This window comes from Ambystoma mexicanum, chromosome 4p (genome assembly GCF_040938575.1).
Source record: "Ambystoma mexicanum isolate Mex_15411 chromosome 4p, UKY_AmexF1_1, whole genome shotgun sequence".
NCBI classification, from domain to species: domain Eukaryota; kingdom Metazoa; phylum Chordata; class Amphibia; order Caudata; family Ambystomatidae; genus Ambystoma; species Ambystoma mexicanum.
The window spans coordinates 876,132,761-876,204,849 of NC_090927.1; positions in this window are offsets into that span (position 1 = coordinate 876,132,761).

A 72,089-nucleotide genomic window follows, 5' to 3' on the forward strand; every position below is an offset into this window, starting at 1 on the left:
AAGCCCTGCGTCCCCGAAAGTGGACATCCAGTCCCCAAGGAAGGACCCAGCAACCCCATATATGGGCCCTTTGGACAGTGTCCTGGCGCCTATGGCGCCAGGCTCATAAAAGACATCAGTCCTGGCGCCATAGGCGCCAGGCTCATTATGGGAGTGCTTGGGTGCACTTACCCCTGATGCAGACCATGCTGCAGGATCCCGGCCTCCTTGAGGCCTGAAAGGAACTACTTTACCTGTGGGACTAATTTACCATCCGGGCATGGTCGGGGAAGGATACATACCTGATTGGAGGAAGGATACATACCTGGAACGTCTTCCAAGGCTATTTAAACCCCACCCGAACAGCCACACGTGCTTCGTGTTGTTTTGCATCTAGCAGCTGGACGCTCACCGTGTCTGCTCCTGCATCCTGACTTCTGCCACGCCTGCCAGCATCCTGGATCACCTGCAAAGGAAGAGAAGAAGAGAACAGAAGAAGGAAAAGTCCTTACCTGCTAAAACCGCATCCCGGAGACATCTCGCCGACAATCCTGAAAAGGAAGACTTTTATTTAAAAGCTCATCGCTTCGATCGCTGCAGCGCCGCATTCCACTCACCTTTACAGGGCGCCTCCATGTCCAGCAGCGATCATCCGGATTCGCAGTCACGCCCCAGCGCCTAGGGAGAAAAAGACCAGAACAAAAGGTGAGAGAGAGAAGGGAATAAGGAAAGCTAAATCGCCATGTTAAGACTTACCTGTTGATTCATTCCCTCTCCATTTCGGGTCCGCGCCGCATCCTGGCATTTCCAGACCCCGGCCCCTAAGGGGAAAAAGAGACATCAACGTTAATGAGCGAATGAAAAGACATTCCCAAAAAACGCTAATTAAAGACTTACCTGATTTCTACAAGGATTTCACCTCTCATCTCGGGTTGGTGCCTGTTCCCCGGCATTCCGTACCCCGGCCCCTATGGGGAAAAAGACACTAGCATTAGTACATTAATACATGGACACAAGGGGAACCTCTTATCAAAAAACTTACCTGGAAGCCAAGCAAGTTTGGTTCTCACCAATCCGAAAATCCAGTGAAGTAACTGGATACCAACGCGCCCCTGCATCAGAAGCAGGATGGAGAGCTCGTCCTTCCAGACCCTAAGGTGAGACGCTATGAGGAATCACAGAAGGGTTTCGAGGAGGGTGAGAGGGGAAAGTGGAAGGCCGATTGCATTACCCCGCAGACAGTTAATCCCCTATTTTCGCCTACAGAAGGATACTTCTGCAAGCCAGACAAGCCAGATTTGGGGGCCTGGTCCAGTCCGTCTTCCGAACCTTGCGCATCACCTTAGAAGAGGTCACAGCAGCGCGAACCAGGCCAGCGCCTCCGTGGGAGTCAGGTGAGCGCTACAGTGAGGCTGTCACAATCTGGCGGGTAGGGGGTGTGTGTCTGCTCAGGGGTTTCCTTGAGGAACAGGACCTGCTGCGTGGGAATGGGGGCTGCTGGGGTGGTGGCGGAGGCTGCACTGGTGCTGCATGCTGGGCCTGTCTCCCCCTCCTTCTCCCCCTGTGTCTCCTCGGGAGGCCTGGTGTTTTTGGTGTAGTTCTAGTGGTTGTGACCTTGCTGGCAGGGCCTCCTGCCTCATGTGCTGCTACCACTATTGGTCTTTTCTTGGTGTGGGAGGGGGTGTGGTGTGTGGGTGTGATCCTTTTGTGCTGTGGGACACTCCATTGCCTCCACCTGTGCTGATTGTGTGCACCTGTGGCTCTGTGGACCACTGCTCAGGGTTCTTTACTCCTTCTCTGAGAGGCCTGTGTGTACTCCATGCTGGTAAGATACTTTACGGCCTTAATGAGGCCGTTATTTACATGTGCTCCATACTTGTGATCAGCTCCGGTTTACGCCATGCCGCTAATTTTGGCATGGTGGGGCGCGCGCGCGACCCAAGACCGGTATTTACAGCATCGTAGATTACGGTGCCGTAAATAGCGGTCTGATCAGTCGGAATGGCCCATAGCGGTAAGCGATGTTGGTAATCCTTTACCGGCATTGTTTTTCCCTTTACTCCAACCTCGGAATGAGGCCCAGTGTCATCCAGACATTATTATTATTCATTGTGGAGGGAACAGTTTAGTACATGTGTCTGTAATCTCTTTGCAATTTGCAATGAAAGAAGGACTTGGGAGAGTCATGGACATGTTTCCAAACTCCTGAGTAATTTTTTCTCGTATTGCGCAGAGACAAATGTGGCTGCGTTCTTCTTCATTTGGTCCACAAATGGAGAAAGCGAGGGTGTTTGTGCCTCTTTGAGAGATGTTGGCATGTGCTCTTTTCACAATGAAATATAATGTTCGGTAGCACACACATTTTTCGCCGAGATGGAGTACATATTACTTATGATGGCAATCAGATTTTTCTGCAAAGTATACAAAAAGCATTGGAACCCTTTTTGGAATCATAGCAATCCATATGCCATTAGGTGTTGACCATTTGAAGTTTTTGAAACACAAACAAAAAGCACCACATTGATAGGGCAGCACCCCAAAAACTGTAATAGTCCGCAGATTGTCCAGGAACTTCTAAAAATGCACTGAGCCCTGCAGCATTTCATTGACACTTCTATTTTTGAAATGTGAAAGCCGGCTCTGAAAAGAGCCTTTCTTTTTGGTTTTTGTTGTTTTATATATATAGGAAAGGAGGGGAAAGGAGGGTAAGGAAGGGACACCAACCACGGGGATAAGAAAGGGCAGGTGGAGAGAGGAAGATTTAGGGTGGGCCTTATTCAGGTAGGTAGCAGTCCTTCTCATGCTCCTTGACTGCAGCCTCGAAGGCACTTCGAAGGCTCGCCCCCCTGCAGAGTACTTTGTCCCAGTACAAGCACAATGTACTCCTTGTACAGACTTTTCATGAAAAGTAAATACACATGTGATGTCATCAATTACATTTGTGATGTCATCTTTGACGTCCTGGGTGTTAGTCTCAGCAGTGCACAGTGGTGGCGTGAGTTATGGTAGCTTAGCTTACCATAATTGGTGAATTTCAGGGGGTTTTCAGTTTTAGTTGAGCCATAGCGTCCCTTTAACAAAGTTTTTTTCTCTGAATATATATATTATAGGGCGGCGATAGCCGCTGAATAGTTAAGGTGAGTCGGACTCCAATAGGAACCCCTCAAAATTCCATTGTTAATAACATTTGATTTGAGTAATGGTTTTGGCTGAAAATTTGAAAGTGGGTAAAAACCTGCACCCCTCGCCCGAGACAGCAAAGTTTCATAGACATTTCTTAAAAAAGAAAAAAATGTATGAGGCATCAACAAAAAAAATTCTCCAAAAATGCGGCCTACTTCCCATTGAATTTCCCATAGACAATTAAGGTACATTGATGGCAAAGTGCCAAGCCTAAACCGCTGAACGGATTTGAACCAGGCTCGAGACCACTTGGGCATGAAACATTGAGTCGCGATCCATGCAAGGGTTGGGGTTATTCCATGCAGTAGTTTTTTAAATATTTGACAGAGAACCGGGTGCTCCTTCCCAAAAATAGATAGCGATACCTCAGCATTTTACCCCAAACCGGGTTTTTTTTAGAAATGTAATGAATGCCATCTTGTTTTTCTCTCGATGCGAGAGATGTGCGCAGCTATAGCCAAGGATATGATAAAACGAAATGCAGGAAAAAAGCTATTTGCAGGTCACAAAAGATGACCGGATTTGCTTTGTCAGGTATTGCATCCCCTACGGATTCTTTGGATGCCACTGATTGAAAGATAGGTGCAACTGTCACAATTGTGGCATAGTTTGTGTGGGAATTCCTCGGGCCAACTCATCACAGGGAAATTTGTCTAGGATGTTTAAAGACAAAACAGCCTGCTCTAGTGTTTTGAGTGCAGAGGCATGAGTCACCAATATCCAGATCCTGAGCATCGAGATGGGTCAGGATAAAATCAGATCTTGCAGGAAGGGTCCACAGCAGATTTTTCATGTTGCTAAATATGGCAGTGGAATCACAGCTACGCAAGCTGCCACTACTCAGCTGGGTGTGAGTTGGTATAGTTGGTGGAGTATGGGAGCATAGAGATGTCCTCATGATTGCCAGACTGTTCAATAGAGTCAACATTTGTGCATCAGCAGGAAAAGAGAGGTTAAGATTTAATAGGGATGGATGAACAACCGCCGAAATCATCAACCTACCAGACGTAGAAGCAGCCATGCAGGAATTAGTAATAGCAGCAGCAACATGTGCCACACCAACATAGTCAACAGCAGCAGCAGGGCCACCCAGAAATTCAGAAGATATTACTATGGGGTCATCTCCCACCTCACATGGGACAAATACCCTTGTCGTTGCCACGCTTTTCTCAGGCAACAAGGTCAAAGCAGCTGGAGGCTGTGTAGGTGTGGGAATGATAGGCATGTTGGAGACAGAGGGCAGTACCATGAGCCCATTTCCAGCCCCCAAAACAGATGAGACAGACTTGATGAGTCTATAACACAAACACAGAATGGTCATGGATAGCTCTGCCAGCCACTCATTAACAGGGTTTGATAGGGGCTGGGATGAAGATTCCAAAGACGCCACAGGGGCCAAGGCTCCTGTTGGAGCAGAAGTAGCCATCATGTTAGGATAATAGTCACGCATTTTATTGCACAGTTTAGGGCTAAAGAGGGAACGTTTTTCAGCTTTTTTCCTTTTATTATGTTTTGAGCACTCGCTCAGAGGACAAATATGGGAGTTCAGGCACAATTGCCGGGACAAAGGTGCAAGTATGCAAATGATCTTCTTCTCGATTCATCGCAGCCTGGCAGTGAGCATACCACTTTGCATGCAATCTCCGGCCCTCCTACTAGTGGAGCTCCCATTCTATCAGGACCCGAAATTTACTCAAGGACAAACAGTGAAGTCTTAGGGGTCACTTCATCAAGGAGCGCTGCAGCGGCCACTGCATTGTGGGTCCCTAAACCAAAGAAATAAAAAAAGGATTAACAGAGATTCGAATAAACAAAAGAGAACTCCCCCAAAGCCACTTAGCTGCTAAGTCAAGTCGCTCCACTCGTCTTGATCGTACTCCCATCCAATTACAGTAGGCGTAGTACACTGTATCAGACACAAAAGCTTTTAAAATGATCATAGAGTGGGGCTTGGACATAGGTTTCTGTTTGACAAGAGGCCGGGTATTTAACTTTTGGAGGCATTTCATTGTAATATACTGACTAACATGTTGCCTTATCCTAGAAGGAAAGCCTCTGGGATTTATGATGACATCCTGTCTGCACCGCTCATGTTCACTCCGGTTAAATATCAGACGCAAGAAAGCGAACACAGAGGCTTACTATTCCGACAAATTGAAACAGGAGGGGCATTTGGAAACTCCCAGACACCCTAAAGTAATTAGTACACTTGCAAAAGATGTGAACAATTCTGATTTGGTCGATTTGGGATTAAATACAGGGGGGATTAGGGGAGATTGTTATCCCCGCTAACATGGGTCTCTGTTACAGCGGTAGGAAAGATAATAAAATGATCAAACGGGTCTCTGGGAAAGGCTGCAATAGGCCCTCTCGTAAAACCTGGATGAATATGGTGAGGGAGTAGGTGTGTGCCTCTTAGGACCTTGAGTCAGGCGCATTGCAGGCAAGAGAAGAGGTGGACTGCTGCTTAGTTGAGGATTCCCTTTGTGAGGGTGAGACTAATAATGCCTCCCTCACTCTGACTGAAGCCATGAAACACAAAGTGAAAATGAATGGTAATAACAAACAAAAAAAAACAAAAAAAGAAACGCCCTTGGTGCTGAGGTGCCTATATTTAAGACACGCATGACTTTGTATAACCTTTTAACCAAAAACCAAGGAGATTTCATCTAGGGACAAGGCTGACACGCTTACTGCTGAATCTAACAAAGTCTGCAATGAGATGGCTGGTAACATGGGGGTAACCCCGGCTTCTGCCATAGAGAAGACTTTCAAGGAGAGGGACATACAAATCCCATAAGGTAATAACAGGGCTGGACAATGCCTGCCACTGCCAGATAATGATGATACAAAAAATGTGGAGATTAGTGGGGAGTTACCACATTCAGGATGCCTAATTCCTGTAGCTAATTGACATAACAAAAACCTCGATGGAGAGTATTTTATGAATAACTTGCTACTAGAATCCATGGTAAAGAAGACCTTAATAGATTTACTGGGTCTACAACCTAATATACCTACTACAAAGTGGCCCAGTGGGGGTCGTGCCCGATTGTAAATGTGGGTGACTGGATACAGAGTCTAAGTAGCCTGCCCTCATCCATTGGGGGAAGCAAAGAGCAAGAGGTGATGGCGCTGGCCCTGGTGATGGTGTATGCGGGTGCAAACCTCTGGGGGAAAGAATTCACATTAGTGGCACTGGTCTACCTCACCCAGGGGGGTGGGAAGGGTCGTGATGGGACAAATACAGGAAGGGAGTCATTTGTTTGAGGGGGAAGTGAGGGCCTATAAGTCAGTTTTCGATAGTAACCTAAACGGCATCCCTGGAGACAGCCTTGTTTCCCTAATGACCCCAGCATCCTCATACATTACATGTTCAGTTATGGGTGCCCTTACTCTCTCAATAGATGGAGAGTTCTGGCCCTACTTAATGAAATCCCAAGTTTGTGATTGGTTTCTTTGGCCGACATCAAGCTGGTGGATTTTATTCATCCAGAGAGATACGATCATGTTCGCTTGGTTTTGTATTTGCATACAGTTTATGACTTGTTATTGAGGGCGGTTAACCAATTTAACAAATTGGAATATGATATTTTACCCTTTAGCCCAGGGTTCCAGAGTGCCCAAATCATGAGAAATTCTGCGAGACACAAAAGTGGGATACCTGATAGATCATTCAACAACAGGATTTCTGGTTCCCAGGGTGGAGAGGAACCTGATATGAATTGGCCGGTGGTTGGCTATGAGTTTCTGGGACTCAATATCACAATTACAAACACTGAAGTCCACTCTTTAGCCAGAGAAAGTCTTGTTTGTTGTTATCATGGAATTCGAGATGTTCTTGGCATTTGAGTAATTCCCCAGAACTTTGCACCATCCTCTCTAATTACTCTATTACTCTATTATTTGTATCCAGGAGACATGGCTAATTACACCACACTCTCTTGATGGATTTGAAGTCCATATAAAACCTGCTACTAGGGGTTTGAGAGGTAGGCCTTCTGGTGGCCTGATGATTGCAATCAGGATTGGTGCAAACTTGATAGTAAGAGAAGTTGTTACAGTGTTGAGCTGTTGCTTACTTGCCTTGCTTGAACTAAAAGAAAACCTATCATCCCTGTTCATCCTCCATATTAATATTTATTGGACCTTGGATTCAATAAACTCTCGTATAGCGGATCGGTTAGTGAGCACCCCAGGTCTGCAGATTATCATTGTGGGAGATCTCAATGTAGAAATTAAAAGGGTAAGGGTGAATGGGGGATCTGATGAAAAGAACCTAGGGTTCCTAACGACTGTAGGTGAGCATAACAACATTTTTATCAGGGTTGGACTGCCCGGGTGTTCAAGGAAGAAGCTACAAGGTCAGCTCTGGAAGCATTTTCTTCATAGCTGGGGTATGTTCTTAGTGAATGATCTCTTGAAATCCCCTTACTGATCCGGGTGAATGGGGATCTGATGAAAAAAACCTAGGGTTCCTAACCACTGTAGGTGAGCATAACAAAAATGTAATCAGCGAAGGACATGGCACTGTAGTTTAATTTGAGGGGATCTTCATGTAGTGACCATCTATTGCTGGAAACTATATTCTCACTGAGGGTTAGAAAGTTGCAAAAGGATGCATGTAGTAGTCTGTTGTTGATCAATAATGCCAAAACAAGAGCCTCATGGCACCAGGGGAATGCCAGGAAATTTAATAATATATTCCTCTAAGATTTTAAATCTTCCAAGCTGGAAACCAAATTATTCCAATGTTCTCATGACCAATTTGGTACCTATGTGGATACACTGATAAAGAAATCAGTCAAGTGGGCATCTGTGGCTGCGGGGTCTTCGTCACGTTCTCACATCTTTGATAGCCGAATCCAAGACCATAAAATGCTGATACGTAAAAGGGTGAGGATTATACTAAAGTTAGCACACCTGCCCAAGGGGCTACCGTGCAACTTTATTTCAAGCGGACAGTGAGAAAATATGTAAGGCATTGAAAGAGGGCACATCCAGACAATTCTGGATCTTGATTCAAGCCATGGAAACCTCCCAAAGTTGTATCCAAACCATGGCAATTTCAGAAGAGATATGGAAGCAACATTTTGGCTCACAAAATGAGGGACTTTCCCAGGATGTGGGGATTCTTGACAGTCTAAAAAAGCATCCTTGGGATTTTCAATTCTCGATTCTGGACATTAAAAACCGTATTGATAAAGCAAGTCTGTCTAGAGCGGTTGGTCCCAACGAACTCTCCAATGTGATGTTGAAAGGTAATCCAGGACTTTGGGCAAAAACCCTGCATATCCTGATTACTGACATTATCTTGACTAGATCTAAAGCCACTTCCTGGCACACCTCTCACATTGTCCCAATCTACAAGAAGGGGGATAGATCTTGCCCAAATAATTATCGCCGTATTGCGTTATTAGATGCAGATTCAAAAATGTTTGCGGGTCTAATATTAAGATATGTTAAAGAGTGGGCGGAGATTCACAATATTTTGTCACCCCAACAAATTTGGTTTACGAAGAGTGTTGGGACTGATGTGGGTGGTGTGTTGTTGACAACTGTGCAGGAGAAGGCTTGGATGGTAAATAGCCCCCCCATTTATATCACGGCTATGGACCTCTACTGTGCTTTCAATCTAGTTAATAGTAACTTGTTATGGCGGAAATTGATTGAACTAGGGTTTCCTTTAGGTCTTGTCACAATGTTGTTCCATCTGCATCAAGGCCCTCTGGTTCAAATACTACTTAACAGAGAGTGCCTCCTGTCTTGCTCCATAAGAATCTCAAATGGCCTCCGACAGAGATGTATTTTTGCTCCAACACTTTTTAATCTTTACATGTCAGACACAGGGAGATGTTTGGAGAAGGCCGCTTTCGCATCCCCTAAAATTGAAAGGGTTAAATTGCTTTGGTAGCATATGCGAACAATTACCTGCTAATTGATTACACTCCTAAAGGTCTGCAACGTTTGCTCAGTGCTTTTAATGAATACATTGTGAGGAATGGCCTTGAAATTAATGTAAAAAAAATTGGCTATAATGAGGCTGAGTGGATGTTCTACTGTTGTGGGCTACGCGTGGTTCCTGAATAATGAGAACATTGCACTGAGATCCTCTTTGAGATACTTGGGGTTCCCTATTTTTTCAGAATTAAAAAAACTGCACTATAGCCAATTTCTAGAGGGGAAGGTAAATAAGTACATAGCACAGATGAAAAAGGTGAATTATAAGTATGGGAAATTCTCTGTAGTTCCCTTACTCCATTTCTACAAAACTAAGATTATTCCCCAAATGTGCTAAGGCCTGGAGTTATTCCTTCTCTGGGTAAGGTCTGAACTTTGTAAGTATGAGGCATAAATCTGGAGAGCCATCTTTCACTGGCTGCCCATATCGGTTTCGTATGTAGCTATCCACTATGAATTGGTTTACAGTCAGTTGGAAGCCTTGTAGACAGGAGAAGACTCTTCCCCTGTAGGAAACTCCTGGTAGGCCGCAACTACACCTTCTATGCAATCATAGGGAAGGGCCTAAGATCAGGCTCCCCAGAGGTGGGCTTCTTGTCCAACCTAAAGGTAGAATGCAGTGATATTCTGGATAAGCTGGCTTTAACCTTGGAATCGCTGATCGGTAGCCCGATAACAAGCTACTACAGTATGATGATTGGGTCAAGGCAATGCAAGATGTGCTCAGTACTAAGTTAATTTCTCAGCTGCTTTCCCACTGTAAAAGAAAGGCCAGTCCAGAACCTGCCCTTGTACAGTTTCCTGAGAAGAGACGAAGGTGCAACTTCATGAGGTTTTGCTTTAATGTCCTTATTTTGGGGGAGATCAGGGACATTAGAGGCCGGTTGGGTTCTAGTTTGTCTAATTGCAGATTTTGTCATCAGGTTCATTGTAAAGAAACACTGCAACACCTATTAATAGAGTGTTTTGCATTAAAGGAATGGTTTGGTCAGAAATATTTTTGTCCCTATAGTTCGGCCATGTGTTTTTAACCATAAGTCGATCGATCGTTCAAATATTTCCTATGCACCTCACCCGAGTTTTCGTCTCTTGAACACAAGCGAAATCAGGCAGCAGGGCGCGGCCATTTTGTGATAATCTTATCACTTGCTGCATCACCCTGGGTGACCTGCTTTTGCGGCACTAAATCATATCCCCCGCCCCTGAGCCTGACATCACCAAATCATTTATCTTCTCCACCTCTCTCTGTGATGTTACTGGGCAGCATAGCCAAACGCGCCCAGTCGTCACATACGCGACTAGACGTGGAACCCGGAAAACAACACACATCGTCTCATAGCACAGCGCGTCACAATTAGGAATATGAAACTGTACTTTAAAAGGAAAAAGCAAGACTGTACAATTGGTAAAGTACATTTATTTCACATTAAATGTTTCGATAACATTCAGCATCTGACATAATCAATCAAAATGGGACTTTTTTCCTTTGCTCTCGATCCGCAAATGTTTATCATGAGTCATGCGCTGTTCCTTTTTGGTACACCGGGTGTTCGTTTTGCCTAATTGAAGCACTTCGGTCGCTCGGTGAATTGCAAAGCTGGTGCATGAACTTGGCACTTGACCACCGTAAAGATTGTTGTGTTGCTCCTTATCGCAGGTACCGCGTACGGGCATATTGGTCCTTGTCTGTCGTCCCAAAAGACGGTTAAGTAGATCCAGTGATTAACATGTAGCTGCAGCTGGCGGTTCAAGAATCCATCGGTCGGGGTCTTGAATAGATGACACTTGAATAGATGACACTGACGATGTACCTGTTTGCAAAACATAAAAATAGAAATGTGTCTCAGTAGCCGATCTTTATTACAATTAATCATTTTCTTTATTAGTACAGAGGTGACACAATGTGAACTTAGAGAATACAATGTGGAATATGAAAGTACTCCGCTATTTGCTTCCGAGGATAGTGCAATGGAGTATTTTGAGCTCTAAACGTAATGCGTAAACTGGGGCAACAATTCGAGGTGCACAAACAATGTAATGATTTATTAGCGTAGAACCAGGGAGAAACGAGTGGTGGTCTACATGCGTCTCAATGCTGGCCTGCCCATGTGCCCGGTGGATAGCCCAGCGCACAAAGGTTGTACTAGCACTTCATTGCAATATGCCACACAGAACGAACAAGTACAATGTGACCCAGCAATAACGGTCAGCTATTCGTATTTCGACATGTTCTGGTATAAAATCATCTAAAGAGAAACTTACATTTTATTCGGCATTTCCATTCTCTTGGCGTAATGCAGACCGTAATGCAGACACCTTCGTTTGTGTCAATGAATTTTCATAAACTGGATTTATATATAACTAGGTCCAGTTTCGGAACGGGCAGCCTTATCATATCATACGTTATTACACCGCCCCCCCCTTTCAATTCAGTCCTTTTTGGAATGGTCGCTGCCTCTCAAGGTCAAAAAACAAGAGAACCTTATACTGTGCGCGGGACACATGGGTCTCCCTGCTCCGAAGCTAAAACTCAAAGCTGTTGACCTTCACTCACAATGAACATACTTTCTTACTTTGCAACATCCAATGTCAACGCATCCATGAGAACATTAATTTTGAAGCACTGACACAGGATGAAAAAATTGGGGGCTGTCACTGGCCGTTGTTCGTTGCGTAGCTCTGGTGTATAGGGGAAACTTGCCAATGACAGAATGCCCCCTACTCTTAAATTATAGTCGATATAACACAAAAATTGAGTTGAAATGTGTCTAGTAATAGGCCCACCTCTGCTTATCTCATGGCCTCCTACCCCATGGCATGTTTTCACAGTCAGTATTTCTTGCGTGCCTAGAATGTTTTGTAGCCTAGGTCTAATCCCTTTTGTGTGACGAGCAGATGTTCAGCTGTTTGGGGAACTTTATGGCAAGGCAACTGCCAAAACCCAAAGATTCTTACGCCCTGTTATCCATTGGTCATTTACACGATGAATTAACGTCCCACAGTAGCTCGACTAAACTGTGAAATGTGAAAGCAATTGTAATAATTGTACTATTTTTTTAAAAAAAAAGGAATAAGTGGATAGATTTCAAAAGTCAAATTGCATACTTTATTTGTACAGTTTATAAAAACATTTTTGGCAAAAATAAAAACAGATGGTTGTCATTTGTACCGAGATTTGAAGGATTGAACAAGCTCTGCTTTCGGTGGACATGGCACGTTGGCAATGTTTTGTGGCAATGTATGTGTGCCCTGAACAGATTTGTGCGCAATTCCATGAGTGTGAATCTCTACGACATTAACAATAAGATCTTTCACAAAATAGAATTCCATTTTGTCATATACTGGTTTGACAACCCATTTTTTGCTTCTTTTCGTAAAGGCCATGGTGTAGTGAAGCATCCCTACTTTTCCTGCAGTCCTAGATTGTTCCCGGCCCACATTCTCGTTATGCGCTAAAACCACTAGTAAAGTCCTAGATTTCATTCCTTGGATGTCGAAATGCAATCTCTTTGGCCTGAACTTTAGGCACATATTGTGGAACACCTCCATATCTCCTGTGTGACAGAATTCTGTGAGTCCCTTCAGATCTCTTGATAGAGTTTTATCAAACACAATCTTCTCAAGGTCTTTGTGTGGAGGTGAAGATAGGATCAACCACTTCTTCTTCCGTGCCTGCTCTAGGGACAAAGGGCCATGTTCACATTGGTTGAAATGTTGGTTTTCTGTCCAGTGCTGAACGTTGGAACAGTGGTGCATTAGTGACCGCCATTTTTCTTGTAGAATTTCCACAGACCCATCACATAATTTGGAGCTCCACCAAAGATGGTTGCTGAAAGACTGGCACCATTGTGAAATACTTTCAAAACCTTTTTTTCCCCTGCCACCGAGATTTTTTTATCGATTGATTTGGCAACATGCCATACATCAAATTGATGTGTAATATTTGGATACTGCTCTCTCATTGTCTTGGCTATTGAAACGTGTCTGTCCATGGATATGAGGTCGATTTGCATTCCCCTCAATTGTAGCTCTTCCAGTGATTTCATAAAATTAAGTTTCTCCATGGCCACTGAGGATTTACACTGGGACACCTGCACAACCACCGAACTCACAATTTTCTTACTTTCCATGTCCTGAAAATGGTAGGTGGAGTACTTAGTAAATAATCTGGGGCTGTCACACTGTCCATCGCTGGCTAGCCTGAACCGTTTGTCGGAGAATGTACTTTCAATAGCCAATTGTTCAATGTTCCAAGCATCACTAATGGCAGGGAATAGATAATCACGTTGGTATTTGTAGTATTGTGTTTTAGAAATGAAATGGAGTCCCACAAACTGAAAGAAACTGGATAACTTTGTGAAACTAGAGCCACTGAAAAGTAAAGCTGCTGCACACAGTAGATTGCCAGCTGGCAGTTTCCCCAGCACCGGTTGAGCGGACCGTGAAAATGTTTTATGGGACTTTTTGTATTTTGTGGTTACTGCCTGGTGTTAGACGAGTCACGCTCACCAATGGCTTCCCACATACTACCCCTCTCACTGAATGCACACATTTCAGCATCTTTATAATCTCCATCAAGCTGCTGTCGAATACTATGTATTTGGCCTCTTTGATTAGATTGTCATCCGGCAAAACTGTTGTTTCGGACTGAACCGTTGTTGACATATCAGCCAAACTGGACATACTATAGTCGATGTCTGGTTCGACGGTCAATAGTGTTGATGCGTCAGTCTCTGTCATTTCAACATCTGTTACTTGACCATGGATAGGAGAAAACATCAATGTGGACTGTTTTTTGGGGGCCATTTTTTTGGTGCGTGTCGATTGTGTCAAGTGCTCATCGAGTAATGTAAAACTATTTTCTATAAATTCTCTTTCACCTTCATCTGGCGGAGCAGGCACATAGTAGCAATGGTCCAAAAACACTTTGCTGGATTCTCCGGTCATATTAAATTCATTTTCTGGCCATTGGACATAGGCATCTCGAGTGTGAACACACCGCGTCTCAATTAATAGTTCCTCCATGGTAAAAACAGTTTGGCAAGCAGTATCTGTCATTTGTATCGCTGTCTGTGTCTGCATAGTCCATACTCCATCGGGAAACTACAGGACAGATAGGAAAAGGGATGTTCAGTGTAAATCCAACATACAGTGTTGTACAATTTACATTAAAAAAAACATATAATGAAGGCCTCAGCACAAAACAATTGCCAAAAAAATCAAGTGTATATAACTAACCTTATTTTTATTTCTTTTCTTTGAAACCTTCGTTACTCTAACATCACTATCAGCAAGCTGACCCACCGACTCAGATCCATGTGCCTCCCGTTCAATATACGGATCTTGTATACATCCCTACAAAAAATAGTATCCATTTAAAATAAGTCATTTGCATTACACATATAATAAGACTGACTTTCTTTTGTTAGATGGTTCTGTAAGTACGCATACCTCTGGTTCTGGATCAACTGCAAGGTCTGGTTCCGGAACAACTTCAAGGGATAATGTAATTGTAGAGGATGCTCCAGCATCTCCCAGAAACACAGTACTTGCATTAGTAAGGAAGAAAATATTGCACGCTGGACACACAATTTGGAAAGACAACAAAGGTACATATCAAAAGTAAAGTACGAATGAAACATTGTGTAAAACAATGACACGATATGTAAATATGATCAGATTATCTCGTCCAATTGAACTGCGAAGACCCATACCTCTGGCACCGGATCTACTACGAGGGATGTTGTAATTGTAGTGGACGCTCCAGCATCTCCCTGAAACACAGCACTTGCATTAGTAAGGATGAAAGTATTGGAAACTGGACACACAATTTGGAAAGACGACAAAGGTACACATGAAAAGTAAAGTACGAATAAAACATTGTGTAAAACAATTACACAATCTGTAAATATGATCAGATTATCTCGTCCAATTGAACTGCGAACACCCATACCTCTGGCACCAGATCTACTACGAGGGATATTGCAATTGTAGTGGATGCTTCAGCATCTCCCTGAAAGACAGTACTTGCATTAATAAGGATGAAAATATCGGAAACTGTACAAACAATTTGGAAAGACGACAAAGGTACATATCAAAAGTAAAGTACGAATGAACATTGTGTAAAACAATTACACGATATGTAAATATTATCACATTATCTAGAATTCCGTGCATAAAACCAGTCTGAACAGAATAGCTAGGTAAGATTACCGAATACGCACTCAAAGTGGTTGATGACTCCAGGCAAGACATGGATGTTGAATCTTGTTGCTTCATATTCGGTGGATAGTCATGGAGTTGTAAAGGGAAAGTATTATTCGATTTAGATATTCCAACCTTAAAAAGTGGCATGTTTGGAGACTGAATGCGAGAAAATTATGCTTATGTAAATGCATAATATAGCATAGTTATCTGTCCCCATAAATCAATTTTCTATGTGGATTCTCAAAAACAAGCACTGATGTTTAGCAAAATAGTAATTATTTAAATAGCTATTCAATCACATAAATATCGAAAGTATTATAAGTTACATTTACACCGAAAATACAGTCGTAAAGCTAAATCTGGAAGCGTGACTCACCTGTGGCAGCATTTTCATGAATAAAGTTGAAATAGCATTTGGGAGCAATTTCCGAATTGTTCTCAGTTGATTCCTCTTTGTGTACAAGGATGTGTCGTACATATCCGGGTTGAAGTGCATGCTGCAGATGCGGTATCGATGACCCCTCTTGTCCTCCAAGACTTGTTTGACTCTACTTTCAAGCTCTTCCGGTGGATATCCGCAATATCTGACCCATTGGGCCTCATTACGACCTAGGCGGTAAGGGGTTTACGCCAACGTTAACAGCGCCGACCCTTACTGCCTGAGTACGAGGTCCCTTAGCGCCATGGCGGATTTAACACCTGCTTTTAGCAGGTGTTAAAATCCATGGCGCTAAGGGACCATGGAGTTAATTACGCCACCGTAATTTACGGTGGCGTAATTAACGCCTTCCCCACTCCCATTATGCCCTATGGGGCAAAAATGGGAATGGGGAAGGGTAAATGGGGATTGGGGACTTACCGCCCCGCCAAGGTCGGAATGGGGTGGTAAGTCCGCCAACCACCATGGCGGAATTGCAACCTTAGCGCCATGGACCATGGTGCTAATAGCACCATGGTGCTCCGCCAAGGTCGTAATGAGGGCCATTGTCTTATTCAATCAACAGTTTTAGGGAATACATGCATTGTAATGCCTTTGGATTTGTCAGGGGTCTTTCGAAGGGCAACCGAAAATAGACCATGCAGGCGTTGTTGTAAATCCTGCAAAATAAAGGTCAACATTATTAGAAAATTATTTTGCATAAAAATGTGAGAAAGAATGAATTGGACCATACATTGTTCATTGCATGCTTTCTTTTGTGCACCACAGCAAAACCAGTGCAGCGTGGGCGGCTGTATTATAGGATACATTTCACAAACGATTAATTGATGTGTTCAAAATCAGAACATGTTACTCGTCCCTTGAATGTTCTATCATGCACGAAAAGGAAACATGCTTATACTATACACATGGTCCGCAAAGGATGCAATACGATGCCAATTGACAGTGATAAAAATTGATATATCGATAACATAACAAAAAGAAACTCAAGTCAATAGCAATGAGACAAATTAACATGCCACTACTGAGTACGTTACTTCGAAATAGATATACATTTACAAATGAAGGAGATATGATTAGGATATATGCCCTTACCTTGACCAACAAACAGTTGGATTCAGCAAGCAGAGTAATTAGTGGCAGGAGAACAGTGAGATGTTCACAGGTAGCACACTGACGAGTTCATTCAAAGTTGTCACAGAGTTGCACATTCACGAGTTGACTTGCAGTGCTCAAAGATGTTCTCATGGTAAATATAAAGTGATGTATAAAGAATAACAAAAAGGGGTGTGTTTGTTAATGAAAGTCGTGTATATGTCGTGGTATTATGTGTATTGCAGGGGAGCGCCCTGCTTCAAGGGGAGCCTGCCTGGAGACACAGGGTTTGAGGAGGCCATGTGAACAATGACCCCTGGGTGTAAGATACCTTTTGAAGTGTGCAAGGTGTTTGGCACCTTGCCATTCACGCCCCTGACAGCACCCCTTGGCAGCGCACATCCACTGGTTCGAACTGCCTTTGATAGTGGAGGGGGGATGGATGGGCCTGGAGCGTGCAGACAAGGCACGGAACACTGCTGAAGGGAGACACACTTATGTGTATTGGCGGGGAGTGCCCTGTTTCAAGGGGAGCCTGCCTGGAGACACAGGGTCGGAGGAGGCCATGTGAACAATGGCCCCTGGGCATAAGATACCTTTTGAAGTGTACATGGTATTTGGCACCTTGGCCGTTCGTGCCCCTGACAACAGCCCATGACAGCGCACAATCACTGGTGCGAACTGCCTTTGATAGTGGAGGGGGGATGGATGGGCCTGGGGCGTGCAGACAAGGCACCGGAACACTGCTGAATGGAAACACACTTGATTCACTTAAAAACTGAAACAACCATTGATAAAAAATATGTTGTGTCTTATTTGGTTTCTTATTTTGATGGCACAAAAATACTACACATTGTAAAGGTCTGGTTGCAGCTCAGTGAGGGAAAATCCCCTGTACTGACCACTGTCACTAGGGAAAGTTTGTCTAATGGCACCAACGACACAGGCGGGTTTTACTCCTCGAACACGGTGTCCAAGCCTCCCATGAAGCCACCATGTGTACGAACGATAGGCCACCAGCCGGTACCACCTGTGAAAGAGAAAGATACAAACTGTTTTTAAATGACCAAGATAAGTGTATTAAACCTTAGTCGTCAATGACAATTCTTGTATGCAATGGCATTTTTGCCAGGACAAATGCTAACTAGACACTGCACAATACTGAACAACTTTTATGCGACTATTACTAGAGAATTGCAAGACTAAACTGATATGACAATGATATATTGAAGTTACGAGAATATAGGAGACAACCATGAAATAGTAGTGGCCTAACTGACATCACAACCAGACTATACTTACTCATTACTTGGATTACGAGGGTGAACTGTTGCGCGAAGTTCGTGCATAAGCACCATCAAAATCCTCAACATGGACCGTGTGAGGCAGGCTGCCGTGAGGTCTGGCAGCTCGGTAATGCATTGCAGCTGTGGATCGCCTTGCGGTATGGAGGACAAGCATCCAGAGTGTTCTCGGCAGCAGCAGATCTCCTCCTCGGTTGGCATTAGCGCGCACCAATTGCAGGTACACCAGGTGGAAACACCATCCATGCGACTAGGCCCAGGCTCTTCGTCTGTTGAAACGTCCGCCCAACTGTCGTCCAAAGGCCCATCGTTTACGCAGCTTTCTCTTTCCAGTAATTCCTCCTTGCAATACTCAGGCTCGTACAGGTAGGGCATTATTGTTGCCATTGTGTGGTAAACAAATGAAAATAATTTATAGCGGTGGTACTGGTATTTGTTCACACGGGCTACAAGCAACAAAGGTAGCTGACCAGAGCACAGAAACGAGTCACAGAATACTCAAAGAAATACAGTGAGAGGAATGGAAAATAAAATCTGCTGTTGTGTTTTGTGAAACGGTCTGTTTATACTTATCGAGGAAAGAGGATTCCTGCTGTTTCCATGGCGACAAATCATTAGCTGAAGCGCAGAGAATGTTGACACGAGACGTGCTTTGGCGTTGTGAAATGGGCGGTACGCATCTAGTGATGTTAGGCTCAGGGGCGGGGATATGATTTAGTGCCGCAAACGCAGGTCACCCAGAGCGATGCGGCAAGTGATAAGATTATCAAAAGATGGCCGCGCCCTGCTGCCTGATTTTGCTTGTGTTCAAGAGACAAAAACTTGGGTAAGGTGCATAGGAAATGTTTGTGCGATCGATCGACTTATGGTTAAAAACATATGGCTGAACCATAGGGACAATAATATTTCCGACCGAACCATTCCTTTAAGACAAGACTGTATGTGTTTCTTCAGTAAATATCTGAGGAACGTTTGAAGAGTTGACTTAGATATTCTATGGTGGGAGATGCTGCGCAGTGGCTATGTTTCGCTCCATCTCACTGTGATGAGATTTCTGACAGATGTGTGTAAACACTTTGGATAAGCCTTGGGGGTTTCCTACAATTGTAACAGTATTGATAAGTAATTTTGAAGATAAAAATATATTTTTGTTTTTTGTTTAATTGGAATTAATTGCACTCATTTTTGAATTTGTATTCATAACTCTGTTTTGTTATGCTTGTGTATATATATGTATGCAGTTACCATTTTTATTCCTTTGTAATGTATCATATTTTGTAAATATTTTTACTGAATTCTTTTTGTAAAGGTTATATTATAACCAAAACAAGTAAATGAATAATAATGTAAGTATCAGACACACAATGACAGGAGGATCGACAAGTTCAGAAAAGTCAACACACAGCTGTTCTCAGTACACTTCATGTGCTAGGAAGGAAGAAAGAGCTCACCAAGGCACACATTTTCAGTGGGATGGGTTAAGGGCATCATTGACAAAGTTCGCTAGGGTAGCTTTTTGGGGCTGTCCAGTGCACTTGACCATTCAAACCCTAGAGAGAATGGGAATGGGCAGTTGAGGGAGGACATAAATGTTGATATCCTTTTTTCAGTAGCAGTAGTAGTGATTAGTTTGTAGATGAAATGCAGGATAGAGGGTCAGGCCATTGGCCCTATGATGCTTGAATAGGTGCAAACAGGTCAGGTTCTTTTCTTGCATGTTCTTTGTTGAGGACACCTAAGGAGAACTGATTACATGGGTGGGAGGAGGAGCAAGGGTGTGGCAGGGCCCCGTTATGTGGCCAGCTGTGTACTGAATACTTTCTGCCTGGAGTTGGCCTACAGTTCTTAAACAGAGGTTTATAAGGCATGACAACTGGAGCTGGGTGGAGTAACTAAGTAGCACTGCATTATCTTGCAGCTCTCTTCTGTTATCTGCTTCCACGTGAATTGAGGACACACCAAAGATGCATGAATGGTAAGTTGGTACATCAAAGCAAAGATGTATAACAGATTATCTTGCAACAACTTTATGAATGTGAATTTAAAAATTACGCTAATTCATGCCATGTTTTTTCCAGTGATGAGGTTCAGTAGGGTAGCAGTCTGGTGATGCCCTAGGCAGTTGGCCATTGAAAACCTATTCAGAGTGGGGATGAACAGTGGATGAAGGACATACATGCTGGTATCTTTTGTTGAGTAGCAGGAGTAGCGATTCGTTTTTAGGTAAAAGGCAGTATAGTGGATCAGGCCATTGGCCTTATAAGGCCTGTGCAGGTACAAACAGGTGAGTCCCCTGTCTTTGCATGTCCTTTGATGAGGAGGACTGATTAAATAGGTGTTGGGAGGAGAAAGTGAGTGGCAGGCTCTGGTCATGTGAGCAGCAGTCTACTCAATGCTGTGTGCCTGGAGTTGACCTACAGTCTTTAAGTAGAAGTTTGTAAGGTGTCAATACTGGAGCTGGGTGGAGCAACTGAGTGGCAGTGCATTACCTTACAGGTCTCCTACCTCATCACCTTCCTCATTAATTGATGACACACCAGAGATTCATGAATGGCGGGCTGCTACATCAAACCAAATATACGTAGCAGATTATCTTGCCACACATTTATGTATGTAAATTAAAAAATATGCTAATTTATACCATGTTTATTGTTTTCAGGACTAAGATTTGCACTTTGAATGTTCAGTTGTATGTGATGAATGAATGTAAAGGGAGAAGACTATGTGGCCTTTCTTCACATTTCTGGTGAAGGAACGCCTTTTGCCATATAGGCAGATATAGCTTTTATAGGTTAGCCTTACATGATTGGACAAATTGCGTGAAGGATTGCATGTATGATATGATATGATATGGCATTTGTAACGCGCCTATACACAGTGTTTCAAGGCGCGACGAGGCAGGGGGGGGGAATAAGGGGAAGGCAGACACCGATCCTACTAGGCCCGGTGTCATTCAGATCGCGCAAGTGCAGGGGTGGGGGGAAGGGAAAAGTGCAAGGTGAAGGGGAGGGGAGGGAAGTGCAGTACAAGGTAAGTAGCATTAAAAAATTATAAATAAGGCCAGCTGGTGGCAAGTGCAAGGTAGATGCAGAACAAGTGCTGGGAAGGGAGGCTGTAAGGATACAGTGACAGTCCTGCAGTGCAGGGGGGTGCCAGGATAGGCAGTGCAAGTGGAGAGTGGCTGGGTCCTGGACCGAGGTCACAGAGAGTGGCCCAGTTGCAGATTCAGAGCAGATTCAGTGAAGAATTAAAGCTGTTCAGCAGGGGAGAGGGAGAGAGAAAGCAGAAGTAAAGAGGAAGATTTTGAGGTGCTTCCGGAACCGGAGGTGGTTCTCCTCAAGTTTCAGGGAGGCAGGAAGGCTGTTCCAGAGGGAGGCCCCTGCTGCAGAGAGAGATTTACCCCCAGCTCGTTGCTTCGAGAAGCGGCTGACCCTGAGGGAGTTGGAGACGGATGAGCGAAGGGCTCGGGAAGGAAGATATTTAGGAAGAGAGAGTTGAAGGTAATTGGGCCCCAGGCCCTAGAAGGCCTTGTGGACAATGCAGAGGGTTTTGAACTTAATCCTCGCAGCCACTGGGAGCCAGTGTAGAGATTTCAGTCCTGGAGAGATACGGTCCCTGGGCTTGAGGCCAAGGACAAGTCTCGCAGTTCTGTTCTGGATGAGTTGCAGAGGGCGGAGAGTGGAGGCAGGAAGATTAAGATAGAGGCTGTTACAGTAATCCAGCTTTGAGAGAACCAGGGCTTGGGAGACAGTGAGCTTCTGGGGGAAGGAGAGGAAGGGAAGAATACCTCTGAGGAGGTGCAGCTGGTAGTATGACTTCTTAGAGACGTCTGATATATGAGGAGAGAAGGAGAGTGTGGAGACGAAGATGACCCCGAGGTTTTTTGCCTTGCAGGTAGGAGCAGGAAGGGGGCCAAGGGAGGCCGGCCAGAGAGCTGCAGGGAAGGAGGGAGTGGGTGTGCCGATAAGTAGAATCTCAGTCTTACTGGCATTAAGGCAAAGGTCATTGGTGGCACACCATTCCTGGATAGCAGACAGACAGTCAGAGATGAGGGAAGGAGAGGAGGAGGCCGAGGGTAGCCTGAAAATGAGCTGGGTATCATCCGCATAGCACTCGAAGTTGGGGCAGAGAGCGGCAATGCGGAGGGCAAGGAGTGTCAGATACTGGTTGAAAAGCCAGGGAGAGAGGTTAGATCCCTGGGGAACACCACAGGAGGAGAAAAAGATGTCAGAGAGGAAGGACCCCAGTTGGACCTGAGAGGGTCGATTGGAAAGGAAAGAGGTCAGCCACGCCAGAGCCTGACCAGTGATACCCAGGTTAACACGGAGATGGTTGAGCAGGATGGCATGGTTGACAGTGTCAAAGGCAGAGGAGAGATCGAGTAGAATGAGAACACACAGAGTGTTGGAATCGAGGTTCGAGAGCAGGTCCTCACGGATGTTCAGGAGAGCAGTTTCCGTGCTTCAGGCAGCTCTGAAGCCAGATTGATGGTCATGAAGACTACCAACAGATTCAGCATGGAGGTTAAGCTGGGAGATGGCCAGTTTCTCCAGGAGCTTGCCCAGGAAGGGAGTGATGGAGATTGGGCGATATTTAGCCGGGCAGGAAGGGTCGGAAGAGGGTTTCTTGAGGAGGGGGTGCACAAGGGAGTGCTTGAGGGGGGAAGGGAAGACTCCAGAGGCGAAGGAGTGGTTGCAAAAATCAGCCAGGGCAGGAGCCAGGGAGTCGATGTGGTCCGTGATGGTTTTGGAAGAACAGGGGTGAACCTGTTTAGACGAGACTTTCATAGATCGGACTTGTCTGGAAACCTCATCAGCAGAAAAAAGTGGAAAGTCAGAGAAGGAGGGAGGAGGGGTGGCTGCAGAAGGGTCAGAGGAAGAGCTGGGAAGAGAGGGAGGGAGGTGAAAGGAGGAGAGCGAGGACAGGATGTCCTGAGTTTTTGAGATGAAGTGAGAGGCCAGTGCAGTGCAGAGGGCCTGGGAAGGGAGAGGAGAGGTAGAGACTGCAGCAGGGTTGGCCAGCTCCTTGCAGATTTTAAAGAGTTCGGCCGAGTTGTTTGATGCCTCAGAGATGCGGGCTTGGATAAGGGCTCTCTTCTTGGTGAGAACGGAGAGCCGGTATTGCCTTTGGAGCAGGCGGCAGGCCAGTTTGTCAGAGGATGAACATGAAGCACGCCATTTCCTCTCTGCCACCCTGCACTTGCGTTTTAGGGTGACGAGATCCGAGTCATACCAGGAGTTACATTTGGCTTTGGGCTTCAGGCGGATTCTCATGACGGTGGCAAGGATATCAAGAGTATTAGATATAGCAGAGTGGAGCATGGAGAGGGCTGTGTCAGGGTGGGAGTCAGCCGAAGGGGGATGCGGGGGCGAGAAGGTAGCAGCAAAAGCCTCAACTGACACGCGCTTCATGGGTCGGATGACCGAGAAGGTGGGTGGTAGTGAAGAGGGTGGCTTTGCCTGTGGGGTAGGGAGGGTGATGTGGGAGGATAGGAGAAAGTGATCACTCCAGGAGAGAGGAGTGGAGAGAGGGACGGAGAGGGGAAGGTCAGAGGAGATCAGAGCATCAAGAGTGTGCCCTGCAGAGTGAGTAGGCCCAGACGGGAGAATAGAGAGTGCGAGAGAGTCACAGAGGTCACGAAAGAGACCAGTGGGGGTACAGGAGGCATCGAGGTGGATGTTGAAGTCACCAAGAAAGAGGAGTTGAGTGGTTGAGGACAGGAGTGAGGAGGAGAGGTCAGCCCACTCAGAGAGGAAGGAGGAAATTTGACCAGGTGGCCGATAGATAGTAGCCACGGTAAGGGAATGGTTAGGAGAGAGAGAGAGTCCGCAGACGAGACATTCAAAAGAGGAGTAGGTCTGCGTAGAGGTGACAGTGGCAGGAATCCACTCAGGGAAGATAAGGGCAACACCACCCCCTGCACGGTTGGGCCTGGGCACGGAGAGGATCTTGTAACCGTCAGGTAGGAGTGTGTCAAAGCTGGTGGCAGAGCTGGCAGTGAACCATGTCTCAGTGAGACCGAGGACGTTGAGGTCCAGTTCCTCAAGAAGGCGACAGATATCAGAGGAATGCTTGATGGCAGAGCGAGAATTAAGAGTGGCAATGTGGAGAAGGTTGCCATCCTTGAAGAACTTCCGGGGAGGGGTACAGATCAGAGGTACGCCCTGCAGAGGTGTTGGAGGAGAATAAGGAGCACGAGAGGGGGCAGGGAGGGAGGGTAGAGGCAAGGTAGCTGAGGACAGAGGAGGGGGGACAGCAGGAGAGGAGAGGAAGTTGATGAGGCGTGGGAAGCGTCTATCAAAGAGGTGAAGGTTGGCCTGAGGGCCTTGAACCAAGACAGTCCCATTAGCGTAGACATAACTGATGGCCTTAGAGGAGCGGAAAGGGGCCAAGAGGACATCCCAACAGGTGCCACCATTAATGGGAGAGGAGGAGAAAGGAGAGAGCACAGAGACCATATGAAGGGTCCATAGGTCAGGCGAAGGCACGGAAAAGAGAATGTCAGTGAGAGTTTCCTTGGAGCTGGCACTAGTGTAGGTGTCGGCGATAGGGAGGCCTGGGTTGGAGACCAGGATGTCCTTTTTAAACTTTTTCCTACCAGATTTAGTGAGGAGAGCAGGATAGTCAATGGAGAAGCAGTTAGAGAAGATAGGCGGAATAGAGAGCACCATGGAGTAGGAGGGGGTAGGGGGGAAGACAGACGAAACGAGAGCACGCAGACAGGAAGTGAGTGGCAGGCAAGTTTACCACATTTCAGAGAAACAGTAAATGCGTATTAGGTACAGGGCCACCTAAGTTTGAGAGTCCTGCGAGGGGAGAGAAACAACCTAGTTTACCACATTTCAGAGAAACAGTAAATGCGTATTAGGTACAAGGCCACCTAAGTTTGAGAGTCCTGCGAGGGGAGAGAAACCACCTAGTTTTACCACATTTCAGAGAAACAGTAAATGCGTATTAGGTACAGGGCCACCTAAGTTTGAGAGTCCTGCGAGGGGAGAGAAACAACCTAGTTTACCACATTTCTGAGAAACAGTAAATGCGTATTAGGTACAAGGTCACCTAAGTTTGAGAGTCCTGCGAGGGGAGAGAAACAACCTAGTTTTACCACATTTCAGAGAAACAATAAATGCGTATTAGGTACAGGGCCACCTAAGTTTGAGAGTCCTGCTAGGGGAGAGAAACAACCTAGTTTTACCACATTTCAGAGAAACAATAAATGCGTATTAGGTACAGGGCCACCTAAGTTTGAGAGTCCTGCGAGGGGAGAGAAACAAACTAGTTTTACCACATTTCAGAGAAACAGTAAATGCGTATAAGGTACAGGGCCACCTAAGTTTGAGAGTCCTGCGAGGGGAGAGAAACAACCTAGTTTTACCACATTTCAGAGAAACAGTAAATGCGTATAAGGTACAGGGCCACCTAAGTTTGAGAGTCCTGCGAGGGGAGAGAAACAACCTAGTTTACCACAATTGTGGAATACAGTGAGGCGAAGGCACCATGCGGATGAGGTGAACCAGGTGAAGGAAGGGTGGGCCGGGGGAGCGGAGAAGCAGGTGAAGCTGGCGCCTTGCGTCCCCTGCGGACACCTGCAGACACACAGGGAGCTGCAGCTGAGGAGTCACCCTTGGCCTGCGGCCCTTAGCCGCAGGGGGCTGCCGGGCAGAGGGCTGCCCAGGAAGGGGGAGGTTATAGGCAGAGGGAGAGGAAAGGGGAGGGGGGTGGGCGGGCAGGGAGGCGGGAGGGAGAGGAGGACCAGGAAGTGGGAGGGGGCAGCAGGAGAAAGGCACACAATGCGCACGGAGCGCAAAGCAAGTTAAAACAGAAACAATTACAGGATTAAATACTCCCGGGGCCCAGGCAGGGCTTCACAGGCCTGCAGTTCCCTCTGGGCTACCGGCGACCGCTCTCCCACGCACTGCTGAGCAAAGAAGCGGGCGGGGGAACGGCCGTCGAGTAGGCCAGAAAGGAACAGCAAGGTAGCCAATCAGAGGGGGGGTGGGTGGGCAGAGAGGCGGGAGGGAGAGGAGGACCAGGAAATGGGAGGGGGCAGAAGGAGAAAGGCACACAACGCGCACGGAGCACGAAGCAAGTTAAAACAGAAACAATTACAGGATTAAATACTCACGGGGCCCAGGCAGGGCTTCACAGGCCTGCAGTTCCCTCTGGGCTACCGGCGACCGCTTTCCCACGCACCGCTGAGCAAAGAAGCGGGCGGGGGGAACGGCCGTCGATTAGGCCAGAAAGGAACAGCAAGGTAGCCAATCAGAGGGGGGGGTGGGCGGGCAGGGAGGCGGGAGGGAGAGGAGGACCAGGAAGTGGGAGGGGGCAGCAGGAGAAAGGCACACCACACGCACGGAGCGAGAAGCTAGTTAAAACAGAAACAATTACAGGATTAAATACTCACGGGGCCCAGGCAGGGCTTCACAGGCCTGCAGTTCCCTCTGTAGTGTAAAATAGATAGTAGAGTTTGAATGGCTGGTAACTGAGATTCTCAGTTTGTGAAGCATGTGGTTGGAACAGTACATCTTCAAGATGGTAAGAGTGCATGAAAGCTGAGGTAATTCTATAGATGATAGTGACTATTTGTTTTACAGCCTTAGAAAGCATGATAAGGGATGTGCATATGAAATGAAAGATATGAAACAACTAATGGAAATTGCCAGGTTATACGTGTAGGAAAAGAAGGAAGGGCATTTGATATGGGTAATTTATTTTTTTCATACATAACCATAGCATAACATGTACTACTTCGTCTTCATAAAACACTGACATTAAATATGGAAAACCTTACTTTTCAAGTAATACCTATAATGTGTATTACATTATAAACCTAAATATACTGAATACATTTTATATGAAGAACAATTCATATTATATTGAAAATATAAAGAAACACAATGGGCCTCATTACGAATCTAGCCGTAGCCATGCCGGAAAAACCGGCAGGCTGCCGATGGAACCGTAATGAAATACTGTCACCTGATTTGCCAGAATAACCAGGTCATTACCTCCCCGGCTGTCCGGGAAGTCCGGCAGCGGCAATTGTTAATCCCATTTCCCATTTGAGTCCCATAGGACTCAATGGGAATGGGGACCATGGAAGCACCAGCACCATTAATAACGGTGCTGGTGCATCCATGAACATCTGCGGCTGGGTGCCGTTTTACCCGCCAGGGCAGACCTGGTGGGCGGAATGGCATGAGGCTGCAGACATGTACTTTGGTGGTCTGGAAACAACGGTGGTGGTAGCCTTACTGCCATTGTTGTTTCTGGACCGGCAAAGTTGTAATGATGGCCAATGACTGAGCTTCACCATTCCAATTTAGTTTTTTACAGCTTTTTTGTGAGATGCCTTCAATAAAGCAACAACAACGTGACATAGGAATTAATCATGTGCAGGGGAGTAAAGATTTAAAATCTAATATTTTAAAAAGTAATGTTGTTAAATCTGTAGATACAAATACTGTAGATAATACAATCATACCTGTTATCAATAATACTTTTCGAAATCTGCAATTTCAAATAGGAGATGTTCCAACTGAAAATAATTGATGGAACACAACATTTTTTTAGTGAAAGTTAGAAAAAAAATCAAATCAGTTAGTTCAAAAACAAAGAAACAAAGGAATAAAGATTTATATACAGGACAATGTACCACTCTTGAATGTTTACCAATCTTTGGAGAAGTTTGAAACCAAAATCTAGATATGTGGTAAAGTGTTTTTGCCAGTGGTTGGAGTGCATGAAAAGAAGTAGTGGAACTATGTTCCCTGCGGGCCTGCCGCGCTCCCCACAAACCCCATCGCCATGACCCCTCGTATGCACAATACAAACCCCCAAATAAAAGGCCCTGCTCTTTAAGGGAAGTGCAGTTTTAACTGCTTCGTACACTTTTATTTTTCTTTTTAAAATAAAAGATAGGAACATTAACACTTAATTTAAAAAAGTAGAGGAGCACCGCTCCCAACCGCTCCCGCCTACTTCGACCCCTGGTTTTTACAAAAGAACAAAGTAGAAGTAATAATTAAAAAGACTTTTTCGCATTGAATAAACATAAGACATTACTTTAAGTGACTACACCATTCTAAACAAATACATAAAGTGTTCACGTACTTACACATGACAACTTTTCTGACATGAAAAGCCTCTCATACCGAAAGATTTTTTAATGAGGAGAGTTACATGCAATGAAAGGATGTTCCCCTAGCTTTTGATGTGAGTGGATGTTGCTATGAAATCCGAAGTGATGTGATTTCTAAAAAAGGAGAAATCCTAAGGTCTGATAATACAAAAATTTAGATCAGTCTAGAATAAAACCTAAAAACTATTGTGAGGTATGGATGTGCAATTTTCTGTTTTTGTGCAATATATATATATATATATAATATAAAGTTTTCTTGGAAAGTCTTGAAGAGATTTTTGAAGGTTTTGCACAAACATAATAGTGTTCACAGACAGATCACGGTGCTACAAAGAATAGATGACTGTGAAGTTTGTGAACAAACAGGAGTGCTGGGTCACTCTCTAGCTTGTCTTGATAAAAGTAGATGTAAGTGTCAGTTTCATCATATACTGGTGATGGTTGCACACCAAACTAAAATTAGATAACTTTTAGTTAAACTTTATGAGTGCAAAACACCAAGTATTTCTCTTGCACTTTTAAATGAAACACTTCTGACTGGAACTGTAGAAAGTATAGTTTCTACAGTGGAAATGATAAATATGATGCATTTAAAAGAGTATGTGTATGCAGATGAAACACTTACTGGAAGTGGAAATGATGATACTATGCTTTCAAAGGATCTGATTTTTAAACAGTATAAAAGAAGTACAGCAATGTTTGAGTTGTCTTCTACAGAAAGACTTGACATTGTTTGCGTATCTTGTCGACACACTTTTTATAAATCTCAAGTGCAACTACTGTACATTGAGGAGTGTTTGGAAATAACTTAATCTGCGTCTGTTTGTAGAAGAATGATTTGAGACAAGTGAGGCACTTTATGTTTCTAGACACTTTGTTGGGTTTTATAATCAAAGAAGTATTCCTCCTAGAAGTGCCTTAAGCAACAGCATTGAATCTGTTATGAACAATCTATGCCATGAGGACAACCTATGTTAAATTTGACGGTCTGTCGGACCGCGGGCCCCGAAGCTGGTTTTATAGATGTTATTTGGTTTATTGTGTTGATTGTTTCTCTCGCTCCATCCCATTATCTTTCCCGGAAGTTGTTGATTTGATATTTTTTGCCCTTGCTTCCTCCCCTCCCTCCCCCTTCCTCCCCCCTTCCTTCCCGTCCTCCCCTTTCCCCCCTCTCCCCCTAACACCTTCCCCTCCCCATGTCCCTTTCCTGTAATGCAGAGAGATGAATGTAATGTTGTCTTAACTTGAAAATCAATAAAAACAAATGTGATAAAAAAAACATGGCAGTGCCTGATATCCATGTTGTGCTTCAAAAATTGAACATGTTTGAAGTGATTGCAATACAGCCTGTCCATACTTTTCAACTTGTTGTTAGATTGCAAACAAAGATGTCAAACTTGCCTAGAAAATTATTAGTGCAACGTGTGAGAGGCAAAGTTTTGAATTTACCTCTCATTTTGGGAGGAAATGTCAACACTCTAGGGGTGAAGTGTGGCATTGCAGATTCTTTGTTTGTTTTAGTAAATGGTGTTGCCACTAAAGATAAGAGCATTTGGCAACAGCTTATAGATATTGGAAAGGTGAAAAAGCATTGGTGTTTCTATTGGAGAACATTGATTTATACAAAGGCAGTCTGACTCTACCAGTCTTGTCTATGCTTGATGTTGAGTCAAGAAACAAAAGCAGCAAATGGTCAGTTCCAATGTCTATCCATTACAGAAGGGAACAGTTTGTATGAACATTACACTATTCATCCTCTACACTTACGTGAAGTTGTAGGTGACAGTTTAGAATTGTAACAAATGAAAACACTGAAAGGTGCACCAATCAGTATCTGAGTAAAGATATTAGAACCTGGTTGTTTTCCAATGCTTTTTCCAACTGATAGAGGAGGGAGATTGGTTGATTGGAAGGTGCACATCTGTGCTTCTTAATATCATTGTACGAGGATGTATTCTGAACATGCGCGATTCCACACCAATGGTGAATATATTTTTCACTTGTATGCACTTCAGAACGGAATTAGATTTCAAAATCTTTCTGCATGTCAGATGCTGCAAAGGAGAAAGGAAAAAACAAAGTTTGGGAGGATACGTTTACCAATGTTCTTGTACAATGAGAGGAATCAAGGAATATTGGTATAGGAGACATTCCAACTTTAGATGCATGATCATAAACTTGGGCCTTCCATCTTGGTTTGTGACTTTAAGTTGCACTCAGCATCGTTGGGATGAACTTACACAGTTGATTCATGAAAGTAATCCACAGAAAGAAGACATAAAACAAATGACAGCAGGAGAATTGTGTTCCTTGGACCCTGTAAGTGTATCACAGTTTTTTCATCACTGATTTTTGTTGCCATGTTACAAGATGCTACTCAGTTTGGTAAAGAAAGTGGTGCCTGTTGTATGGATTCCATAAAAAAAATATTGCATATGAATGCTGATCTATGGAACAAGGTGGAAAGGTTGCAAAGGCTATCATGTGGAAAGAAGTGTCATAAAAAATGCAAAAATAATGACAAGTGCTGCACTCTGTGCAAATTTGTCTTTCCAAGTCCTGTGACACAGTTGGCCGAGTGTATGGTTTGATGTCATCTGTTAGCCACCATGTTACAGGTTAGTCACCAAGAAATACATATTATTTGAAAACATATAAGGAATGCTAATTAATTAATGGTTATAATCCTGTCATTACTCAGCTCTGGAATGCAAATACTGATGTACAGTATATTGCTAATGCTAGAACAGCTCATTGTGTTATAGCATACATGACAAAAACTGAAAAGAGCAATGCATCTAAGGTATTGGCAGATTCATCAGCAGATAAAAGTCTTAGTCAGAAAATTCTAACCTTTGGTCTGAAGATGCTCTCACATACAGAGTGTTGTAGCTATGAAGCTGTAAATCGGTTATCTAGTTTGCCTCTTTATGGATGAAGCATTAATGTACGTTGGTAAGTTTTGGTCCAGCTAGTACTAGAAATCGGGTATTAAAGCCTTTGAGTAAAATTCAGCAGTTAGCTGAAGCATTTCCTGACAGTACAGAGATATCGAAAAACAACTTGATTGATTCATATTTTCCAAATCAATCTGAAATGTTAGAGGATTTGTGTTTATATGAAGGAGCAGAATGCTACTCATATCAAAATATTGAAGCAAACAGTGACAGGGGACGAATATACATGGATGTACTGGTGGTCTAGTGAGACATGAGAAGTCAAGTCTCATCACCCACATGAAAGAGTATTGCCAAATTGCAGAGAAAAAGGAATTATTTTATTTGTGTCTTTTGCAGTTGTTCTTTCCATGGCGTGCTGAAAGTGACTTGCTTGGAAATTTCGAAACTTTTGAAGAATATTTTTTATTTGCTTAAAAAAAGATTTATTACATAAACAAAATTTGAGAAGTACTTTGAGTTACTGGGGAAAAGTCTACCTCAAGAAACACTTTTGGCAGGTGAATTGGCAAAAGAGACTCATGTTGGAAGTCAAGATTCTGCAGCAGGAAGTCAAAATGTGCCTGGTAAGCCAATATTTAGTAACCTTAATGTATAGCAAAATAGTTCATTATAAAATTAGAGGTTCTTGCATGGTTCATAGCATGACAAGCATGAATGTTCTTGTGTGAAATACAAACATGTTTTGTATGTTAGTAGACAAGCAGGAACAAGTAAATCTTGTTTAATTCATGCAGTAAGAGCTATGATCCAAAATGTAACGGATTGCTTTTTGTTATGTATTTGTAACTGCTCCAACAGGCTTTGCAGCATTTGATTTGGGAGGTGTTACTTTATATCGACTGTTGATGCTACCAGTGGAGCATGACAACAAACTACAATATCGAAAACTTGTATCAAGTGCAGTGAAAGAAGTAGGAAAGATTCTTAGAAAATTAAATACCTTGATTGTAGACGTTTGGTGTCTAACTTGATGCTAGCCTTCATTCAAGTGTGAATACAAGAGGTTTTAAAGACGTAAAACAATGTTTTGTTTGGAGGGAAACATGTACTTGTTTTTGGAGACTTGTTTCAATTAACTCCTGTGAAAGGCCAGCCAGTTTTCCAAATGCTGCAATGTACCCACCGGGAGAATTCATGGTCATGCTATTTTGTAGGCTGCTGCTATATCGATCTTCTCCTTCCAGGGTCTTACTATGTTTACTATGCTTATTATGTTTATTTCTTTATTTACCCAACCTCATTTCAGTCTCATCATTTTCTTTTCTTATTATTTATTTATTGGATTCTATGTACATATATATATATATATATATATATATATATATATATATATATATATATATATATACAATTTATTATTTTAAAGGTATTATGTTATTGATTATTAAATTGTACAAAAGTTAAATTAGGTGAATTGTATGATTGTATTTTGCTTATGTGTAAAGTTTTTAGATAAAACTGTATAAAATTAAAACAAAATAAAAAATAATAAATGAAATGCTGCAATTTAAAAATAGTCAAAAAAGTATAGAAAGTATTGATCATTTTAACCTTTGGAATTCCAAAAACCTAACATTAATAGGAGGCAATCTGCAGACTTAGACTATGCAGAAATGCTTAATGAGACTTGCATAGGTGTTTTTGAGGAGAATGTGATAGCAGTCCTAAAGTGAAGACTGATTTCTAACATATTTCATGCCGATTGCAGTCTGTCTGATGTCATGTTAACTCTTAAGGAAATAAACATGTCTTGTATTGCTTTGATGTGCACACTTGCAGAGTGTAACAAGTTTAACTCAACAATGCTACTGTCAGAGAAGCAAAATATTGTGGAGATAAAATTGTGTTTTAAATGGTCATGTTATGCCATTAAGGTTGGATAAGAGAGCAAAAGCTTGATTAGGTCAACTAGAGAATTCAATTTCTAAAACAGCAGGGGCCTCATCACGACTTGGGTGTTACCGCCAGCGGTATTACCGTCGGCGGTATTAGCCCTACCACCAAACTCCCCGGTGCTAATAGCGCCGGATAACGAGTTTGGCGGTAATGTTAATCCCCATTCCCCATTGAGCCCATTCAGGAATGCCCCATTCCCCATTGGGCTCAATGGGGAATTTTCACGCTCTTACCGCCGGTGGATTTCCCGGCGGCGGTAATAGCATGAATTTTCAGTGGTTTCCCCCCCAGCTCAGAGCTGGGGTTAAATTCCGACAAAGCCCTGATTTGGCGGACCCTTAAATCTGGCGGTAATAGATGGACCGCCGGATTTAAGGGTTACCGCCAAAGTCGTGATGAGGCCCCAGGTCTGGAAGCTAAAAGGTTCAGGTGAGGAGCATACAGTACATGCAACCTATTATATTCTGCAATGCAATGAATTACAGCTGTCACTTTGCTTTCATCAAAGTTTATTAAAAATAAACCTTCAATATTTTTCACACGTGCCAAAGCTACATAGGACATTCCTTCTTTTAACACTGTGTGACCAATGTCAATAAGTATAGCTTCTAATGTCAACCCTTGTGATTTATGACCAATGTCAATAAGTGTAGCTTCTAAAGTCAACCCTTATGATTAAGCCGGTCAAGTGGCACAGCGAGTAGAGCTCTCGCTTTGACATCTGTGCAGAGCTTGCTAATGCAGGTTCGAATCCCGGCGGGGCCAAACTCAGCCTTTCATCCTTCCAAGGTTGATAAATGAGCACCACACACCGCAGCGCTCAGATACTTGAGGGTTCGAAGTGCTATATAAATGCCAAATTATTATTTATGAATAGGTATTGCATAGGCAGAGCACAATGAAAAAAGCAATCTTTTCACAAAGTTATCCTTAAGAAGCATGAAGTGTGCAGCGGTCCGAGAAATGAAATGATGCTTCAGGACCTGCTGTTTTAGAAATTGAATTCTCTAGTTGAGCTAATCAAGCTTTTGCTCTCTTATCCAACCCTAATGGCATAAAATGACAATTTAAAACATAACACAATTTTATCTCCACAATATTTTGCTTCTCTGACAGTAGCATTGTTGAGTTAAACTTGTTACACTCTGCAAGTGTGCACATCAAAGCAATGCAGATATAGTAATAAAAAAGTAGCTGAATGCTATTGTAATGCAGCTTTGGGTATGTTGTTTCGAATGACTGCATTGATGCAAGAAGTAGCTTCCACAGCAGATAAGCAGCAATGAGTGGAACTTTCATTTCTTAAAATATCTATAGTTGAAATACCACACAGTACACATTCGGCAATGTCAATCCGAAATGTAGTCGCATTTGCAAATGAAAATCAACATTTTTCTCAAAATACACAGGATAGTGAAGAATTTTTATTGACTATCTTCAATGTATTAGTGCAGGAAAGTGAAATTAATTATGAGTGAAATCATATGTGTCCACAATGTAAGAAAATTATTACAATACTCAGGATCTTTTTGAAAGATTGGTGTATGTTCCTATCCCTGATGAGAAAAGTGTACATTTTTCCGATCTTTTTACTAAAGCATTCCATGACATGCAATGCAGCGACTATGGTTGTAATTTACAATCACCACTGCAAAATCTAGTTTTTAATAAGTACGTATTGATTATGTTTCAAACATACAGTATAGATGGTAGAACAATTAACATGTCAGTACTGCATTTTGTAAATAGTCTAATTTCCATTAGTAAGAAAGCATCCATTCACTGTGGACATTTCACAACATGGGTCCATACAGAAGTACATTGGCTTGTTTGTAATGACTCTATAGTCACACACCAAGCTAGATTGCCTAAGGGTTTAAAGAAGGCATACTTAATGTTGGTTGAACCAAAGTTTTAAAATGTATGTTTTGTATTCTTTGTGAATATAAACGTGCAAAATAAAAAAATGAAATGGAATAATAGGGTAATAAGTGTTTTATGAAAAGGGAAAGATGGATTGTTAATAGGATGTATTTTAAAAACAGTACAAAATAAATTTAGAGGTAAGATTCTGTAGATGACATAAATTAGAAAAGAAGACAACATTCTGCAATCTTCTACTTCTGATATATTGTGTAAAACAGTGTATATTTTAACATATATAAGTGTTCCCTATAAGTGCTAGGTTACATAAAAGGCTCCATGTACATTAGTTTAATTGTTAGGGAGTGTAGAGGTCATGACTGTTGTTTACATTTGAAACAAGTAAACATTAGGTTGTAGATACAAAAACAATAAAGTGCATTGTTTGTAAAATAAATGAGATATAACTAGTAATAAGAGTTTTTGGGAAGAATTTAGATGTGCTGCACTTTCTTGTTATTTGTGTAGGTGGTGAAAATAAGTATGCACATACATTTTTTTTAAAGTATTCCAATTAATAAAAAAAATAAAACAGCTTGTTCAATGTTCAAATATGCTCTATGTGTAGTGTGAACGTTTTCAGAAAAGTCGTTCAATGTATTGAGCAATTCAACCGTGGACATTCTTTCTTTTTTTATGGTAGGTTTAAGAAAATCGTCATTGGCTTCTTAGTTGTGTAGGTGGCCAAAAAAAGGACGCACAACAGATTATAAAAGAAGTATTGCAAAGGCAATGTAGATATACTTTGTATATTTTAGAATTAATTTTAATATCAGAAAAAAAGTATTCCACACTGCACACAACCATCTGTGCAAAAGAAGTTTAAATATCAACGCATAGTTTTTAAACATTTTAAATGTGATGGGTACATTTTGAAATGTCATTATGAACTTCTCATGTCTATAGGTGACCAAACAAAGGAAGCACACAGATTTTACAAGAAGTATGGACATGATGTTTATTAGGTTATTAGTGTAGTTGTTGCTAAGTGTCAATATGCATACATACACAAAAGGTTTTTATTGTTCAAATATTATTTGAAATACTGGTATGACTATATTTTAAAAAGATGCTGATGCAAAACCAAGTTCATAATTACTTAAATGGTTATTATCGTTAAGGTAATAATACTGCATTTCTTTTTCCTATACTACACTATAGCAACCCTTTCTTTTTGAAAGTGTTATTTTTTAAGTTTTTTTTATATAATGCTTATTTTATAAAACGCTTTACATTTCTATTTCACATTGTATGTAGATATACTTGGAGAAAATGAGGTAGTGTATAATGTGTATATGTGTATATATTTATTGATAAATATTTGAAAGAACTGAATAGAGTTTTTGTTTTTCTCCAAGGACAAGTTTTTTTCAGCTATGCATGATTAATTAATACAACCTTTTAATGGCTGTGTTCCTGAAATACATTCAGTATTCACATATTACCATTATCAACCAATCAGAGTAAGTAATATTGAAGAAAGAAGACAATACATATAAAGGTATGGGGTAAGACATTTGATAAATAGGATATATATGATATATATATAAGGAAAAAATAATAGGATATATATATATATATATATATATATATATATATATATATATATATATATATATATATATATATATATGTGCAATGTACCTATGTAAAAAGACAGATTTTTAAAAATATATTACACATTATTATTTCTAGCAGCGGGTACAGCATCATCCAATCAGTCGCAGGATTATGCTTCTGCGGCTCAGGCGAGAAATGCTGGAGTAGTTATATCCACGGCTAAATGGCTCCCCTGTTAACATTGAAACCACGGTTACAAACAAACAGGATTTTAGGCATTTAAACTGCATACAATAAATTACAATAGATATTGTAATATATTTTTGCAGTCTGTGTACAATTTCATCTATTTTTGTAAATTAAAGGGTGGACCTTAAAAGGGCCATTTTGGGGGAAGGAAAGAGGGGGGTGGAACAGGAGTGAAAAATACATTAGGATGAAACACATATCAAAGGGAATTAAAATAAAAATATTTTTTGGGGATATGTTCTTTCTTTTATTTTTTCAAGAAAAAAGGGGAAACAAAGTTGCCACTTTAAAAAAAAAAAACTAAGAATGACAGTTAACCTGGTCCTCAGCGATCACCCTCTTGACAATCCGAAAATAGGAGGCTAGAGTAAGGCAATGAAGACACACAGTGACGAGGAAACAAATGTATAAACAAGTATGGACTAACTTCACAAATGCACGACATACAAGAATAAGAAAGTGAGCCCCAATTTGTGGGCATCTGCATATTATATACATTTCTGCAATATCATGACAAATTGATGCTGCCTCATCACGTGATAATTACTGGTGACCTAAGACCCATGTACGTGGGCAATTTCTCCATGGCAACATTTGCTTGAACACTCCATGTCACCCTGCAGACTATTTACTCTCTGGGAAGCAAAGCAAGAAAGAGTTTAAGAACATATCATTTTCTCCAGTACAAGGTAACATTCTCTGCGCTACATTTCATATGTTTACTAAGCTAAAAGGTCAGTCTGCAGGTCTACCTGGTAGTTTGTTCATTCGAGCAACAGAATATGCTGTAAATCGTGCTTCGCTTTAATATTCTGGATCTCACGTTCACAATTAATTGCAAAAACACGAGAGTCAGGAAAGACAGGATGGCACCTAATTTACAGATTAGCTATGTTTATGCCAATGCTTCAAGGTTCTCTGTTGCAGAGTTTAGCGTGCTCAGTAATTGTGAGCATTCCTGCACGGGGGCAGCTTTCAGGGAGCCTTCCGAAGCAGTGATTTTATGAGCCTTCACCGTATTCATAAATGAAAGCTTGGAAATGAGAGCAAAGCAGCCAAGATGGTATTTCTGAACACTGCAATGGCGCGGTTCATTGTGTATGTTCAACGTGTATCTGTATGTGCTAAGGCCAACATCATAAGGCAATAATATATCTACTTTTACAAACCGTCCTTTTGGCCTAAGCCAACACATTACCAGAAATAAGTGACCATGTATCTTTGTCATCATCAGAGCAACCAGAATCATCGCTATCCTCTATATTGATAGGCATGAATTGTTTGATTGTGGCTTCCTGCATTATCAGTGCGTTAGTTACATCTACAGAGCGATGGGGACCAGGCCTAAGTTTCATTAGTGATTTAGCACAACTACCTAGTGCAGAACCTAAGACAGGCAGACACTGAATACAGCAACAGAAAAATAGTATTATCCCAATGATAATAGCAAGTGCTGAACATATTTTCCAAGTCCAGATTTTCAACAGGTTCAAAGCCCACGTTGCTATATTCCAATCCCCTCCAGGAATGTGAACTTCAATACTAAGTATGTGTAGACGTTTTATCACTTGGAACACCATGGGGGAGGAATCAGGTATGTACAAGCAACACACAGACTCAACCATTTTGTATACACCACCAGGTTCAGCTAACATGACATCTCAGACCATTCTATTCTGCAGAGCTACTAATCTAATAGCTTTCTGCTCCAGTGACATGTTGAAAAATATGTCAGAATCCTCATTAATGGTATTCTCCAATACACTCCCCAATCTCCTAATATTGCGTGAATTAAGGACTTGGCCCCAAAAGGGAATCATGGCTTTTGCTATGTCACCCAATACCTGGAGGGTGTGTCATCATCTATTCCCCTCCTAGGCCTATGTTTCAGTATATCTGCAGTGAATGTGACATAAACCCCAGGCAATAATATTCCCAAATAACAAGTCCCCTTCCAATCTTTAGGTAACCATGGATAGGCTTCTCTTCCACATACAATAAATATAGGCCCCAAAATGTACTAGGGCCTATTTTCATTCACTAAGACAGCAGTATTCACACATTTAAAATACGTGCCCATATAACAAGATCCTTCATTCTTCAGACAGAATTGGACTGTGTCTGGATCATGATTAATGGTGTAAGAGGGAGGGACTGCATCCCGGTTCCCCACAGGTGCCCTTTTAAAAGAGGTCATAGACTGATAAGGTCTAGAATGTTTATCAGAGTTCCTAGTTGATGACATTTTTGTCATATTCTTAGTCATGTGGAATTCTTTTGTTTTCAATAATGCTGTCTAAAGTGGTAAACACATAGGCAGCAGTAGAAGTGCCATCAGGTAGTTTAAAACAAGAACCATCACAGAACAGCTCCCCTTCTGGTGATGGCAATGGTGTATCGCTCAGATCAATACTACCTTTGGTATCTTGCTCAGTAGCAGTATAAGTAGTATAAGTAATCATGGGATGCACTATCAGTGCAATCCTCGTTCAAAGTGGGCAATAGTTCAGCCGGATTTAAAGAAGATCATGTCTTAATTTTGATATGAGGTGCAAATAAAATCAATTCATACCCTGTGAGTCTGGCAGATGTGAGATGCTAAGTCTGTGTTCTATTTAACAGAAAATCCACTGAGTGGGGTACCATTACAGTCAAGGACTGACCCAAGACCATACCCTCACATTGTTTCACTGAGGTGGCAGTGGCAGCTGCAACCCTTAGAAATTTAGGCAAAGCACATGCAATAGGGTCTAACGTGGAGGAACAATAACCGCACAGTCTTTTTTTCCCCCATGTTCCTGTGTCAAATATAACCAAGGCACACCCGTCCCTTTCATGCACAAACAAAACAAAATCCTTTCTGTAATTTGGTGTGCCCAGAACTAAAGCTGAACATAACGCGGGCTTGAGCAGATCAAAAGCTTTTTGACAATCCATGTCCCATGGTAACAGCATAGTTACATACTTTTCATCAATGCCAACATTGGCTTAATCAAAGGTGAAAACTTTGGAATCCATTGCCTACAATATGAAGCCATGCCAATAAAGGCCCTTACACTTTTCTGCATATTTGGAACAGTCATACCAAAGATGCTTTGTGTACGTTCAGGTGCAAGCCATATAACCTCCTTTGGCAGGAGATAGCCTAAGTAGGCGACCTCATGTCGACAATATTGGAACTTTTTCGTAGAAGCTTTATGACCATGCACTGCTAAATTCTTCAACAGTAAAACAGTGCCTTCCTTGCAGGTGTCCTCAGAATCAGCAGCTATAAGTAGGTCATCAATGTACTGTATTAATGTACAAGTGGAAGGTAACTCAAGCATGTCAAGTTGTTCCTTGAACGCTCTACTGTATATACTAGGACTTCAGTGTAATCCTGTGTTATGCATGTGAACATAAAAGAGTGTCCTCTTAACAAGAATACAAACAAGTATCTGCTGTCTGGATGAATGGGTGTACTAGAAAATGGGTTCTTCAAATCTCTTACAGAGAAATGTGTAGCTGTGGCAGGAATCATAGTTAAAATGGTTGTGATGTCAGGGACAATGGGAAACTGTGGTGCTACTACCTTATTAATCACACATAAATCAATAACAAAACATCACTGTAAAGCATTATCACCTTTCTTAGAGGCAGGCAGAACCGTACTTTTGCATATAATACCTGCGATTTCTTCAATAACACTGATATGTAATACATCCAAAACAATACTTTTAACCACCTGTTGGCTTTCTACTGGCACTTTATAATGTGGAATGTGCGTCAATGTAATATTGGATTTCAAAACTATTCGTACAGGTTGAACATTCAGTATCCCTACGTCATTGTCATTTACTGCAAATAAATGCCTAGGTACTTGCTGTAATTCACTCGGTAAAGGTGGAGTCATAATTTCTGAGGTGGGATTCAGCTGGGGTGAAATACTTAAATATACTCCATCAGGTGACCAGTAAATCACTGCATTCAATTTATTCAACAGATTTAATCCCAGAAGATTGTCACCACAATTTGTAGTTAACAAAAACGAACATCAGTCAGTGCACGGACCCAATGCTATTGGCACCGGTCGAGAAATCGGGCTTACTACTGGTGTACCTGAAAACCCTACGGACACATTATTTTGCCCTGACAGTGGGATATCTGGAACTCGCAGATGGTCAATGGAAGATATCTGTGCTCCTGTGTCTAGTAGAAAGACATGCTCTCTATTCCCGACTTTCATTTCAACGTAGGTTCCTTTATGATCTATGGGAATAGGAATAGGTTCCAGATTCTGCTTCAGGCACTCCTAGCGAAACAAAACATCATCTGATGTAAAATCTTCAGTAAAATAGGCATGCGAGTTGGTGTCAAAAATGTTTGTATTGCCAATATTATTCTGTTGTTGATTATTTGCATTATTATTCTGTGGCTGGTTCGGTTGATTTTGGGTAAACTGATTTCTATTCAAACCAGGCATGCCATTGCATGCTCTCGGTGATTTTCTACCAATGGCTCCATTCGCTGCTCTTTGCTGGACGGTCGGACACTGTGCCCTCCAGTGAGCGCTTTGGCGTAAGGTGGTTTATAAATAAAATAAAATACAAATACAACTACCCTCTTGTCTACAATCGGCACATTGGTTTGCATGTACTGGCCCTATTTGTGGCATGAACTGATTCCTTGATTGCGTATTCCCATTATTTCCATTATTCCCACCTCGTGGTGCTCTAGCAATCTGTTGCAGTAGTACCCTAATCTTTAAATCTGCTTTCTTTTTCTCTACCTTCTCTTTCTCATTATTCACCCTATTTTCATAATAATGAGCAATATGCAGAACCTCTGACTGAGATTTTGCTTGCCATGCACTTTCAGAAACAGTGACTTGTGACTGAATGTCCGGCAACAATCCCCGCACAAATGTGTCAATAAACAATCTCTTTCCTTGTTCCGTACTCAAGTCTTGACCACTAAAATCTGAAAATACTTGTTAAAATCTATTAAAGAACTCAGTTGCCCCTTCTGTTTTGCCTTGCATGCATGCAGTGAGTTTATCCCAAATAATGTTCTTCTCAGGCACTAACGTTTTAAGTTTAGTCACTATGTGGTTTGGTAACATTAATATGCTCTGCGGCAGCTTTTCTCCAGCGTTCCTAGATCTATCAGCTAATTCCAGGGCAACCCAAGTATCTCCCATGGCAGCTTGGTCATCTATAGTCCTCATTTGTTTCCATAAACCTGTCAGCAAAATTACAGGGAACAATAGGTCAATATCCCCTAAAGTGAAAACCGACAAATTCAAAACTGACTCTATTTCTTTGTGAAATCCTGTCGGATTCTTTTGAATATCCGGAATCAATTGTTTAAGTGTATTTACTTCCTGTCTTGAAAAGGGAACATGAATGAACTGGGAAATATAATGGGCTCGTATAGTCGTGGCAGGTGTTCCCCCTATTGCAGATATTTCTATCTTCGTGACAAGAATTAGAGGTACCTCACTCATAGGTAATTGCATTGTGGGAATGTTCAAATTTGTGTTAAGGAGCAAAGCCTAATCGAGTGACAATGAAGATAGTGCTGTGTCAGCAGAAAACGCACATTTATAAATGACCATGATGTCAGCAGGACAGAATAAATTCTTTTTCAAACTTTCATCTTTGAAAATATTCTACCATTACTTGTAATACCTTTCTCTGCATGGAGGGAGAATATTGGTTCAATGGGTGTAATGGAAGCGTCTGAAATCCATCTAAAAGCGTCTCTTGTACATATGCGTGTTTATTCACTGACTGTTTTTGAGGTTGACAAACATTTCTTCTGTACATACGATGGTAATGGCGGTCCTTCGTCTAACACTATTTTATGTAGGCGATCTAGTTCCCGCTTATAGAGAAATAATTTTGAAACATGGTCACACACCTTTATCGCAGTATCTCTAGTTCAGGATAAGAAATTCTAATCCTTCAATTCTTGTGGTACTGTTGAATCAGTCCAATCACCCCATACCTCTGCTAAATACAACCCCTTCTGTTCTATCAAAACCTTTTGCCCTGGAATACCCCCATGGTCGGATGGAGAATGCGCATGTCGCTGCCACCTTGTCCCCTTCGATATACTTTTCTGCCCAATCCTGTATTTCCCTCTTTCGTGCCGATGATATTGTGCTACGAGTTACAATTCTTGGATTGTCAATAGTATCATCATGTGCCAAGACTGGAGTGCTAGAAGTGGTCGGTAATGAAAGCAAGTAAATTGCGTGCACTGGGATGTAAGGGGAAACTATCAGATGGTGTAGCCGCTGTAGGTAGCTGTGGTTGCGGTGATACATATGGAGGCTGCGGGATAGGAGACATTCTCCTTTCATGCAACAATGTATTAACTAATTCATAGGATGCATGCAAATCCTGTGACAGATATTTCTTCTGCACTCCTAACTGAAAACCCCAATCCATTTTCCTCATGGCCTCTTTCTCTTTCTGCTGGTCATGCACTAATGCCTTGCTGGCTTGTGTAATATTTTTACTTACTTGTTTCTCTCTACTTCTAAGATATTGTGTTGCTTCCTTCCTCCAATTCCTAAAAATGTCAAATGCTGCCGGCCCGCCTTCTTGTGCAACAATATAGTTTCCAGATATCCAATTCTTGCTATCTCGAAACTGCCCAATTTCGGCCACTGAAGTTCTGGTTCATGTCTGGTTTGACAATGCCAAATCGTATTAAACACTACAGCTCCTTTACCGTATTTCACAAACACATTGTTTGCCGGCGACCCTGGTGGTGGCGCCGGCTGAGAATGTTCCAAATCATTCGATTGTCTTCCTCTACATCAAAGCGTTGCCCAACAGGATGACAATTTACTAAAGGCTGGCATGTCTAAACAAGTAGTTCGACCAGGCCTATATTTGAATACGTTCAAATCAAAACAACATCAGACAGAGTAACTGTCAGTTTGAAACAGACTCACCTGGTTTCCAAAGAGAGATCTCTCAGTCAACTTGTCATGGCTGGCTGTCTTCCCAAAAAGGCCTCAGTCTGAATCTCTTGCCCCCTGTACCTCTAGGGAAAGCGTGCGTCTGGAGATGGTAAGCAAAAGACTGCTGAGGAGTCATGTTTCAAGATGTGTAGGGGCCCCCAATACTCCTGATCTCAGTCCATTCACTCCGTCCTCGACAAGCGGTGGGTCCTGCTTGGGAGAGCCCACGTTCCGTGCACCATTCTGTCAAACCGAAAATAGGAGGCTAGTGTATCGCAATGAAGACACACTAGTCACGAGGAAACAAAGGTATAAACAACAGTTTATTCATACTCGAGTATGGACTAACTTTACAAATGCACGGCATACAAGCATCTATATATTATATACATTTCTGTAATATCATGACAAATCGATGCTAGCTCATCACGTGATAATTACTGGTGACCTAAAACCCATGTACACAGGCAATTTATCCATGGTAAAATGTGCTTGAACACTCCATGTCACCCTGCAGACTATTTACTGTCTGGGAAGCAAAGCAAGAAAGGGTTTAGGAAGATCATTTTCTTCAGTACAAAGTGTGATTATTTGTGCTACTTTATCTATGTTTATTAAGCTAAAAGGTCAGTCTGCATGTCTACCAAGTAGTTCGTTCATTCGAGCAACAGAATATGCTTTAAATTGTGCTTCGCTTTTCAGCACCCTGATGCCTCGAGGCTTACGGCGCTATAGAAGCATATATAAATAAATAAAAAATAAATAAATAAATAGTCTGGATGGCACGTTCAAAATTAACTGCAAATACAAGACAGTCAGGAAAAACAGGATGGCACCTAATTTAGAGATTAGCTATATTTATGCGAATGCTTCAAGATTCTCTGTTGCAGACTTCAACATGCTCAGTAATTGTGAGCATTCCTGCTTGGGGGCAGGTTTCAGGGAGGCTTCCGAAGCAGTAATTTTGTGAGCCTTCACTGCGTTCAGAAATTAAAGCTTGGAAATGAGAGCAATGTGCGGTTCATTGTGTATGTGTATGTGCTTAGGCCAACATCATCAGGAAAAAATATATCTACTTTTACACAGATTTTGTAAAAATATTATATTAATATTTCTAGCAGCTGCTACAACATCATCCCAAAAGTTGCAGGATTATGCTTCCATGGCTCAGGCGAGAAATGCTGGAGTAGTTCTATCCACGGCTAAATGGCTCCCCTGTTAACATTGTAACTGTGGTTACAAACAAACATTTGGGGGGATTTTAGGCATTTAAACTGCATAAAATCAATTACAATAGATATTGTAATATATGTTTGCAGTCTGTGTTCAATTTTATCTATTTTTGTGACTTAAAGGGTGGCCGTTAAAAGGGCCATTTTGGGGGAAGGAAAGAGGGGGTTGGAACAGGAGAGGAAACCACATAAGGATGAAACATATAACAAAGGGAATAAAAATAAAAATATTGTTTTGTGTTTGTTCTTTCTTTTATGTTTTTCAAGAAAAAGGGGGAAAGAATTTGCCACTTAAAAAAAAAAATAAGAATGACAGTTAACCTGGTACTCAGCTATTACCTTCTCACTTTCCTTAGTTGTGGCACCAACCATGCGAGGCATCATCCACCCAGGACTCTCCTCACTGAGAGATCGGGAGCCAGTAACATTGCAGCTTGTGTAGTTGACACTGCGGTGAAGTTAAGGCTTGATTGAGTGTCAGTGATGTCACAATATTGGATGCAGGTGCAACAGGTGGTGCTGATGCCCATACATGTAATGCATGAGCCTCATTCATTTTTATTTTTTGGTGCTCATGAGATTTCTGATAGGCATCATCAACATCATCCAAATGGACTTGCACCAGATGGTTTATCATTATTGATGTTCCTAGGCTTTGTGATGGAACATTAGAAGTGCCCCTTCATTGAGTTTTCTTGTACAATGTGCATAGTACTTCCTCCGCCTCTTTTATCAAACAGTGTTCTTTCACTTTGAAGTATCGCAAACTGCCTGAGATGGTCTTCATTCCAGTTGCTTTCTTCCTCGGTGGAGATGGATTGGGGACCCAAGTGACATCGTCATCACTGCTGCTACTATCAAGTCTGGACAGGTTGGAGGGGATTAATATGTAAAACAACAAAAAAATGACAACACTACAAAAGACAATGCCTCAAAACATAAAAACAAACTAAAATAAAAAAGTAAACAAATCACAAGACAAGGGAAAAGAGTATTAGGTGAAAAGGGGGTAAAAAGGAATAATGATTCAAGGGTTAAAGTGGCAAACGTTATTGCAGTTACTTGGGTAACCTTTCACTAACAAGCACTCATAGCAATGATCAATATAAACTTCTTTTTTTGTGGGGGGATGATTAGTCGCGGCTACAGACTGCTGCATGCTCTGATTGGCCACTTTTGCACATGTGGATTAAACCGTTCATTAACAAGGAAGTCACATGTATGCATGGATGCATGGAGACACAGCAAGTGATATGATTGGGTTATTTCGTACACACAGATGGTATGGGCGTAGTCACATGGATATATTGCGGTGTGTAATTGTATCATTCAATACAATAGGCGCAAACACATGATTGCGCTTGGGCATACCCGCGCATATAGAAAACACATTCTGGTTCGATATACCACATAACGCGCGCATTTGGCAAGTGATTTGACAAGTATTTGACAAGTATTTTGCTGTCTCGCTGGTGATCGCTGTAGAATGCTGACCAAATACCCATGCATCGCAGACTCTGCCATTTCTTGCTGTGGACTTTGCTTTGGACCACGTAGCTTGCTGCCATTGGCGTAGTACGATTTGATAATTGTTTGAACCTGCTAAGTATTTGGACCTGCGAGAGCAAGCAAACAAGTATTTACTCTTTTCTTTTTCTTTCACTTTTCCACATTAGTGCGAGCCCCGCCTCACTTCCCAGCAGCCTTGGTAAGGCCAAATTCTCAGGCATTTGCACGCATTCATTTGGCAAGTGTTTTGCTGTCTCACTGTCTAGCTAGCGGGCGAGTGGGAGTCGGAGGCTGTCACTCCTAGGCAGTAAGAACGTTTTTTCCTTGCCCCGAGTAACATCTATAAATTGTACTCATATCCTCCACTAAGTATACGCTAAAATCATGCATGCCACTGCCAAACACTGACACTGAAATGGCAGGCTCAGACCCCCAAAATCCAAAGAAAACTTCATTCACCTTCGCTTTAAAAACATGTGCTTAAAAAAAAAGAACTAGCGTTCGCTTTCGCTGTCTCCCGACATACGGCCCTTCTGTATGAATGAATCAAAGCAACCTGTTTATGAAGTAACTCAAACGGCTTGCAATACAATTGACCGCTCGTTAGAACTTGTGCCTGCATGCGATACCAATGGTGAGTCAAATTTGGCCACTGCTGTAAAAACGCCATCTAAAGTTGCGCAAAATTCCCAGGTAACTTTTGAAATAGCGGATTCGGCACTAGAGTCAGCCTACCAAAGCGGGGAAATTCAACCCATGAAGGAAATAACAATAATTGACAAAACTGATACACACATATGCTTACATGAAGATAGCTCACCACAAAAGACTCCTCCGATTTACTTGGTTCAAATGTAACATAATTTATGAGCATCTTTTGATGCCCTGACCGTAGTTTGGTAGGGCCTAGGACAAATCATATTCCCCAGTGGCAGGTCAGCTCAGCAAGACAATGACCTTGAGTCTGCCCGCTAATGAGGAGAGACCATGTGTCACCATGGGCAATGAACAAATGTCGACCAATATGACTAACACAAAGAATAATGCCAGTTTGATGGCCCCCCTTCAGCATCTGGGGGACAAGGACATCCCTCCAGATAGTCGAACAGCTGTTTTGGGAGACCATGACTGACAAACGAAAATATAAATCACAAGCTTGATAAATAATGTGTGGATTCACATCTCATCTCACATCCTAATAATTTATGCAATCCCTTTCATATGTTTGTCAAGCCAACTAAAACCCAATCAAGAAATAAGAGGCCTTCCGCAAAGACAATAAAGAGAAGAAGAAGAATAAATAAAAATATGCAATCACGACAAGTGAGAACCAAGACAAGACATTTCATTAAATTGTTGCCAACTCCGACAAAGTTGAAGACCATGGGGAAGGTGGCATGCCTAGAAAAGCAGAACAAAAAGGCCTCACAAGAAACTACAGACTCCCCCCCAAAATCAGTTCCTTATAAACCACTGGATGATCCAGTGGCTCTAGCCACTGTTACAAAACCCGTGCTAACATCAATATGATGCCATTAGCCCAGACGACCCCTTTAGCAATAGCCAAATCAGCCTTCCCAACCATGAAACAAATGAGGGCGGAAATAAAAATTTCTATTACACAATAAATCACTAAATCACAGGAGAGCATAGAAGGCACAGGTAATAAGCAGAAAAATATGGTTTCGATCCCAAATCCTTCCCCACTTCTGAAAGGGCCCTCTCTCACTTTGGAAGGGACATATAAAAGTTAGTTACCATCAGAAATAGCTAGGACCCCAAAGATCATGAGTGATAATGTTCAAACCCTCACCACCACCACTTTGGAGGGAAAATCCTCTATAAATTCAGGTGATAATTGGCAAAAGTACAAAAATCATCACCGATTGTTGATAAAATGTCGAGAACACCCATACATAAAGTAGGATCTGAATAGAACAAGTCTATTAAATATATTTAGGGATGTTCCAGTGCTGCAAGATATTTCTTCCTTAGATATTGACCTAGTTGAATTCACAAACCATCGTGACTGAGGCAAAAAATGTTCAAGCGATCAGGAGTGATTTTAAACACTGTGTGGCAGGCAAGAGCCACATTGTACAACTTGGGCTTCGTTCTGAATCAAGATATTTCATCAGATGAACAAATCGAAGTAGCCCAAATACCGATTGGACAGAGAACATACATGAACACAACAAAAATTCATCACAATGCCCAATCTAACTTAAGGTCATACAAAAATTGGCAGAGCCAAGCAATGGATCTGAGACTGTAACAAACCCTGATTGGTGATAATGTGAGCTTGATGTCATGGAACACGAGAGCCCATAGGCATTTTGTTAATTCAAAATGTGATGAGCTGATTAATTATGACATCATCATGTTCCAGGAAATATGGCTCACAATGGACCCAATATGGGACCCATTTAACATATTGATAGTTCCGGCATTAACTAATGCATGAGGTTGACCTATGGCAGGTCTGCTAATAGGTGTCCAGTCATTTGGTCGAATTAAAACTGGTCGAATGACATTTGGTCGACGCAATTTGGTCGAAAACCAAATGGTCGAATTTTTTTTTTAATTATATATTTATTTTTCGGGTTTTCGTTTTTTAAAAAAAAGGGTTTTTTAGAAAAAAAAGGGGGTTGGAGGGGGGACCCCCCCCCAAAAAAAAAAAAAAAGCAGTGAAAATAATAAAAAAAAAAAATTCGACCATTTGGTTTTCGACCAAATTGGTTCGACCATTTGTCTGGTCGACCAATTTTTTTCGACCAAATGTCTGGTAACCTGCTAATAGCTACCAGGAAATCTAAGAACTTCAATATCAAGGCTTGCAAATCGCCTGTTCCATATAAACAGATTGTCAAACTCCAGAAGGACTTTCACACCCTTACCATCATCAATATATACTGGGGGAAAAACAACTTTCATTCAACATGTTTTTTGAACACTTACATTCCATTCCTGATTACCTACTTCTTGACAAAGACATCAATTGTAACCTAATAATGGGTGTTCTGAATCTACATCTGTTACCCAAAGACAACATCCTTGTAACATTGGCTGAATCACAGTGGAATGAGTTGATGACAGATACAGATTAAGTCATGCTGAATGGATCCATTTCGGGAGATATCCCCCCTCACGACACCTGGCACAGAGGCCCACAGAAGGCCACACTAGATTATATTTTTTGTGATAAAAAGTTTGGGAACTTGGTCACCTCTTGAGTGTTCATAACCAATTATGTCTTACATGGAATTTTCCATCGTATCAAAAGAGCAGGCCCATAAATATTCATGCTGCTCAGGTTTCTGTTAATAATGCAGGCAATCGCTTACGATGGACAGAGAACAAACTAGCCTAACTAGAACAAACTCTTGTAAAGGCCTTTAGAGGCCACATTTTTGTGAAGCAGGATGTTATGGTAAAACGATGCAGAGGTTTACGCAGAGAAGGACCTCCGATGGTCAACATATAGATAAACATCTTCATGCTTTTGATTTAGAACTAAAAGGGAAGAATGCCCAGTTAAGGCAAAATATACAAAACCTCAAAAATTAACTACCAACAACCAGGACCTGTCAAATCAGGCACCTAAGATCAGTATACAAAAATGGTTTACGTGGTAGAAGGGCAATCTGATATCAAAAGGATGGAAAACAAATGATACTCCAAATTATGACCAAATCATTGGGTAACATATGGGCCCTTTTGAACGAAGTGCAACATAAAACTCAGGCCCCCGTTCAATTAAATCCCATGACCAAAAGAGCATGGAGAGACTACTATGGTGATGTTTATCAAACACCCTTCCCTGGTTGCGAAGTCAACTTTGATGGGATACATTTTAATCATGAATTCCCATTTGACAGAGATTATATATTGCATTGTATATCCAAGCTTAGTCGATCTAGAGCTATAGGGCTTGATGGTCTTCATAACTGTACACTGAAACAAAATCCTCACGCACGGGCCTCAATGTTATACCTACTATACACTCATATAATGAGAACTGGCAAATACCAGATTCTTGGAAGAAGTCAATTATCTTGCCTATATTTAAGAAGGGTGATAGATCGGATCCAAATTCGTACCATCCTATCGCCCTCCTAGACTGTCCAGGCAAGATTTTCACATGGTTACTGCTGATGGAATTTAACAAATGGCTAACTAATGTGAATCTGAGAGATCCTTTCCAGGCATACTTCCTGCCAGGATTGGGAACAGCCGTTAATCTGGTTACTCTAAATTCCATCATACAGCATGAAAAACAACGAAAACAGCCTATCTATGTAGCTTTCATAGACTTCTGCACCACTTTCGGTCCTGTCCCCAGATAGCTATTATTTAAGAAACTATTAGGTCATGGTTGTCTATGGTTGATACCAAAATGGCTTATTGAGTTGCACTCAGGCACCAGCATCCAGATTCGCCTAAGTCGTGATGGTCTCCCATCTAGCATAATTGAAATAGATCGAGGTCTAAAGCAAGGGTGTCTATTAACCTGAGCAGTTTTTAATGTATTCATTGCCGATATAGGTGCGTGTTTTAAAGGATTAACAACTGATGCACCTAGATAAAAGGGATTGACCATAAATTGGCTCATGTATGCAGATGACATGATTTTGATGTCCAAAACACCAAAAGGCCTGAGATCAATCCTAAAGGCTCTGGATAATTATGCCCAGAACTATTGCATCCCAATAAACAATACCAAAACTCAAATCATTCAATTGGAAACTCAAAGCAAAGAAATAGCCATCATTCTTGGCAACTGCAAAATATCAAAATACAAGTAGTCTCTAACTATAATTCTTTAGGGGTAATTGTTAATAATCAACCATTGGACAATCCATATGAGGAAAACATAAAAAGTTAAATATCTACAGCTCTCAAACCAAAATTATCAGTGCAAAATATTGCAAATTTACGATTGGACCAATAATAACATATTATAAACAGAAAGTGACACCAATATTACTCTATGGTACAGAAACGAAAAGATGGAAGCCATATTCTTATTCGTCAGAATTTGAAGGCTCTTATTGGAAGAGAGCACTATGTTTACCCATGTGTGAGTCAATCGCGATAATTAGAAATGAACTAGGTTTGATTTCTTTACATGCTCTTTATAAATGGAAACTATGTTCATTGTATCGCAAATGCATTTGTTACGCTCACCTGGCTCCCACAGTGGCGTCGGTTGGACCCGGACTGCTGCGGCCTCCACCCACATGATGCGTAGTGCAGCGATGACTGACTGGATCTGCCCTCCTAATCTTGTCAGCTTGACCCGTAGAAATATTCTCCTACAAGTGGAGAGATGGATTTAGCCACTTGTGGATTCAAGTGATAGCACCCCCACTGTCCTCCCCACTAATCACCTCTGAAGCGCCCTATCAGCAACCTCACCTTATATTCTTGAAGGATGAGCCCTCCATCCTGCGAAGCACGCAGGGGCACGTTGATGACCAGTTACTTCACTGGCCTGAGGATATTGGAATAGTTGTAGACGAATCCTGACTCCAAATGGTCCTGGCGAAGAGCTGTAACTATATAGTTCGTAAGAGTTCAAAATGTCTGAAGTTCACTCCTGTCCAATTCCTCTTTTATCTTGCAGCTTTGACCCAATAAGAAGATTGACAGCTAAAAGCGCTCCGGCAAAAGTCTGTGTTACCCAACACTGTCCGGTAAATAATGCCAAGGGTTAAACTTGCTGCTTTCTCCTTATCTTACAGGTGTGGCATAAGAAAATGTGGCGTGCTGATGAATTATACCTCCGGCAGTAAAATCAGGAAAGCATATGGCGGCTAAAGAGATTGTCTCTGTCTGTTCTCTCTGCTCACCTTGTTGTTTCTTGTCCCCATTAGGTGCCGGGATTCGGCGATGTAAAGATGGAGACAGTGCCGGATTGAAGAGATGCTGCGTGGAACGGTGAGTATGGCGCGGCGCTGCTGCTGGTTATGCGACGCTTTTAAAACAAAGTCTTTCCTCTGGTTTGAAGGTGCGATGAATCCGGAATCAGGTAAGAAATCAGGTAATACTCTTGTTCTAACCTTTGCTTCTTTCCTTCTTTCTAGGTGATCCAGGTTCGAGGCGGGCATGGCAGAAGGCTGGATGCTGCTGCTGGCACGGTGAAAGTCACGCTGCTGGATACAGAATAACGCGAAGCGTGTGCTGCTCTTCGGGCGTTGTCCCAGGTAGGTTTTCCTCCCCGACCACAGCTGAGTAACAGACTAGTCCCTAAGGTAAAGTAGTCCCTTCCAGGCCTCACATGGGCTTGGATCTTCTTGCAGCATGGTCTGCATCAGGTAAGTGTGCACTTATGAGCCTGGCGCCTATGGCGCCAGGACTGATTTCCCATATGAGCCTGGCGCCATAGGCGCCAGGACTGAACCCAGACAGCCCCTAGCAGGGGTTGCTGGGTTTTCTCAAGGAAACATGATGCCTGCTCCAAGGGCTGATGGACGTGGTCTGGATGCCCGGGGGTATGCATCATGACAGCACTCCCCCTCAAGGCCCCTCCTAAGGTCGTTCCTCCCCTTGGTCCTGGTTTGTCTGGGAAGTCCCGATTGAATCTCTTCACTAATCGTGGTGCATGAACGTGGTCACTAGGCTCCCATGACCTTTCCTGTGGCCCGTAACCTTTCCAATCGAATAAGTAAAAAAGTTTTGATTTAACCACCTTGGAGTCCAGGATGCTTTTCACCTCAAATTCAGGTTCTCCATCTATCAAGATAGGATCTGGTGGTTTGGTTAATCTTGTTCCTGGCTGAACTGGTTTTAAAAGTGAAACATGAAAGACAGGATGAATTCGCATATTGGAGAGTAATTCCAGTTTGATGGCCACCGGGTTGATAATGGCCTTAATGGTGTAAGGTCCCAAATATCTAGAATTAAAAGTCTGAGTTCCTTTCAGAGGTATGTGTTTTGTAGCTAGCGAAACCTGATCTCCAATTTGGTACTGTGGAGTTTCACTTCTATGTAGATCAGCATTTTTCTTGTATTTCTCTTTTGCTTGCTTCAAGTGTTCTGTAGCTTCCTTGAAGGTTTGTGTAATAGTAGAATGTATATGACTAACTGCAGGCATTTCTAAGTGCTGAGACGAATCAAGTTCTGAGGTTCGAGGGTGGTGTCCATATATGGTATAAAAGGGGCTTTGTCCGGTTCCTGAATGTACAGAGTTATTGTATACATATTCGGAAATCCATAAAATATCTTTCCAATTACTTTCGGTCTGGTGAAGCATGCAATGAAGGTACTGTTCAAGGGTCTGGTTGGTCCTCTCCCTCTGACCATCGGTCTGGGGATGGTGACTGGTTGATAACCTTACGCGATTTGCGCCAATTGGCAACATTTCTTCCAAAAATGTAAAATGAATTGACTACCTCGGTCAGAGACCAATACAGAAGGAAACCCGTGTATTCAAACGATGTTTTCGAGGAACTCCTTGGCCAGAATTGAAGCAGAAGGTAATTCCTTCAAATGAATAAAGTGGGCCATCTTGGAAAAAAGATCCACAATAACTAGAATGGTGTTAAATCCATTACATGGAGGTAGATCAGTAATAAAGTCTAAAGATAAGGTGTGCCATGGTGTAGGTGGAATATCCAAAGGTTGTAAAAGGCCAATTGTTTTTTTTTTCTGACTCTTGTTTTTGGCACAAATGCCGCAAGACATCACATATGACTTTATATCTTTTCGCCAGGTGGGCCACCAGAATTGTCTCTTAATTTTAGCTGCGGTTTTTGCGATATCTGGGTGACCTTCCATTAGGGTATCATGATAATTGGAGATAACAAGTTCCTGTAATTCCTTGTGTGGTAGAAATAGTCGTCTTTGATAGTAGGGTAGGTCATTGATGACTGAGTAATACGGGCCTTTCTTAACCCAGTCCTGCAGGGCTGCTGGATTGAAGAGTTGTTGGATTTTTAAATGAATTTCTTCTAGTGTCTGTAAAGTAGTTATGCCAAGAATTCTTTGTTCAAAAATTATAGGCACCGGCTCCGGGTTTGCATATGCTCGATTGAAAAAACTTTGATGAAAACCCCTTTGCTTACAAAAGATTTGGAGTAACAGCGGCATATTTGATAAAGTCGCCACATCCTCAGCATTGTTCAGACTTTCTTCATTTTAGATTAAACTTGTGGCCAACCAAAGAAATTTCATGCAAACAGATAATTAATTGAGCTACAGAGAAACATAGTGTGTCGCTGTTGTTACCAAGCTCCCGAAAAGTTAAGACACTTAATGATAGACTGTCATGAGCTGTTAAATCGAAGGTGTGACTACCTCAAGTGCCACTTTGAGGATTATGTGAATATGATCCATCAATAGTTGTGGGAAGCCCTATTTCATGCAGTCAGGACTATCTACAGACGCTGAATTTAAAGGGTAATGTCTAACATCTATCAATGTAAAGTTTGACAACATCTTAAGCTCAGAGTTTCGTCACATAATGAAGATTTTGTTACCAAGCATCTATTGTTGTAGCAATGTGACTTTGAATCATTGACTGAATGTACATGAACTCTATAGAAACGTGTCACAAGAGACCTACAAATTCATTTTTATTATGTAAATAATATTGTATGTTTAGTTTTTCCTTTTAATGGTCTTTTGTATAGCTATTGGTCACTGTTGTTTTATACGTTGAAAGGTTGATTTTTTTATATCAACACACAACGTTAACAATAAAAAAATATATATATATATATATATATATCACGTAACCACGGTTACACCTCTCTCACAAACAGGTTTTTCATATTTTCTCTCATTGCCTTTTGTGTCTTGGTGGGTGAACTTTATTATGGGACTTCAGAACTTCTAAAAGCAGTACTTTGCTTCATACATTCATGTTTACCTTTCTTCTTCCTATACCTTTGTCTTTTGATGTGTGCTTTGTAGTTTGTCTGTTTCCTTTTTGTGTTGTGTATTTTTACAGTTTTTATTTTTCCTCCATGGTCCGCTTTTTAATATTACTACGACCAGCAGAGATGATGAGGTGGTCTGGGTGGCTTCAGCTTTACCGCTATGGAAGAAGCAATGTACACAATAAAACATAGCCAGCAGTTATCAATATTTCTTTGTAAAGGACCAACACAGCAAAAAGGAGATCGAGGAGGTGTGCATTTTTTTTGGTAAGGTTTTGCCGAGGAGACCTTCACACAAGCCATCGCAAAACTTGGGGACATCGACATTAATCCAACATCTTGTTTGTGTTAATTGGGATGACGTGGATGAATCTTTTAGGAAGGTTCATGTAAAACATACAATAAAAGCGTATGGGACAAGATCATTACAGCAGTATTTGACATCTGTGCCAGACTTCGAAAACAATTACCAGCTATTTTCCAGCATCTAACACCCAACCTTAGTCCATCCTGCCTGCACCTGATCTTTCTAACTTTATTGCAGTGTGCAAAACCTGTTACAGCTTGATCAAGGTGGGAGGTGGCATCCTCGACGGTTTGAGCAAGGCTCTTATGGAACATACGGTTAATTGCAAACGCTAGGTATATTTTTAACTCTATTCTTTGTTATATGTATGAATCTTAGTGTTTTTCCCTTCTCAGTTCCTATCTCTTTTTTCATTATTCCCCAAAACTGTCCTTTTCAGGGCCAACATTTTAGTTATAAAAACAGAGAATAAAAACACATACTGTAAATATGGATCAAAGATGTTTAATTGATCCTTTCAATGCAGTGTGTGTTAAAAACAAAATGATATACCCTTATGTATTTCATTATAGCCAAGGTTATTGCATGTGTGAGCTGTGGATAGAGCCCAGCATCCGTTTCTGCATTTAGCGGCACCTGCATTTTCATAGCCAGGTCTATAAAATGTATAAAATAATATATATATGTAGATACATATATGGGCTGTATTCTTGTACAGATTTATTTTAAGATATATTGAGTGTAGTCTTTGTACACAGTTACGGTAACACGTAAATAACTTTCTGTTCAGCAACATTACATATACACGTAAACAGTCCATATACAAACAAAGTTTGTTATGGACATGTTTATTTGGGGGTAATGTTGTTGCACAATTTCTTTTTCTTTTACTTTCTAGACATGATACATAATTTTCATTAGCCCAATTGTCTTTATTATGATGTCAATTATGTAGGGAATAAAAAAAATCTTGAAATTGAAGGAAAAAAACTTGAGTTGCAGGGGTGTTAAGGCGAGCAATACATTGTAACAACACCTTTGAAATTCAAGAAAAAAAATTTCGTTGCAGGGATGTTAAGGTGAAAACTTAACAGGGTGGAAATACCCAAATACAATCTTGGAAACCATTGAAGCCTTATATTAAGAAACATCTATAAAGGTAAGGCTAGATAAAACAGGCCTATTATCAAGAAATATACCAACAAATATAGGTCTGAAACAAGGCTGCCCATTGGCCCCTGAACTCTTCAACCTCTTTGTTTCAGGTCATGGAAATGCCTTTCTTTCAATTTGTTACTTCCTGCCTATACTCGCAGGAGTGTCGATCGGTAGACTGCTATATACAGACAACATTGTGCTGGTGGACTAGACCCCAATATGTTTACAGCGGCAACTGGACGCACTCCAGCTTTTTGGGCATTTGCTTGAATACCAGTAGATGTGATTCACCAAAAGCAGAAGCACTTAGAGAAAAGGCAAAACATCTTGCAGCCCAAGGGAGTATATTAATTAAGAGATTCTGTGGCTTTTCAGTGGTTCACCTAATTTCTTTTTACCAGATGAAGGTTGTGCCTAGTTTAACCTATTGCGCAGAAACATCTTTTTCATTTCTAGAGGAGACTTGGCCTATTCTTGAAGGCATCTTTTGGAAGACGGTTCTTTGATTGCCAAAGAGTTTAGCAATACAGGCAATCAGAACGCAATTGGCTTGAGCATCTTTAAAGGCTATAGTAATTTGGAAATCCTAGTCACTCTACCGCAAATGCATTGAGGAAAACCCAAGGGGAGGTGTTTGGTTATTGAACAAGGCACTGGGAAACAACAGGGAAAAAACTCTAACAGAATTGCGCACCATCTGTCAAGCAATTATTAAAGATCTTGGCGAATCTGACTCTTCTCTGGTGAGAGATCCACGTAGGATCAAGAGGAAGTTGTGCATTACAGATTGGATTAAGACCCAGGATGAAAGACAGGGGTACAAACAATATGTGATGTATTTGCAGGAAGCTAGAATTCTTAACACGCTCCCTCTATGCCTTTAAGTATTCCCAAACTGGTTCTTTAGAGTCCAATTTATGCAGGTCTTGTGTAGACTTGGTTGAATAAAGAATTCTAAAGAATCATTAAAACACTTAACTCTACTTTTTCCTGCATTGAGAAACAAGAGAGACAATCTACTGGGTGAGGTGATTAAGACATACATTGCCAGGACTGTGGATGAGTGATGGAGGGTACTGTTTGAAGGTGATCAAACACACAACACACATGCCTTGATTACGTTTTTGTTGATTATCTTCAGAGAAATAGACAACAGAGACCCGGCACAAATGACAAAAGGCAATGAGAACTGCACAATGTGATGCACAGTAGGTGGACAATTAACAGAATGTTCATGAAATGGATTTTATAGGCATACTGGGGCTAAAGAATTTCTATTTTGTAAACCGTTTTAAGCTGACTAATAATAAAAATGACTAGCAACAATTACATGAGAGTGGAAATACTATAGTATAAAGAAATGCCCCATCTACACCTCTCTTCTAAATGCTTGAGTAATGTGGCATACTATTGAACAGCTCATATAACATACATAACCTGAGAAAATTCCAATACAGTACAACATCATAAATATAAGGTCATACAAAAACAGGTTAATACCCTTCATTCACATTCATAAACGTGATAAAAAATAATGGCTAACATATATTGTTTTGTTTTTTTATTATTTATTATCTTTGCTTTGATGTAGAAACCAAGCATTCATGCATTTCTATTGTGTCCTCAATTCATGAAATGGGTAATAAGAGAAAAGAGCTGCAAAATAATGCACTGCCACACAGTTGTTCCACCCAACTCCAGTTTCCATACCTTATAGGACTTTCCTTAAGAACTGTATGCCAACTACAGACAAACAGCATTCTGTCTGTTGCTAATTCCATAACTGTGCCCTGTCACAACCTTTCTCCTCCTACCACCCATTTAATCAATCCTTCTTAGTCACCCTCATCAATAACCTGTTTCCACCTACTCAACCATTATAGGGCCAACGGCCTCACCCACTAACCAATACTTCACCTACAAACTAATCACTAGTACTGCTACTCAATGAAACATATCATCATGCATGTCCTCTGTTCACAGCCCATCCCCGAACCAATAGGGTTTCAATAACCAAGTGCCCTATACAGACCCAGAAGGCTATCTTAGAAAACCTCATCTATAATACTGTCTACCCCAACCCACTATGCACACTTATTCATATTACATCTCCCTATGTCAGTACATTGCATAACAATATATTGCATTACATATCATAAAACCCAAATCGATTTCGGCACTTCCAAAGCACACCATTTCCAAGCAAATTTTGAAACTGTTAAATATGGTTATTGATTATTTTTTCTAAATTACTACCAACAATTACTTGAGGGTGGAAATCATCCTGTAGTATAAACAAAAGTCTACACCTCTCCTCTAAGTGCTTGAGTAATGTGGAATAATATTAACAGCTCACATAGCATACATAAACTGAGACAATTCTAAAACAGTACAACTTCACCAATATAATGTCATATAAAAACAGCTTTATATCTTTCATTCACATTCATAAAGGTGATACAAAATATTTTCTAACATATCTTTGCTTTGATGTAGAAACCAAAGCAACACACTCATCTCTAGTGTGTTCTCAATTTATGAAAAAGCTAATAAGAGAAACAAGCTGCAAAATAATACAATGCCACTTAGTTGCTCCACCGAATTCCAGTGTTCACACCTTATAAGCCTTTCCATAAGAACTGTAGGCCAACTCCAGACAGACAGCATTCCATCGGCCACTAGTTCCATAACTGTGCCCTGTCACAACCATTCTCTTCCTATCACCCATTTAATCAGTCCTTCTTAGTCATCCTCATCAAATAACATGTAAAGTCAAGGGCCTCACCTGTTCCACTGACCCAACTATCATAGGGTCAATGGCCTGACCCACTGTCCTACAATTCACCAACAAACTAATCACTACTAATATTACTCAACAACACATATCAGCATGCATATCCTCCCTGCACTGCAATTCCCAGATCCGATGTGATTTCAATAAACAAGTGCACTGTGCAGGCCCAGAGAGCTATCTTAGCAAACATCTATAATACTGTTTCCCCCAAACCAATATGCACCCTTATTGATTTTACATCTCCCTATGTCAGTGCATTGTGTAACAACATATTGCATTATATGCCATGAAACACAAATACATGCTTGCTCTCCCAAAGCACACCATTTCCAAACAAATTGTAAAACTGGCAAATACGGTTGTTTATTATTTTTAAATTACTACTAACAATTACATGAGAGTGGAAATCCTGTAGTTTAAAAAAATCCCCCATATACACCTCTCCTCTAGGTGCTTGACTAATGTCAAATACCATTGAACATCTCATATAGCATACATAACCTGAGAACATTCTAATACAGTACAACATCAACAATATAAGGCCACACAAAAACAGCGTCATATCCAAGAACAAAGCACACACGCAGCAACCATATTTGTCAAGGGTAGACTTATACTACTTGCTTCAAAGTAAATTTTCCTATGCACCCACATGCATATCACATCTTCCAATGTCAGTGAGAAACAATATTTATTTGGAAAACTATTTTATCACACATAATCATAGAAAATCCTACTTTTCAAATAATACTAATAAACTTGACTAAATGACAAACCTACACATACTTAATTTATCTTAGAAATACATAATATATATAAAAACACACTATCACTCACTTTCAGCTGCTTCAATTAATACATAGATCTTCACAACACAGAACATAGGCACACTCTCACTTCTGGAACCAGAATGTGACAAGTTCAACAAAAGTCTACTTTCATATCTTTCATAAATCAATAGCACAAAAAGAGGACTGTAGAAAGCAAACAAGTAAAATGCATAGCACATTTTTATTACAAACTATGTCAATCAATAAACCCCAACACAATCCTTCAAAAAAATACTTTATATAACATTTACACACTTTATAAAAAAAATATCCTTCATTTGCCAAATTACATAACTACGGTTATAACCCTGGTTACATGACGAAAACCCTCCTATAGATGTGGTTACATGTACATTTTGCAAATGTGCTGAAAAAGACATATTACAAAGGTTTCAAAATCAATTCACACTAGCCGTCAGATGAGAACATCCACACAGAAACATATGTAGAAATCTGTGCTAAAACACCCAAAATATAATATGATTACGGCACCAAGATACAGACAGCAATTATAAAGGGTGCAACCCATGGTTTACATCCACGTCTATCAAAGCCTGCCACAAAGTACAACGTACGATTGCTGCATTCAAAGCTGCGGATTGAGTCAACCGCCAATAGACGCACATTTTCACAGATTTAAGAAGACATACTAACAGGGTGCAACCATTCAAACAACATAAAGGTACACATCAGGGCATGGAATTAGAAACACATGTGAAATTGTGTGGTGTAAAATCAATGGAGCAACATGATCAATGCACAAATGTTGGAATTGCCATATCCGTAGCAAAAATGATAGTCACAGATGTGGCTACAACTGCCAAAAATACACAACATCGCATTGACTTGATAATACCTGCAGCCATAATCCATCTGCCAGCTGGGTACCCATGGCTACAATACTCTTGACATGACACAATGTTTCATTGGCTGATGCCGTAATCACGGCTATTTACAAAAAAGGCATCAAAAATATTTTACTTTTCCAACATACTTAAAAGGTTCTTTGAGTGGCTCTTAAAAGAGCCTTTGAGTTATTTTACGATGTATAACCAAAAAAATATATTTTCAATCAGACAAATACTCTTCATCTCTATTACAAAAAAGAATTCTTGGAACATGTATCTGTGCTCTTTCTCTACATGATTAATTAATTTAGTTTTCCCAAACAGAAAAAAAAAATACAAGCACTCCCATTAAAACATATTTCTCCACAATTGCAGCATGAACCTCTCATTTCTAATGCTCCAGACTAGAATAATATCATGTAACCAAAACAACATTGTAAACCAATCTTTTGAGAACATATCACCTATGTCCTCAACATCACTATTAACCCCATTCTCAAAATTATCTAATTTTCCACAGTACTCTAAACAATCACAATCCTCTCCTTCTGAAATTGGATTCATATTCACCACATCCAATCAAACACATTTTATTGGCACATATGGAGATCACAATAAAAGCATTGTCTCATAGGTTCAACAATTCAACAACATCTGAGGTATTTGGCATCCTATTAGAAGCCACCACCACACAGACAATGAACAACCAATCAGAATGTTAATTCAAACATTCCACCTTCTCTCCTCATGTACTCTTCTGCCGTTGCTAATTCTAATATCTGGAGTAACAAGCAGTATTTCTATCTACCACACTAAAATGGAAATGGATGACATTTAAAAAAGAAGACACTGAAGAGAATGAACCAGAAGAAAATACAGCACAATCAGGATTTCGCAAGTTCATTCTATATGTTCATTAAAAATAAGCCTAACATTTATATTTAAAGGAACAAATATGACACACATAATTTATCTACCTACTATCAAACTATAACATCTTGACACTAATACTCTCTCTGTGTCCTCATTCTCCTTGACCTCTCCTCTGCTTTTTACACGATTAACAACAGCATCCAGATTGCGGGTCTCTGTGACACCCTGGGAATTACAGGTCAGGATTGCCGTGGTTAACTTCCATTCTCTCCGACCGCCCATCGCATGTGGAACCCGGAGCCTTTATATCGACTATCCCACTTTCAACCTGTGGCATTCCTCAGAGATCAAACCTATCACCATGGTTCTTCAATGTCTATATGGCTGCCTTGGCAAGTGTGACTGCCACCTTCACCTCTAACTTCTAGTGTTATGCGGATGACACGCAACTATCTTTCAGGCTACCCTCAGCCGCCTCTACTTCCTCGCTAATTTCTGATTCTATGTCCGCTATTCAGTCATGGTGTGCTGAAAATTACCTCTGCCTCAACGCCAGTAAGACTGATATCGTTCACATTGGGACCCTGGCTCCTGCTTTGCCACTTTCACTCTGGCTGGCCTCCCTTGTCCCTGTGCCCGCACCCACTTGCGAGGATAAAAACCTAGGGGTCATCTTTGACTCCACTCTCTCCTTCTCCTCTCACATTTCGGACATCTCTAAAAAGTCAACTACACCTCCTCAGAGGTACTCTACCCCTTCTCAATTTCCCCCAGTGGCTCACTGGGCCTCATTACATGGTAGGCGGTGGACCAAGGTGCTGTTAGCACCTTGGTCCATGCCGGTAAATTATCGGCAACGCCTTGGAGAAAAGGGGAATTACCGCCCTATTCCAAGGTTGGCGGGTCGGTAATTCCCCCTTCCTCCATTGCCCTTCCCCATTCCCATTTTTGCCCCATAGGGCATAATGGGAATGGGGAAGGTGCTAATTACGGTACCGCAAATTGTGGTACCGTAATTAGCACCCTGGTCCCTTTGCGGGTCCCTACTTTAACGGCTGGTCTACACCAGCCGTTAATGTCGGGTCCTGCAAAGGGACCTCGTAGTTAGGCGGTAAGGGTTAACGGTCACTGGTACCATTACCGGTGACTGTTAACCCTTACCGCCTTCCATGTAATGAGGCCCACTGTCTCCAGAGCCCTGGTTCCCTCTAGGCTTGACTACTGCAACAGCCTCTTCCTCAACTTCCCTGCTTCTGCTCTGTGTCCTCTGCAACTCATCCAGAAGAGAACCGCAAGACTTATCCTTGGCCTCAAGCCCAGGAACCACATCTCTCTGGCACTGGAATCCCTTCACTGGCTCCCTGTGGCTGCAAGGATCAAGTATAAAATCCTCTGCATAGTCAACAAGGCTTTCTGGGGTCTGGGACCTACCTATCTGCAACATTGCCTACCTAAGTACTGTCTCTCTAGAACCCTCTGCTCATCTACCTCCAACTTTCTGAGAGTGAGCCGTTTTTCTAAGCAGAGATTTGGAGGGAGATCCTTATCCTCTGCAGGGACCTCCCTCTGGAATAGCCTCCCTGCCGCCCTCCGTCTTGAGCCTGATCTCCTTAAGTTCTGGAAACTCCTCAAGACTTTGCCCTTCTCCTCTTCCTTTTCTCTCCCTCTATCCTGCTAACCTATCTCTCTGCTCTTTCCCTCCCTCCCTCCTCCTCCTCCATACAGCTTGCTGACTGGCCACCTGGTGCACCTCAGAGTTTCACAAGTCCCTGTCACCCCCACCAGACTTTCTTGCACTCGCCTCCGGGCCCTGCACTCGCCTCATCATCAATGCACTTGATCAATGGCCCAAGAGAGTTGCATCTCTCCTCACTTACCCCAGTCTTCACTGACAGGATGCACTTGGACCCCCCGGACTTGTCCACCCCACTCCTTTGTATCCACCTGTTACACTTGCACGATCCAAATGCACCATGCCTGAAGATCGTCTGTTCGGTTCCCCCTTGTCTTCATTACCTGCACACCCCCTGCAGAGTACCACCTTTATTGCACTTGGAATATCTGCAGAATCGGCATCAGACCTGTTTGCTGTTACCCCGACTGTTAATTGTTTTATATGCACCTACTCTGCTTGTACAAACTATTATCATTTCAGAATTTCAAGGGCTCTGAATGACTGTTGTTTCTCCCCTTGTTCCCTCCCTCATTGAGCGCTTTGAAACAACTGCCTTGTGTATAGGAGCTTTACAAATAAACATTACCATTACTAAATGTTTATACAACCAACACAAATATTTTTAAAGTGTTTTATACAAATATTTCAAATATATTCAAACAGCTGAAGAAGTGATTCAAGTCTCAAGAAGACTCAAGCAGAAAGCACCACAAGTACCCACAATATATTTATGGATTCCTTACAGAACTGAAAGAACTAATACTTAATAATCAACAAGAAATTCAATCAATGAAAAAGGACATTCAAAACAAATCATGGACAGTGAACATTTGGATAATTGAGAAAGAGAAGATGTATCATGTTTTCCACCAAGCCTGATTTGCAAATGGTCTGTCCCCTTTTGTAATGGCTTGGCAGGCGAAGAACGATGGTCTGGAGGGTTGCCCAGAGCAATGCCAGAGGTCAAGATGTATTCTAAACCTTCCAGCCATCCACTCTTTTGTTTTGCTATTGTCACCCTGAGTGAGAAGGGAATGCCCAGACGTGGGTCCCTTGCCTGCTGGGCCTAGAGACCCAAGCTACTCCTCACTGAAGACACCCAACAAGGCTGAAACATGTCTGCGGATGCTTGTGGTCTTGTGCAAAAGGGATGTGACCTAGTAGTTCGGGCTGGACTACCCCTTTGCGGGTGGGACCAAGCCTGATTTGCATATGGTCTTTCCCCTTTTGTAATGGCTTGTTTTGCTATTGTCCACCTAAAATGAAACCAAAACCCACTACCACATCCCACCCAAATAAATCTGTTTTGAACAATCTTTGTTTGAATATTTATTTACCTTTCCTTTTTTCAAATTGGTACACTTAAATTAAATATTCATGTAGAAAAAGTGAATAAAATGTTACAATAACTATTTGAAAACACCACACGCAATACACCCTAAAATAATTCCACATTACATTTATAGCCGTATATTCTTTATAGCCGTAGTTACAAAAGAACCCTGTGACACCCCAAGTCTTGTAGCTTTGGCCACATGACTTGCATGTGTTGCTCTTACTAAACCTATTGTATAATATTAATAACCAGAGGAAACAGTAAAAAAGAGTTCATAAAGAGCATGACAGCTATAGGCACAGATTTAATAAATTGAACCCGCTACTAGGAGCCCCCCAGTTATTATATTAAAAATAATAATATCCTTCTATCTGAAAAAAAGAAAACATAATCAGTTCAAGCACACACACACTCACACTCACACTTTATACACAATTTAAAACACATATGTTTATGACCCTCACATGCACTGTATATCATACAACATTCATGGATAAAACACTTTGTTCTGTTTTCACATAATAATCATTGGGTCATTGGGAAAATAATCCAATTTGGATTGCAAATAAACAAACAACAATATGAAAACGTATATAAAAATATCAGCAATTGTCTTTTTGTGCTGTCCTTTTCATTGTGCTACATATTCCTCCCCCATTGAATATTCCAACATGCCCAACCATAATAGTAACAGCAGTGATGACATTATCATTTTGTTTAAAAATCCATCACCACCAATGAAAAAGGCAACTGAGATGAATGCCACTGCTGACAGTTGGCACTTTTTAAACTCAAAGAACACTGTTCCAAAAGAGAGGCAGGGGAAGTAGTTTGCACATACTTAAACAAAACTCTACACCATAGGTCTTCCAAAATTCCATCTGTAGCACCTCAATCCACCAGTGCAACAACATCACCAACTGCAAATGAACCCTCAACTTCAGCAGCGGTCTCAAATGCACAAACCCTTTTAAAGCCCATCTTTTAAGTTACAAAAATACATTAAATTTACATTAAATTTAACACAGACTGCAAAATATATTACAATATATATTGTAATTCATTGAATGCAGTCTCAGAAAGCAAAATCGTCCAATTGTTTGCACACTTAAAACAGCAATGTTTAAAAAAAGAGGCAAAGGACATACTATGCACATTGTGCAATTAAACTCTATGACAGGGCCCTCCTAATGTTCCATCACAAAGCCTAGGAACATCAACAATGAGGAACCATCTGGTGCAAATCCACTGGAAAGATGTAGATGATGACTATCAAAAATCACATGAGCACCACCAATACAAATGCATGGGGCTCATGCATTACATTCTCATGTATTACGTGCACAGACACCAACTCCAGCATATGCATCCAAAGGTCACCACCAGCACTGAATGAAGCCTCAACTTCTGCAGCCGTGTGAACTGCACTTTTTCACTTTACCAGCTGCTCCCATGTTCAACAGTACCACCATGTTCTGAATATAGGTTGACAAGATATCAAAATGTGTTTTAATTATTTGAATTTTACTTCCTTCCTTCATTCGTATGTTTTCTTCTCTTTGAATGTGATGCTTTACTTGGATGCAATTATTGTGTATATAGTTTAAGGCTTGACTTGTGTAAACCAAGAATAAATAATAAAAAAAAGAATAAAAAATAAAAGTTGACCTTTCACAGAAGTAAACTGTAAAATCTCTAGTGAAAGTCCACTCGGATGATGAGATTGATACAGCTACAATAAAATAAACAACAAAAAAAATTCTAAATTTAATTTGCAAACCACCGTCAATTCAACTACATCACAAAACACTCAAAAGACCGAAAACTACTGCATACCCAAATTTACAATAAATACAATCAAATAATCTTTCGATCTCACTAACATAAATACAAAAACTAAAGGCCTGCATGAAAATGTTATTAATTGACAAATCTAATTTTATATGTCCATATTTCTAAAACTTATATCAAATACTTGCTACACAATCAAAGCAGATAAAGACTATCATAATGACCAACTGATAGCACTGGTAAAAATAACTAACACACACAAGATTGTAAACAAACCTTCACAAATGTAAAAATGGATTTACACTGTCTTTCCCATCAGCCACACTCCTGCTATCTCCACAGTGACAATTCTACAATCAAACCGATACAACTGCAGAAAAAGGTTGTTTTTATACATTCCAAAATGAACACCAAAGAAAGAGTACTAATAAAACTACTAAAATTAATGACACATTTTCCCCATAACGTATCACAGGCATCTACATAAAAAGGAAAGTACCAAAACAAATAACAAACAATGAAACTCACATAAATATTATTTTCCACCACCTGGCATCTTTCATAGCCATGGCTACAGATGCTGCTTTGTGACTGCAGCTACACGTACATTTTTTGCAATCTCAAAATTAAACTAAGCCGGCCTTCCAAACTTCAAATGAAATAAGGGAAAATCCTAAGCACACAAAATAGCACACACAGATAACATTCTGTGCTATATCATCCACATGACAATATGATTATTGCACAGAAAATACATGTTTATATACGTGGCTATAAACATAACCAAGCCTATGCAAATAACCAATAAAAAGATTAAATGCACCTGGCTATAGAAAAGCTATATATGTCCTTTTACTGATAGCAGTAGGTACTCCCAAAAATTTAAGAAATCTATTTCCACTCCACCAACCTCCACACGTGTCCCTAACACAAATATCAGCCCCACTTCACTCCCCATGGTCTCCCTCAATCCCCCAAAACACTCAATGGGCCTCATTCCGACCGAGGCGGTAAGGGGTTTACGGCAGCGTAAACAGCGCCGACCCTTACCGCCTGATTCCGAGGTCCCTTAGTGCCATGGTGTTAAAATCCATGGCGCTAAGGGACCTTGATGTTAATTACGCCACCGTAATTTACGGTGGCGTAATTAACGCCTTCCCCACTCCCATTATGCCCCATCGGGCAAAAATGGGAATGGGGAAGGGTAAATGGGGATTGGTGATTTACCGCCCCGCCAACCTCGGAATGGGGCGGTAAGTCCGCCAACCACCATGGCGTAAACGTAGGTGGTAAAGGTACGACCCAGGCGGTAACTTACAGCCTTGGTCGGAATGAGGCCCAATGCATTTATAGTGCCACTCCAGCCAAAATGTTGGATAGCCGTGGCTATCACACGTCCACAAACACATAACATCCCATTTGCCATAATATAGCTGCACAGGGTACCACACTTACCCACTGGTATCAATGTTGTGTACTGAGTGGCTGCTGGATAGCTGGAGATAATTACAACAGTACCATCAGTCAATTTTGAACTCGAAAACACACACATCATACATACCCAGCTCATATAAAGTATTAGAAATTCAAACTAGGAATAATTTTCCTAGAAATAGACAAAGACTGCAGATATCATGGCTAGTTTGAAAATTGTGTAGCTGATTGGAGACAGTGGGTTGTTTTGGTTACTGTATTTTTTAATAAATATATACATAATAGATCAGTCTTAGAAATATATTACATAATACATCAATCCTAGACGGAACTCTTTTGGGTACAAACATTGTATTTTTTTGCACATTGAGGCCAATAGCCGTGAGTATGATGCAACAGATCTGCGGTTATGGCCCGCCCCAAATTGTTGCTGTGGTTAACCACGCCTCCAATATTCGATAGCCCATTGGCCTATCCCGTGGCCGTGGCCGTGGTTGTTCATCTTTGTTTTTATATAAAAAAATGTTATCCTTCTATCTGAAAAAATAAAACATAATCAGTTAGAAAACACATAAACTTTATGAAACACAATTTAAAACACATGTTTTGATGACCCTCATATCTTGTATGCAGTGCATCACATGCACTATATAAAATCCAACTTGGATTAAAAACAATATTAAAAAGCTAGGTTTGAGCAATGTGTGTGCACAGTCAAACTCCACACATTAAAGGTGCTGCTACCAACAAACAGAGACTTGAAACACCTGCAGCACTCCAATTTCAAGAATCATCAGAAATGCTAGACAGGTTCAAAAAGAAGGCTTTAACAAACTGACTACAACAGTGCTGCTCCCATCTGCAGCAGTACCATTATAATTTGAACATAGGTTGACCTTTCACTGAAATGAACTGTCCAACATCAGGTGCACATCCACTGGGATTATGAAAACGATACAACTAAAGCATGACACAAAAATAAATGACTAAAATGAACTTACAAAACACCATCAACTGTACTACCACACAGAAAACCCAAAACAACTAAGAGTATAGTTCAAACTGCATTAAAATCATAACAAATACAATCAAATAAACCGTCAACTTCACTAACATGAATACAACCAAAGACCCACATATAAATACCATTGATTGAAAAATCGCATTTTGTATGTCAATGTTAGTGAAAGTTAAAAATAGATAAAAAATACTTGCCACACAATCAGAGCAGATGAAAAAAATGATCATAAACACCATTTGAGAGCAATAATTAATATAACTAACACAAACGCACACATTGCAAATAAACATTCAAACATGTAAATATTTATTAACACTTACTTTCATATCAGCCACCCTCCTGCCATGTGCACAGTGAGAGTTCTGGAATCAAAGGGATCCACATTTAGAAAACTGTGTCTTTTATACCAATATAATAACTAAAATGGATGACACATTTTCTCTACAACCAATCACAAAGAGCTACACAATAGAACAGTGACAGCAGCCAATATCAAACAATGAAAATCCCAGCTTCTTTATAGCCACGACTATTTGACGTGGCTGCAGACCTTGCTTTGTATTCATGGCTAAACGTTCATTTTTCTGCAAGCTGAAAATCAAACTAAATTGGCCTTCAAACCTTCAAATCAGATGTGAACAACTAAGTACATAAAATAAAACAATCAAATACAATGCTGTACTGTATCATCCACATAAAATATGATTATTGCACAGAAAATGTATGTTTATAGACACTGCTTTAAATATACCAGCAGTTCCAGCCATAGCTCATAAAACGGCAGAGTATTGATGCGCATACACAAATACTTTTCAATAAATGCAGTTAAAAATACACAGCGTGCAATTTTCCATGATATAGCCATGGCTGCATAACTGTGCACATCGACCCATGGGTACAAAAGCTGCACACAGAATGGCTGCTGCATAGCCGTGGATAAGCACAGCAGAAAAATCAACCAATCAAAAACAAACTACAAACTATTAGAACATTCAAACTAGGAATCATTTTCCTGGAAAAAGACAAGACTGCATATATCATGGCTGGTTTGAAAACTGTCTGGTTCATTGGAGACAGTTGGCTGTTTTGGTTGCTTGCTTTTTGTTTGAAACTAAATATTAACATGGACCTTGGTTTGAGAGATATATGGTTTGAATTGCAGGGTTTGCTTTGGTTCCAGGTTTTTCCAAAATTGTTAAGTCTGAGAAGTACAGGGCAGCCAGACATCATACAAATTCATTGAGGAGGCAATGATTTTGGGAATGCATGTGGTGTGTACCTTACTTTAACAATGAAACAAGACTTGGAAAAACAAATGGAACTATTTCCTCACACCATCTTTATCCTTTCCAATCTGACTCAGTGGCAAACATGCAGATTGACCATCAGATGTAATGGTACAATTGAGAAATCTTGGAGAAATGTTAATAACACAATTACAGCATTCATGACAGACCACAACCAATGATGGATTTCGAAAAACATACAGGTCTACATTGCCAATTTCTACGAAACATAAAAACAGTTCTCCAGATGTGCTAAAATACTGCACACAGTGTACCCCAAAATAGTCATTTTAAGGAATACTTATGACAAATAAATACACAAATACAATCAAATAAACAAAAACATGTTCTTTTTATTATACATTACAATTAATTTACTTTATCATAACAGCGGTTACATAAATTGGTTTAAAAATGGGGCTCCCTTCAGGTTTAATACTACAATACAACTTAAAAGATCAATACAACACTACGCATGTACTTATGTAAAGTAGCTAAAGATAAAGAAAGCAGAGAATAATAATAAACCATAAACTGGGTAGGCAAACATTTCACAGCCACACAATATACTACCATGAGTAACAATACACCACCTACAATAGATTGTAAGGGGTATTTAACACTAGAGTATGATTCCCTCTGTTTATATTAATTTTGCCAAACTATTTTCTTTACTTTATCTCCAATGTCTCATATGTACAAAACTCTAAAAACACACAGGCAAAATTAAAAAGACGCACATGTCATTGACCATGGCTATTGGCCATGGCCAGTGATTTTTCACTTGCGCCGTCACTAAACCTATCAAAATAACTTTAGGAAAAAACAAAACACTCAAACACCAAATTATAAAGCACCTGGCATGGAACTATCCTACCCATGGATATCTGTAGTCCTTAATAGACTTGGCTATAGCTGTGAATATCGGCAGAATGGCCTAATAAAATATTTTCCCACCACCCAAAGCCATCACAAAATGCTCCCCTCATCTGTGCCTGCTTCCCCCACTCCCCAGGTGTCCTCCTTGCCTCCCATACCCTCTCACTTGCCCCCCCCACAAAACACGCTGTTTCTGTGACTCAATTTGCTTTCAGATGTCAGGTATTTGCGGCTATAGCTGAGGCTACAGATAGCTTTGTGTTGCAAACTCGCTCCCTACACCCCATCCAACTCCAAAATATCACTTGGTGTCATCTAACCACGCCCACCACTAGCCTGGTTGCATTTGCATATTTTTTGACCTGCAAACAGCTTTTTTCCT